The sequence below is a fragment of the Eschscholzia californica genome, unplaced genomic scaffold, assembly GCF_041429995.1.
Source record: "Eschscholzia californica isolate CP2 unplaced genomic scaffold, dmEscCali1.0.p SCAF_5, whole genome shotgun sequence".
Classification (NCBI taxonomy): Eukaryota; Viridiplantae; Streptophyta; class Magnoliopsida; order Ranunculales; family Papaveraceae; genus Eschscholzia; species Eschscholzia californica.
In genome coordinates this window covers 28,627,647-28,699,735 of record NW_028238472.1, presented here as the reverse complement: position 1 = coordinate 28,699,735, position 72,089 = coordinate 28,627,647, and the positions used below count along the sequence as shown (strand labels likewise).

At 35.6% G+C, this 72,089-nt stretch overlaps 3 protein-coding genes across 4 annotated transcripts; all 3 read left to right on the top strand.

Moving 5' to 3' along the window:
* Nucleotides 1–3,194: 3,194 nt before the first annotated feature.
* On the top strand, nt 3,195–6,228 carry LOC147538114 (small ribosomal subunit protein uS17). The gene is made up of 6 exons (XM_086640430.1): nt 3,195–3,325; nt 3,547–3,587; nt 3,708–3,808; nt 5,413–5,557; nt 5,650–5,739; nt 5,829–6,228. Exons 1-6 carry the CDS (start codon nt 3,314–3,316, stop codon nt 5,920–5,922), a joined length of 483 nt encoding a protein of 160 aa, XP_086496556.1. The 5' UTR covers nt 3,195–3,313; the 3' UTR covers nt 5,923–6,228.
* A 16,509-nt stretch (nt 6,229–22,737) lies between these two features.
* On the top strand, nt 22,738–32,209 carry LOC147538113 (uncharacterized). Of its 2 annotated transcripts, none has more exons than XR_015226367.1 (6): nt 22,738–22,853; nt 22,949–23,209; nt 24,329–24,410; nt 27,081–27,203; nt 27,340–27,426; nt 27,538–27,651. XR_015226367.1 is itself a non-coding variant. In XM_086644688.1 (6 exons), the coding sequence occupies exons 5-6, from the start codon at nt 27,848–27,850 to the stop codon at nt 32,140–32,142; spliced, it is 4,182 nt and encodes a 1,393-aa protein (XP_086500814.1). In that variant the 5' UTR covers nt 22,792–22,919; nt 24,255–24,410; nt 27,081–27,203; nt 27,340–27,426; nt 27,538–27,847; the 3' UTR covers nt 32,143–32,209. The 2 variants fall into 2 exon arrangements, 1 of the variants encoding a protein (XP_086500814.1); XM_086644688.1 differs by lacking the exon at nt 22,949–23,209 and adding an exon at nt 31,372–32,209 and having other exon boundaries at nt 22,792–22,919; nt 24,255–24,410; nt 27,538–31,258.
* Nucleotides 32,210–49,761: 17,552 nt separating this feature from the next.
* Nucleotides 49,762–51,952, top strand: LOC147538112 (uncharacterized). Its single transcript, XM_086642005.1, has 2 exons — nt 49,762–50,748; nt 51,005–51,952. Exons 1-2 carry the CDS (start codon nt 50,123–50,125, stop codon nt 51,705–51,707), a joined length of 1,329 nt encoding a protein of 442 aa, XP_086498131.1. The 5' UTR covers nt 49,762–50,122; the 3' UTR covers nt 51,708–51,952.
* Nucleotides 51,953–72,089: the final 20,137 nt, after the last annotated feature.

The window sequence follows — 72,089 nt, the reverse complement described above, 5'->3', positions numbered from 1 at the left end:
GTCAAAATTTATAGGTGCTACAGTAAACACAGGAAGGGCACGAAACAGTGAGGAAGGAGAAGCTTTAGCAATTCTAAATGGCATACTCTGGGCTAAAGAAAACGAATACAGGCAAATCATCATTGAAAGCGACAACATAAATTTAATTAAGCATTTGAATAATCCAAAACATCAGGTTCAATGGCAATCTCTAGCGTACATGAGACAAATCAAAAAAATAAAGAAGGAAATGCAGCAGGTCAAATTCCAGCACATCAAGAGGGAGTTAAATGCTCAAGCTGACAAACTGGCCAAGTGGGCGAGGCGGAAGAATAGAGTCAAAAAATGGAACTGTATTCCGTATTTTCTTACTAATATGTATTGTAATGGATCTCTGATTTAGTGTCCTAATATATTACCCTTTTAACAAAAAAAAAAAAAAAACTCTAATTAACCCCCACGTCACACATGCATGCACGGTGGAAGGAAATAGTGGGTTGGGTTCATTTTTGAGTCCTACATTTACAACACCACCTAAACAAGTCCCTCGATTTGGCCAGATTGCAAAATGACCCCTGAAATCAGAACAAGTTGCAAATTTAACCCCTCTTTTGACTTGACCCAATTGTCAAATAGTCTTTCAACTAACCTTGAAAACATGGGATGTTACAATTTCACCATTAAAAATAGTGTTCAAAGACAAAATAAGATGAAGCTGAGTGAATCTAACAAAAACATATACTTAGATTAATGTAATAAAACAACTAATACAACTAAGACATCTAAAGTGTTTCAAAGTAAAACATAAAAAAAGACTAAAAAGTGAAAGCATTCAAATTTTGTAAGAAAATTCAGACATAGAAGATTGAATCAAGTATTACTTGTGTTTGAGGAGGTTCTACCATCGGGTACCCTTAAACCAATTTGGTTAAGAATCATCCTTCTGAAGTTTGCGTTGTCATCCTCTATCTGTTTAAGTTTGTCTTTGTACACATTAATTTTTTCATTCTGAGTACGAATCTTTTCATCTTCAATCATAACCATAGTACGTTGGTAGTTTTATTTCTAACTATTTATGTGTTTTAGTCATACTAAATTGACCAAGTCTGAAAAGTGTGTCTACTTTTTTTTTTTTTTGGAAGATGACTACGATCTACGTCCATCGTGGTATTTGCCATTTGATACATTATAGTATTAGTGTGTCTACTTCACTTGGTCTGAAAGTGTGTATTTAGAACTTATTTGGGCCCCCTTTGATGACTGATAGAGAGAAGTACCTTGGTGCTCTTATTCTCAAGAAGGAAAACATGATTGATAGTTATAACTGGTTAGTTGATAAATTCCATCAATCACTTTCTAACTGGAAACAAAAATTCACAACACAGGCTGGTAAAACTATATTGATTAAATCCATTTTATCTTCTTTCTGCACTTACACTAGCAGTTTTCAGATCTTGCCTATGGGTACTATTAATATGCTAGAAAAAAATCGAAAGATGTTTTTGGTGGGGTCATCATATGGAGGATAAGAAACTCCACTTTATTAACTGGGACATTATCTGTGGCCCTAAACACAAAGGTGGTCTGGGCATAAGATCTATAAAAGAGATCAATATGTCTCTTATAGCAAAACTAGTGTGGAACTTTCTTACTAAACCAGATGACATGTGGGTTAGGTTATTGAAAGCAAAGTACCTCAGATCATCAAATTTTTGGAACCATAATCATACCACTGGTAATTCTCACATTTGGGTAGCTCTTAATAAAATTAAATCTAGCATGAAGAATAACATACTTTGGCAAATTAGTAATGGTTCCATGATTGATATTAGAACAGACCCATGGGTTCCAAATACCACTAATCACATACTTACTTATACTAACAATCTACCTGATCATTATGAGAAGGTATATGATTTAATTGTGCAGGAAACAGGACATTGGAATCATCAAATTATATCTACTTACTTTAATCAGGAAGATGCAAAAGCTATTATGAACATTCCTATTTATCATAACAGGCCTATGGATATACTCATATGGTGTCCATCAGTTAATGGTAAATTCTCAACCAAGTCATACTATAAGGAGATTAAAGAAATCCCAGTACTAACAGAACAAGCTTATGAGTTTCCATGGAAGTTATTTTGGAAGAAAACTCAAATGCTACCAAAAATTCAGACATTTATATGGAAGTTAGTCCATGAAGGATTATCTCTTCTTAAGAACATTGGTGATAGAGTCCCTTATATTGATCAAGAATGTCAGATCTGCCTCACAGAAGATTTGGAAACTACCAATCACCTCTTTGGAGAATGTCGATTATTTAAAGAGTTGATTCATATAGCTGAGTTAGATGATCTGCAGTTCATAAAAGAAGATCCTATTGAAACCCTAGCTGCTATACTTAAAAATAGAGAGGTAACAGAAGAGAAATGGTATCATGTTACTTATCTGTATTGGGAATGGTGGAAATCGAGAAACGAACTTCATTTCCAAAATCGGACTCCTAATCTCGCAAGATGTTGGTGGAGGACGAAAGATTCACTCAGGTACATTACTATTAACCCATCTCCCTTTTCTACTAACCAAAATTTACAGATGAACTGGAGTCCACCAGATGAAGGAGTAAACAAGATCAATTTCGATGGATCATTTAAGGAATCAGAGGCATCATGTGCTGCAATAGCACGCAACTCAAATGGAGAGACGGTCGGAATAAAAAAGAGGTTGATAGATCCGATCTCTCCGATCCATAGTGAAATCGCCGCTCTTCAGGATGCCCTAACCCTAGCAGATGAACTCGCATTCACCTCTTTTATACTCAAGGAAGACGCAAAGGTGTTGATAGAGCTGATCCAGGCCGTTGATCCTGATATATCGTGGAGATTAACGGTGTTAATAGACGGTCTTCGGGAGAGAGTTAATGGGAGACAACTGGTTCTTGCTTACTGTCCACGTATGCACAATAAGGACGCCCACGACCTGGCCATCTCTGTTTTACCCTCCCAAAATTGATGTTTTGTTATTTAGCCCACGGATGATAGATTAGGTTACTAGTTAGCCCCTTAGTTTGTTATTCTTTTTCTTTTGGTACTGACTATGTAACTTTTCGTTTATATTATGTGATTTGGGTTAAAAAAAAAAAGAACTTATTTGGGCTCACTTTCCTATTGGGCAAACCCAGGCTCAGGCCCAGGCCTAAGTTAGTCTAGCTGTGTACACAAAAATGAAGTCTTCTCTCGATATAAATATCTCATTTGGAATTAGGGTTTAAAGCGCAAAAACAGTCTATATTTCTTCTCTATCTCTTCGTCACCAATAATCATCCGCAATGGCTGAACAGGTTAGTATTCTTCACTAGCTCTCTCTCTCTCTACAAGCGAATCCCTAGTCTATTCGTTTTCCATCATACAACCGTATTGTACTAGGTTTAGGGTTTCTCCATTATCACAAATCTTATTGTTTTTCGTTATTTACATAAATTTTTCAATCCTTACTGTTTCGTAAGATCTCCTTATTTGATATCTCATACGCCGATTTAAAAATGGTTTCTGTTAAATACAGACGGAGAAGGCTTTTTTGAAGCAACCCAAGGTGTTTCTCTGGTAAGAAAAAGGTTTAATTTGTACTATTTTGTTTAGGGTTTTAGGTGATTTTGTAGATAAATCATCATTTAATTTACCATTGTTTATGTAATTATGTAATTATGGGTCGATTAATTGCAGCTCTAAGAAGAGTGGGAAGGGAAAGAGACCAGGAAAGGGAGGAAATCGTTTCTTCAAGAGTATCGGTTTGGGTTTTAAAACACCCAGAGAAGCTATTGAAGGTTTGTTTAGTGAAACTTTTGATGTTGGTTTCGTTATTTGTTGGGTAGTAACTAAATGTTGCTTAACACATGTCATCGATGCATGAAAGAACATTTATAGTACCATCGAATTAGATGATCTAGTTAATCACAAGCTAATTGGCTTGAATTGTTGATATCGCAACTGTGATCATCTCAATGAGATGGTATTTATTCATCTAATGTTATCTTGTTAAGAAATTTGTCTTTACATCGTAACTCTTGCATAATGTCTTTAAAATCCTTGGTTCTTAATGGTTTTGCTACTCCTCCCATGTTCCATCTTCTATATTCATACCTTGTTTTGTTTTTAAAAATATTTTCTGTTGTATTGATGTGAATTCAGCCTATTGTGAATTCAGCCCACATAGGTGCCTACTCATTTCCCAAAAAATTTGTATAAGAGGTAATTTAGTATGTGAAATCTGTAAACGCTGAAAGTGATGTGAGCAAAAGAGAATATTTAGGGAGCTCATTAGGCCTAAAGAATATTTGAAGTAATGAAAGAGTAATTGTTTGCTGAGAAATACTGCACCTGCAATGCAAATAATGTTTTCTTTGAGACTTTAGCCTTCTGGCTTACTCTCTGATTGCTTGTGTTATAGGACTTGTAAGAAACCCTTGAGACTGCATGTGCAAAGGTCTTTTTTGAATCTTAAGTTGAAGGTGTTTACAATTTTGCGCGGTCAATTCTTAGTGTTAGTATTTAAGATTTCAAGGCAATTAAATAAACCTCACAATTTGTAGGAGTAGTTTGAAGTTAGTCCCTGGGCTTTTAATATGAAGGTAGTCCCTGGCCTAAAGGTAGTCCCTGGGCTGCTTAGTTGTTGCATTGGCCAATAGATTAAGGCCATTACGCATGGCATTGGGCTGTAGTATTATGGTTGATTGGTAGTTACTTTTGGACACGAAAGCAGAGAAAGAAGTTTGTTGTATTATGGCCTGAAAGAGCATAACTAAGTCCAGTACCAAATTACTTGGATTGTCAATGCATTTGACTAAACGAAAGCAACTGATTAGCAACTCTGAATGTTGCTCTTAGCTGTTCGAGATGCTAGTTTGATTACTTCATACGGCAGCAAATTTACTCTGCATTGCTAGTCTTGAACATGAAATAGAAAGCTTAACTAACTCATTAACATTTTTTTGGGGTGAGAAGAGAAGAAAGGTGTGGGGGCTTTGTTGTAACATTGTAATTTCTTATCGTCTTAGTAGAGTAGAATCTGCAATACCCCTTATATACTAAAACGAATTGTTCAAAAAAAAAGAAGGAAGATTAAGTATTATGAAAATGAAAAAGAATACTTATATCAACTTCCTTAAATTACTTAGTTTCAGTTAGTGCATTCCCTAATGCTTTCATTCTGTTATGGTTATCTCTTTAGCTTTTAGCTGCATTTGTGCTATATTACATGTAAGATTTTTTTTCTCCTTAGAGCCATCATATATGAATTTAAAGTGGTGCTTGCTTGATGCAGATGAAGTAGTTCAGTAAAATAGATCTGTTTAATTTTGTTCTATTATATGATATTATGAAGATTTTGAGATATGGTCCATGTGGATGATGGGATTTTGTTGTTTTGCAGGAACATACATTGACAAAAAATGCCCATTCACTGGCAATGTTTCTATTAGGGGTCGTATCCTATCAGGCACTTGCCATAGCGCAAAGATGGTGAGAACCATCATTGTCAGGAGGAACTACCTTCACTATGTGAAGAAATATCAAAGGTTTTCTTGCTAAAATACATGCTTTGTATATCGTTTAACTTCTATTGCTTTTTCGAAGAGTTGATGTTAAATTAAATTACTTCTATTTTCAGGTACGAAAAGAGGCACTCTAATATACCCGCCCACATATCCCCATGTTTCAGAGTGAAGGAAGGCGACCATGTTACTGTTGGTCAATGCAGGCAAGTCTCACTCGAAGAACCTGAATCTTGGTTTATGATTAAACATGATTAATACTATTCATACTAATTAATACGATCTTCTCTTTTAGACCTTTGTCGAAGACAGTGAGATTCAACGTTTTGAAGGTCATTCCTGCTGGATCATCTGGTGGTGGTGGGAAGAAAGCTTTTGTTGCAATGTAAGACTATTTGCTCTTCATGGGGTGGATGCCGTGAGCTCGCGTCATTCATGTCTTTTCAGACGTAGATGAGTAGAGAAGAGTACTCTGGTTGTAGTATTCTTAATCTGTTCACTCAAATCTTACAAGGCTTCATCTCGGCAAGTGGATTTCTTTTGTTTACATAGTTTTGTTCAGGACCAGATTAGACTTGATAGTTTGATAGCTGTTTCAGTTGCTCTGGTCATTGAAGAGCTTGATTTAGTTTTAATGACTTGATTGCTCTGTTTCATTATATGCTCCTATTACAATATAACGTTCTTGTTGATTCTGTAGTGGCCCCACTCTTTGTTTTTGTGTGCCCTCCAACCAATTTAATTGGACCCACACGCTCTTCGGCCGGCCTTTTTCATAATGTCTAATTGGACAAATTGGTTACGGTTTAGGATTGTGTAACCTGAGACTTCTCAGACTATTTGGTAACTTTTCAGATATAGGGAACTCAATTGTTTCTTGCAAATTGTTCCGAAACCGTTCAAATATCAATCTTAAAATTAATTAAAATGCTTTAGGGAATAAAGACTTTGACCATTTTGGTCATTTAAAATGACTCTAAAAATCGAAGTTATTTGTTATTTTTTTTCGTTGAAAGTAACTTATTTGTTATTTATACCCTAATTTTTGCGTCACACTTGTGATCATCACCAACTCGATCAATGAGCCCCACCATTCTCTCACCTCTTGCTTTTTCTCTCTCTCTCTCTCTCTCTCATACTTCTTTCTCTCTTGCTGCTTTTGGGACGTGAGGAGTTATGGGTATCATTCATTGATAGCTCTATGTCAAAGGGGACTACACGGAGGGTTTGAGACCCTTGATCGTGGGGACATCCCTTGGTCGGGTTTCGTGGTCAATTCGACTACATAACATCTGTGAACAACTGATCACGGAGACGGAGTGATGGGTATACATCGAAACCTCTTTGTCTAAGACAAAGGGGACTATGAGGAGGGTTTGAGCCCCTTGACCGTGGGTGTTACATCCCTTTGTCGATGGTTTCGTGGTCAATTCAACCACATAACATTTCGTCAATGACTGACCACGACACCCTTTGTCGAAGGTCTCAAGTCTAAACCCTGGTTGAGCTTTTGTTGAAAACGCTTTCCGAGGTCCTCTTCGTCTCATATGATGGGAGTTCCTGCAAAAGGACGAATTCTCTTTGCTAGATCAATGAAAAGAAAAAAAAACAGGGAGAGAGAGAGAGAAAATAACAATAGACAAGGAAAGGAGAAAAGAGGATAGAGAGAGAGATTGAGGAAAAAAAGGTGGTGTACTGTGGTCGGAGGTGGGGGCGGGGGGGGGGGGGGGGGGGGGGTGATTATGAAGGGGTAACACGCTAACTAAAAAAAGTTAGGAGTACTTACAATTGATTTCTAATATGAAAACCTTTGTTTCTTTGTTTAAAGAACAAACTACATATGATTAGCCTTGCATATATAGAGGCCAAGCTTAGAGCTCGTCAAATGGTGTTTGTTTTCATCCCTATTCTGTTTATCGTTGACCAAACCCTAGGTTCAAACATCTTTTCCATCTTTATTGAACACAACTTAAACCTTGGATCTTCACCTACCAGACTTTTTTGATTATGAAGGGGTAAAACGCTAACTAAAAAAAGTTAGGAGTACTTTCAATTGATTTCTAATATGAAAACCTTTGTTTCTTTGTTTAAAGAACAAACTACATATGATTAGCCTTGCATATATAGAGGCCAAGCTTAGAGCTCGTCAAATGGTGTTTGTTTTCATCCCTATTCTGTTTATCGTTGACCAAACCCTAGGTTCAAACATCTTTTCCATCTTTATTGAACACAACTTAAACCTTGGATCTTCACCTACCATCTTTCATGTCTGCATCAAGAAAGCTTTTATGGGCAGGGTTCAAATTATGTTTATTTGGATACATAGATTAACCTTGTGGCTCATGAGTTCGTATCGATTGTCTTATAAAAGGTTTAATATTAGTATTAACTTACCTTTCGACCCAGGAAGGCACTATGATCCACATAGTTATGTCCATCTTCATAGCCCACCTTTTGTTTCTCATTTCTCAGTTCAATCTCTGTCGATTACTTTTGTGGTTGATTTACGAATAGATTTAACTTCTTATCCTAATTCCTTAACATGTTCAGTTCCACCTCTCTTCGCAATTCATTTGCGAACATTTTTCGGATTAGCATGGTATTTATACTCGGGCTATAACGGCGATCCCAATTTCCAGGTGTCTGACCAATTTCTACTTTGTGGAAATCGAACGGATATGGTCTCTGTAAATGGAGAATACTGGCGGGATTACTCGGAATCTTCATTTGCTTCCACCTTACAGACATCTTCGTTTCGTTCAGAAACTTTGGGTGTCTGTTTCACCATCTTAAATGTTACAGGAAGTTCGATACTAGTTTCATCTTTCAATCTACCGGAAGGACTCTCAAGAATACATTACATATCATCCTCTTGCAGAGTTGGCAGGATTATACGCTACAGAATGAAGGAAGCTCCATTAATCGAAGCGATATTATGCAATTCCTCAATTTCTGTAATGGTTGTTTTACTTTGTTTACGGTTATGTAAGTTTTTCTAATTTGGATCTTGTAATAGACTTTTAATTTTAATATATTCGCTTTCAACAAAAAAAAAAAAAAAAACTACATATGATATTTTTAAAATGAAGGAAGAAAACTAAGGGTCTTAATGAAGATTTTGGAAGAACATTTGAAATGAAAAACTAAAACAACAATGTTGGAAAAAAACAAAAGGGTAATTATGGCCAGCGCTTTGGGGAAGGCTAAATAGTTTCCGGGGTGTGAAATTTTAAAGGGAATATGTAGAATTTTAGAAATTTTCAGGGAAAATAAATTTTAAGGGGAAATAAAAAAAAACACTCCACCTCACCTCACTCTCTCTCCACCTCACCTCTTTGTCTTCTCCGATTAGGTCGCCGGCCGGAAAATTTCTGTAATTTTCCGGCCGGCGACCTAATCGGAGAAGATAATGAGGTGGAGTGAGGTGAGGTGGAGAGAGAGTGAGGTGAGGTGGAGAGAGAGAGAGAGCTGGGGTGGAGAAGTATTTTGCTTTTCCCTAAATAAAATTGTCAAACAAAATTGACTAATTTTTGACCAAGTCTTCACACCCCGGAAACTATTTAACTTTCTCCAAAGCGCTGACCGGTAATTATTTTCAAAACGCACCTAGAGAATGGGCCAGAGAGAAATGGTACCTATGATAGCACCGTAACATTCTCAAAGAAGAGTATAACAATTTGTAGTCAAATCACTCTTCTTGCTTGAAAATAGCAGGCAGGAATACGAAGATATCTGATGTTTTTTAGCTTTGATTTTTAACCTGCAAAAAATTTTGCAATTTTTATTGATCTTATCAAGTAAGATCGTAAATCTTTTTTGAGTATGTTGTCGTTTAGAAAATGAAAAGTGGGTCGGTAGACTTTTATTTGTATGTAATTTTTTACATATCAGATTTAATTTTAGAATCTAGAAATGGGCAGATTGTCCAAAAAAACAACTCCTTAATTAGAAATACATCCTTTACGGTGAAATAATAAGTTGCTGGTCTTCTTTTGTCTTATTTGGGCAAAAAGTTGTAGAAAGGATGACCCGTTTTGTTAAATCCCTAAATTTCATTTTTCTCTTTTATCTATCTTCTTTCTTTCTCTTTGAAGTATCGAGACCATTTTTTTCTCTGACTCACTTTCTCTCTTTCTCCTGTTTTTCTATCTCTATCTTTCTCTCTCATTGTTCCGGGGAAGGGAAGGATTCTTTTTCCGAATCCCCTCATTCTAAGTGAAGGGGACGTTGGGGAGGGTTTGAGACCCTTTGATCGAGGGTCTGCAACCCTAGAGGAGGGGTTCGCTAAGAACCCTTTTGGGTCCTCTTCGTCTCATATGAAGGGAGCTCCAGCGTAGGGATGCTCTTAGCCGGAACAATGAGATAGAGAATAAAACTAAGGGAGAGAGAGACGAGAGAAAAAAAAAGAGAAGGAATGAGAGCGAGAGAGAAGAGGGAGAGATAAAGAAAAAAAAAAGGAGAAGAAATCGCGGTGGTGGTCAAAGGTGGTGGTGGTGGTCGGAGTTGGTAGTGGTCGGAGACTCGGAGTTGGTGGTGATCAGAGGTGGTGAGTTGTGTTCGGAGGTATGAGATGAAGATTATGGGACAAAAACAAACACATCAATATTTGGACTCAAAATAAAGTTGTCATTAAGTTAAATCTATCTAACCAAGTCTTTATTCTGTAGAGAATAGCTTGGATGTCCCAAAGCCGTGGTCAATTAATGATAAATACTTTCCAAATATTTAACCACACGAAATCAACCCAAAAAAATTTGGAGCTTTTGGAACCAGTTTTTAATATGAAATGAAGGTCTTCCGAATCTTCGGCTTAAAAAAGAACAAAAAAATCTAAGGGTCTTGATGAAGATTGTAGAAGAAAATTTGAGTTGAAAAACTCGAAGTGAAATTAATGGAAGAAATCAAAGAGGTTCTTATTTTCAAAGCAGCCATCTACACGGATCTAACAACCACATTTTCGAGTCGAAAAATTGAACGAGTTAGTCTTTTCAAGATTTAGTTTCAAGTAACTATTTGGTTAATTCAGACAACTCATCGGGTAGATCTCGAGAAACTGTGAATTTTGACTCTGTCATATTTGAGATTTAGATAATTTGAACTTTGATAAACAGTTAATATATTTACTTTTGTCTATGAGTGTAGACGGTCAGATTTGGATTGGAGACGGTTTGAAGATAATGTTAATTAAATTATTATCTTATTTCTTTATAAAATAAATGTTTTATAATTAAAAAAATCGAAAAGAGTTTAAAAACAAATAATGGGTAACGAGTTTGAAGTGGATAATGAGTTTGAAATTGAGAATTGACTTATAACGTAATTTTAAAATAATATAGTTTATGTCTTTAATTATTTACATTCTTATGTTATTTAGACTAGATAACTAATTATCAAAGATAACACAAAAGTATTCAACATGTTTTAAATTATATTATATTAGCATAAGGGTTTAAAATATATTATATTAGCATAAGGATTACATTCTTTTTTAATTCACTAGACATAGCCAATCTCTTCAACCACTTCACTTGCTTTCGCTATTTGAAAAATTAAGTCCAGCCAATTTCATCTAAAGAGGAAGTGAGTTGAAATGGTTTTGATGGTTGGTTTTTTCCATTGATTTTTTTCGCGGTCCATGGTCTAAATTCAATGAAACTTCTTCTAGATAATTTTATTCGATATGATATATGATTCTGGCGCTTCAGATTCTTCTATTTCATCTAAATTTGGTGTTATATAATAGTTATACAGGAAGTTGTGTAGTTTGATCGTATTTGCATTTAGCTCGTAATTTAGATCTAATCTGATGGTTATTATTCAATTCTTCAAATGATTAATGTTCTTGAACATGTTTGGGTTGTGATGGACTATTTCCGGGTGTCTATATATGAATGAGGTGTTGCCGAATTATTTAATGCTTGATCTTGATATTTAAACTAGTTTTGGAATAAATTGAAATAAAAAGGGTTATCCGAAATTTTTCATATTTCACATGAATGAACACATTGAGTTCTACATTCATATTATTGGATTCAGTACATGATTTGAGAAAGGTAGGAGACTCTGAAATGTAATCTAGAGTCCATGGTTAGTCGTTTGGTTCGTGTGCATATCAGGTGGTCAGTGAAATATCTCAGTGAACTTTCATTGTGCCGATAGGACATCATTAGTCTAGTTTCATGCGTTCTTGATTTGCAAGAAAACTCATTACAGTTATGTAACTGTTAATGTACCGTTTCGCCTTTTTATATTTCAGTCAGACTACTGTATTGCAGTACGGAGTTCGAAGAAGGTAGAGCTAGCTTAGTCAGGAGAAACCCCTGGAGGCGCCCTAAGAGGTAGGATCCTATGAATTTTACTTGAGCAAGGGTATTCCCCGTTTCACCAATATATATACACATACTTTATTACATTATTTACTATTTATTTATTGCCTAAATTACATGGGATAAATCTTGATGGCAAATTGCTTCCACCGAGACTCGATCCCACGCCCTGATGGACTTAAGAGGAGGTGTTAGGACCACTGCACCAAACGGTGGTGGACAGAAAGTAATCTCTAAACCTCACATTCGAACGAGATTTTCTACAATAACAAATTTGTGTTATCGTGTGAAATACATTCCGATTATACAATTTCTATTTTCTTAAAGAAAATTGAGATTTAATTCCGATCAACCATTGAGCCTTTGGCCCATTCCACGTATACAATATTTAATTTTCACATGGGATGCTAATTTAGTGTGACCCTTGCAGCACCAAACACATTTCCAATAATGAAATCCTACCGAAAAATGTGTATCCCTGAAGAAATGACCCTTCGAAATTTTGGGACAAATCCCTAAATGAAATATACGGAATCGTTCATATTAATGTAGTTCAACAAATCCTTTTCTGTTTTTTGTTTTCTAGGATTCTTTTCTGAACTGATCAGAAACGTGAAACCTGACCGTGGGTTCCTAAATTTGTTTCCATGAATGAAACCAAGCTTACACATCTTGCAGTAAACCAGGAAATCAGTTGCTTAAAACATCTTGCAGTAAACCAGGAAATCAGTAAAACCATTATTAAGTTAATTGATATCAGACTCACTAATCAATCTTTTAAGTAGTAATTTTTTTCTCAATTGAAAAGAACAAGTTGGGTACTTGAGTTGGCTGTAATTAATCTCGATCTTAATTTAGTGATGTACAAAAACTATAAACAGATCGGTATAGCTTAGGATAGTTGTGATTTCAGTGCAACTTGGATCTGAAATAAAATAGCATAGAGGAAACTGTGACAACCTTTGTTGAAGAATTCTTTCACAAACGTTGATGTGCAAGAGGTTTGAATAAGTCCCAATAGTGCATTGGGAATGCAAGTCAATCACTCTCTAATCTAATTAAAATTATTTAATTTTGCCTGGGAGACATTCTTAGCTAGATGAACTTTTTTTTTTTGAAATGAACCTCTTCAAATGATGGTTCTAATTAGTTGCCAATGAGACCACAATTTACCTATCAATTTTTTCAATGCCATCCAATGGTGGTTGATGATATTACAATCTATCTATATATCTATACCCTCTTGGCTTACGTCATCGTAGTAGATCATATTTAGTTGTGATATGAGAAAATAAAACGCAAAGACAAAGTGAAAAAAATTATAATTTGAAGATGAAGATAAAGAGAGAGGTAAAAATATAAATTACAACACAAAAGTATTCAACATGTTTAAAAATATATTATATTAGCATAAGGGTTTAAAATATATTATATTAGCATAAGGATTACATTCTTTTTTAATTCACTAGACATAGCCAATCTCATCAACCACTCCACTTGCTTTCGCTATTTGAAAAATTAAGTCCAGCCAATTTCATCTAAAGAGGAAGTGAGTTGAAATGGTTTTGATGGTTGGTTTTTTCCATTGATTTTTTTCGCGGTCCATGGTCTAAATTCAATGAAACTTCTTCCAGATAATTTTATTCGATATGGTATATGATTCTGGTGCTCCAGATTCTTCTATTTCATCTAAATTTGGTGTTATATAATAGTTATACAGGAAGTTGTATAGTTTGATCGTATTTGCATTTAGCTCGTAATTTAGATCTAATCGGATGGTTATTATTCAATTCTTCAAATGATTAATGTTCTTGAACATGTTTGGGTTGTGATGGACTATTTCGGGGTGTCTATATATGAATGAGGTGTTGCCGAATTGTTTAATGCTTGATCTTGATATTTAAACTAGTTTTGGAATAAATTGAAATAAAAAGGATTATCCGAAATTTTTCTTATTTCACATGAATGAACAGTTTGAGTTCTAGATTCATATTATTGGATTCACTATATGATTTGAGAAAGGTAGGAGACTTTGAAATGTAAACTAGAGTCCATGGTTAGTCGTTTGGTTCGTGTGCATATCAGGTGGTCAGTGAAATATCTCAGTGAACTTTCATTGTGCCGATAGGACATCATTAGTCTAGTTTCATGCGTTCTTGATTTGCAAGAAAACTCATTACAGTTATGTAACTATTAATGTACCGTTTCGCCTTTTTATATTTCAGTCAGACTACTGTATTGCAGTACGGAGTTCGAAAAAGGTAGAGCTTAGTCAGGAAAAACCCCTGGAGGCGCCCTAAGAGGTAGGATCCTATGAATTTTACTTGAGCAAGGGTATTCCCCGTTTCACCAATATATACACACATTATTATCATTTAATTATCTTCCTTTTATTGTTCTCTAATTCAAGGTATAATACGATAGGAGTATATGTGGTGTGTTCCGTGTTGTGGATGTTCACTTTTGCAAGACAAACTGGTTTTAAAAAAATAATCAAGTAGTGGTGGAATTTCTTGAGTTACGTGATCATTTTGTGTGAACCGCGAACACGTCGTGGCGAAATCGCTTGACCTGCTTGGTAATATGGTGATGCAATCGCTTAAACTGTGTTACCTGTAATGATTGTTTGACCCGCATATTGGTTGGTCTCCTTGTTTATTTTCCCAGTATTGACTTAGTAGTCATGAATTCGTGTTAAGGGTTACACTTTGGCGCGTGGCAATCCGAGGTGTAGCAACCAATCTAGTTTATCCAAAATGGGATATAAGTGAGACGAGAGTTGGGGGTATTTCGACCCATGGAGAGAATTGGGGACTGATCAGTTGTCATGTTTGTTTATTTATTCGGCTAAGCCACTAAGGATTGTGGTTTGACTTCTTTTATATGTGTTGTTGAAACTTACAATGTTTTCACCGAATTGAATCAGGGTGTCTACCCTAGTTTTCTTAAAGACAAAATACTTAATGCTTGAAAGTTGAAACTCGTAAAAGTTTGGCTTTAAATAGGATTTACCCTCCCTTGTGACACAAGAGTGTTCTTCTACTTTGGTGGATGTTATCTGTTAGGAGGACTCTGCTCTTATAGCTCTAGGAGCCATCCAGATCATTTAATATTATTATGTAAATGCATATGTTTAGATAGGACGTTCCTGAAGACAAGATAGTTGTATTGTCGTGAGTATATGGTTCTGCTATACGATGAGGCTCTTATAATTGTCAGGGTAACACACATTCTAAGCGTATTGCTATTTGGCTGGGATTGATCATTCGATGCGTATTGAGATCACAAGTTAGTTCGATGGGCGATGATGATGGAGGGAGAGCTATAAAAGCTCTTACCTGGGTGGACGAGGATCCATTTGTGCACCACAATAGTCAACTGATTCTGTAAGGCACTACCTACCTACACACTAACAAAGGCCTAGCAGTTCTTTCTAGCCGAATAGTAGATGACCCGGACTTAGGACGTATTTAGTCATGATCTCGGTAAGTTAGAAGAACTATCTCGCTCAATGGCTTTGCTTGGTGTGTTGAATGATATCTCTGTATTAATATATCGTCTATAACTATTTATATACCAAACTGTTGTGTCGATGGTGCTCATGGTAGGATTTCTAGGAATTCTATTGTACGGACTTTTCAAGTTATCTCACTCCTTTATTTGCTTTTGTTCAGTTACTGGTGACACAGTGTGACATAGTTTACTTCGTTGACTCACATTATGTAAGCTCAATATAGTTTCCTACTACTTTGACTTATGTGTGTCTCACAATATCAATGTTACATATGTATAATCTAGAATAGTTTATTATCGTTCCCTGACTTGTTTGTGATTGTATAGATGAAAATAGTATGTTCCTTGTCACTTTGACTTAAATGATATATATATATATATATGCGTGTGTGTTTTAGGTCGTGTTTCTCCTTATAAAAAGTACTTTTGAGATACACATTTTTAGAGCATGTCTAATAACGATATAGTTTGAAAAGGTTTGAACTATATTGGTTTTCTGTTGTGTTTGTTCTTGATTTGTGATCTACGGTGAGAGTTTCGCTGGTTTGGGTTTATATTTGCGACTTTACTGAGTGAGATTTAGATAGAGTTTATTTTATAAACTGTTTTAGCAAAACGTGATTCGGAACGCGGGCCATCACAATGGAGGTCTTAAAGAGAAATGGCACCAATAATAGCACCATAACTTTTTCAAAGTGTAAGAGTATCGCAATTTGTAGTGAAATTACTCTTCTTGCTTGAGAAAAGGAGGGAAGGATAATGAGATATCTTATGTTTTTTAGCTTTAGTTTGTTAACTTGAAAAAATTTCAAACGTCTAGAGGACCTCTGTCCCGGGAGAACAGGAAACCACTAAACGTCCCATCGGGGCGACCAAGTGATAAAAGTCAAGCACATGTTCGCTCAAAAATTCTAGAACACTAAAGAAAGCGGTGCTGAAAAACTTGGGCCCACTTGGGAAGGCCCACATCAGATAAGCAAAGTGGTAGGACAGGGCGCGTACAAAATGCAAGCACAAGATGGACGCGACATACACAACAGATGGAATGATGTGCATCTCAAACTGTATCATTTCTCTATTTCATCAACTATACGAGTCTTGGATGTGTCATTCAAATTGTATCTTGGGTGTGCTCACTTGTTTTACATGTACTTAGCAACCCGATTGCCGACTTGTTTTTACATGTACTCGGCAACCCGATTGCCCACATGCTTTTACATGTACTCGACAACCCGATTGCCAACTTATTTTTACATGTACTCGGCAACCTAACTGCCTACTTGTTTTTACATGTACTCGGTAACCCGATTGCCTCTCTTCTTATACAAGGTTTACATGTGACAACCTGATTGTCTTGTACTCGTACTGGTACACGATAAATTTCGCTTGTTTCAATAAAAGATTTTTTAAGGTGCTAACCCACTTATGTGTGCATGTTTATATCTACAAAACGCGAGTCGAAACGACTTGCAAAAAGCAACTCGATTGCTCATACCAAAAAGCAACTCGATTGCTCATACCAAAAAGCAACTCGATTGCTCACACCAAAAAGCATATACATAACTTGTATATGCAACACTCGTATGGTGCGTTTGATAAATTTTGTTTTTCGGCTTTCCACTTTATTCCCCTAAAATTTTTCTTGTTAACCCGAAACACGGACACCTTTTTTGATCCACTGTTTGAATCTACATTTGTCTAATTTTCTTTTACTCTGCTTCTTTTAGTTTTTGTCTAATTTTGTTTTGAAGTACTACTTTTTTTTTTAGGTTGAGCAATCGGGTATGTGATCCTACCATTATTTGTGATGGGTGGAATGTAGTAACATGTATATGCATGGAATGGTTTAGCCATGTATATATGCATTGAATGGTTTTTCTGAATCATCATCATTGTCTTTTGCTTCAATTTCTGAAACATCATCATTGTCTTTTGCTGCCACAACCGCCCCTATTGTCTTGCTGCTATAGTCCCCTGTCGTCCGTCCTTCATGAGTTGTGATTTACTTTATATATATATATATATATATATATATATAGTAACTCCATCATCAAACACACTACTCCATCATCAAAGCACAACTCCATCATCCAAACCATGAAAAACTCTAGTAACTTGTCTTCCACTGAGATCGAGGGTGCGAAACCACTACCCCCTGAAGTGATAGAAAGCATATTGTGCCGGCATCCGGCTAGAAAGGTTCTAGAGTTCAAAATTCTCGGTAAAGCATGGGGTCGAGCAATCGATGGGTCAAAGTGGGAAGATTTTGTTAAGAAACATATCAAGAATCAGGAAATGGGAGGTTTTAACGTTGGGGGATTTTATTTTGAAGTGGAAGATGATAAGATGAAAAATTTCATCAACTATAAGAGTCTTGGGTGTGCCATTCAAATTGTATCTTGGGTGTGCTCACTTGTTTTACATGTACTTAGCAACCCGATTGTCGACTTGTTTTTACATGTAATCGGCAACCCGATTGCCCACTTGCTTTTACATGTACCAGACAACCCGATTGCCAACTTGTTTTTACATGTACTCGGCAACCTAACTGCCTACTTGTTTTTACATGTACTCGGTAGCCCGATTGCCTCTCTTCTTATACAAGGTTTACATATAACAACCTGACTGTCTTGTACTCGTACTGGTACACGTAAAGTTTCGCTTGTCTCAATAAAAGATTTTTTAAGATGCTAACCCACTTATGTAGGCATGTTTATATCTACAAAACGCGAGTCGAAACGACTTGCAAAAGGCAACTCGATTGCTCATACCAAAAAGCATATACATAACTTGTATATACAACACTCGTATGGTGCGTTTGATGAATTTTGTTTTTCGGCTTTCCACTTTATTCCCCCAAATTTTTTCTTGTTAACCCGAAACACGGACACCTTTTTTGATCCACTGTTTGAATCTACATTTGTCTAATTTTCTTTTACTCTGCTTCTTTTAGTTTTTGTCTAATTTTGTTTTGAAGTACTACTTTTTTTTTTAGGTTGGGCAATCGGGTATGTGATCCTACCATTATTTGTGATGGGTGGAATGTAGTAACATGTATATGCATGGAATGGTTTAGCCATGTATATATGCATGGAATGGTTTTTTCTAGATCATCATCATTGTCTTTTGCTGCAATTTCTGAAACATCATCAATGTCTTTTGCTGCCACAGTCGCCCCTATTGTCTTGCTTCTATAGTCCCCTGTCGTCCGTCCTTCATGAGTTGTGATTTACTATATATATATATATATATATATATATATATATATATATATATATATATATAGTAATTCCATCATCAAACACACTAGTCCATCATCAAAGCACAACTCCATCATCCAAACCATGAAAAACTCTAGTAACTTGTCTTCCTCTGAGATCGAGGGTGCGAGACCACTACCCCCTGAAGTGATAGAAAACATATTGTGTCGGTGTCCGGCTAGAAAGGTTCTAGAGTTCAAAATTATCGGTAAAGCATGGGGTCGAGCAATCGATGGGTCAAAGTGGGAAGATTTTGTTAAGAAACATATCAAGAATCAGGAAATGGGAGGTTTTAACGTTGGGGGATTTTATTTTGAAGTGGAAGATGATAAGATGAAAAATTTCATCAACTATAAGAGTCTTGGGTGTGCCATTCAAATTGTATCTTGGGTGTGCTCACTTGTTTTACATGTACTTAGCAACCCGATTGCCGACTTGTTTTTACATGTAATCGGCAACCCGATTGCCCACTTGCTTTTACATGTACTCGACAACCCGATTGCCAACTTGTTTTTACATGTACTCGGCAACCTAGCTGCCTACTTGTTTTTACATGTACTCGGTAATCCGATTGCCTCTCTTCTTATACAAGGTTTACATGTGACAACCTGATTGTCTTGTACTCGTACTGGTACACGATAAATTTCGCTTGTCTCAATAAAAGATTTTTTAAGGTGCTAACCCACTTATGTGTGCATGTTTATATCTACAAAACTCGAGTCGAAACGACTTGCAAAAAGCAACTCGATTGCTCATACCAAAAAGCATATACATAACTTGTATATGCAACACTCGTATGGTGCGTGTGATTAATTTTGTTTTTCGGCTTTCCACTTTATTCCCCAAAAATTTTTCTTGTTAACCCGAAACACGGACACCTTTTTTGATCCACTGTTTGAATCTACATTTGTCTAATTTTCTTTTACTCTGCTTCTTTTAGTTTTTGTCTAATTTTGTTTTGAAGTACTACTTTTTTTTTTAGGTTGGGCAATCGGGTATGTGATCCTACCATTATTTGTGATGGGTGGAATGTAGTAACATGTATATGCATGGAATGGTTTAGCCATGTATATATGCATGGAATGATTTTTTCTGAATCATCATCATTGTCTTTTGCTGCAATTTCTGAAACATCATCATTGTCTTTTGCTGCCACAGTCGCCCTAATTGTCTTGCTGCTATAGTCCCCTGTCGTCCGTCCTTCATGAGTTGTGATTTACTATATATGTATATATATATATATATATATATAGTAACTCCATCATCAAACACACTACTCCATCATCAAAGCACAACTCTATCATCCAAACCATGAAAAACTCTAGTAACTTGTCTTCCACTGAGATCGAGGGTGCGAGACCACTACCCCTTGAAGTGATAGAAAACATATGGTGCCGGTGTCCGGCTAGAAAGGTTCTAGAGTTCAAAATTCTCGGTAAAGCATGCGGTCGAGCAATCGATGGGTCAAAGTGGCAAGATTTCGTTAAGAAACATATCAAGAATCAGGAAATGGGAGGTTTTAACGTTGGGGGATTTTATTTTGAAGTGGAAGATGATAAGATGAAAAATTTCATCAACTATACGAGTCTTGGATGTACCATTCAAATTGTATCTTGGGTGTGCTCACTTGTTTTACATGTACTTAGCAACCCGATTGCCGACTTGTTTTTACATGTACTCGGCAACCCGATTGCCCACTTGCTTTTATATGTACTCGACAACCCGATTGCCAACTTATTTTTACATGTACTCGGCAACCTAACTGCCTACTTGTTTTTACATGTACTCGGTAACCCGATTGCCTCTCTTCTTATACACGGTTTACATGTGACAACCTGATTGTCTTGTACTCGTGCTGGTACACGATAAATTTCGCTTGTCTCAATAAAAGATTTTTTAAGGTGCTAACCCACTTATGTGTGAATGTTAAATCTACAAAACGCGAGTCGAAACGACTTGCAAAAAGCAACTCGATTGCTCATACCAAAAAGCAACTCGATTGCTCATACCAAAAAGCATATACATAACTTGTATATGCAACACTGGTATGGTGCGTTTGATAAATTTTGTTTTTCGGCTTTCCACTTTATTCCCCCAAAATTTTTCATGTTAACCCGAAACACGGACACCTTTTTTGATCCACTGTTTGAATCTACATTTGTCTAATTTTCTTTTACTCTGCTTCTTTTAGTTTTTGTCTAATTTTGTTTTGAAGTACTACTTTTTTGTTTTAGGTTGGGCAATCGGGTATGTGATCCTACCATTATTTGTGATGGGTGGAATGTAGTAACATGTATATGCATGGAATGGTTTAGCCATGTTTATATGCATTGAATGGTTTTTTCTGAATCATCATCATTGTCTTTTGCTGCAATTTCTGAAACATCATCATTGTCTTTTGCTGCCACAGCCGCCCCTATTGTCTTGCTGCTATAGTCCCCTGTCGTCCGTCCTTCATGAGTTGTGATTTACTTTATATATATATATATATATAGTAACTCCATCATCAGTAACTCCATCATCAAACACACTATTCCATCATCAAAGCACAACTCCATCATCCAAACCATGAAAAACTCTAGTAACTTGTCTTCCACTGAGATCGAGGGTGCGAGACCACTACCCCCTGAAGTGATAGAAAACATATTGTGCCGGCGTCCGGCTAGAAAGGTTCTAGAGTTCAAAATTCTCGGTAAAACATGGGGTCGAGCAATCGATGGGTCAAAGTGGGAAGATTTTGTTAAGAAACATATCAAGAATCAGGAAATGGGAGGTTTTAACGTTGGGGGATTTTATATATATATATATATATATATATCTACAAAATCTTCCCACTACTCCATATATATATATATATATATATATATATATATATATATATATATATATATAGTAACTCCATCATCAAACACACTACTCCATCATCAAAGCACAACTCCATCATCCAAACCATGAAAAACTCTAGTAACTTGTCTTCCACTGAGATCGAGGGTGCGAGACCACTACCCCCTGAAGTGATAGAAAACATATTGTGCCGGCGTCCGGCTAGAAAGGTTTTAGAGTTCAAAATTCTCGGTAAAACATGGGGTCGAGCAATCGATGGGTCAAAGTGGGAAGATTTTGTTAAGAAACATATCAAGAATCAGGAAATGGGAGGTTTTAACGTTGGGGGATTTTATATATATATATATATATATATATATATATATCTACAAAATCTTCCCACTACTCCATATATATATATATTATATATATATATATATATATATATATAGTAACTCCATCATCAAACACACTACTCCATCATCAAAGCACAACTCCATCATCCAAACCATGAAAAACTCTAGTAACTTGTCTTCCACTGAGATCGAGGGTGCGAGACCACTACCCCCTGAAGTGATAGAAAACATATTGTGCCGGCGTCCGGCTAGAAAGGTTCTAGAGTTCAAAATTCTCGGTAAAGCATGGGGTCGAGCAATCGATGGGTCAAAGTGGGATGATTTTGTTAAGAAACATATCAAGAATTAGGAAATGGGAGGTTTTAACGTTGGGGGATTTTATATATATATATATATATATATCTACAAAATCTTCCCACTACTCCATGAGTTGTGATTTACTATATATATATATATATATATATATATATATATATATATATATAGTAACTCCATCATCAAACACACTACTCCATCATCAAAGCACAACTCCATCATCCAAACCATGAAAAACTCTAGTAACTCTATATATATATATATATATATATATATATATATTATATAAAACAGAAGGGAAAACGATGACTGGGACAAACATCCTTATTTAATTATGTATATTGTCTAGAAGCCCTTCTTTTAATTTCTAAAATAGTCCTTAAAATAAAATACATAATTTATTTAACTTTAACTTATTTAATAAAAGGAAGGAAAGAAAAAGAATCGTATATAGAAAAAAAAAAAAAGAAAAAAAAATAGAGAAAAAGAATCGTATAATTTATTTAACTTTAACTTATTTAATTATATATAACTCATTTAAGAAAAAGGAAAGAATCAAAAATTTCATAAAAAATTTCATATTTGTAGTACATAGAAACTTCTATTATAAAGAAAGAAAAAAACATTATATAGAAAAAAAAGAAAAAAGAAAAGAAGAAGAAATAGACAGAGGGCTTCTCTTCCATCTCAATCTATTCCTCTAGGTTCAGAAAGAAAGAAGTTTAGGGTAAGCATGAAAAATCTCTTTTAACCTGTTTCTCGATTCATCATTCATGAAAAATTATTGTTTGAGGTAAGTTTCTAAATTCTATCTCTATCTAGATTGTGTAGGGCAAGAAAAAGGAAATTTTCTAATGGTGTTTTAGGGATGATAATATACAGAAATTTTCTAATGGTGTTTTGAAATCTATTGAGGTAATTTCTAAATTACATGTTTCTTGATTTGAATTGAGAGCAAGGGTTTAATTTGGGGAAAATTACTCGCAAGGGTTTAGTTTGGGGAAAATTTCAAGTATTTATAGTGAAAATAAGAGATGTTCTTCACTTTCTCTTCATTGAACTTCAATTCGACTCAATTCTCTGGTGAGTACTCAACACTGTCTTCAATTTATTCTTCTTCTTCATTGTTCGTCTTGAATAAAATTATTCATGTAGTATTGTGTTCATAGTATTACTTTGTTCATAAATTTGTTTACACTTTAATCTGAGGATCAGAGTTGTTTATGTAGTTTTGTCCACTGTTAAGTATTTGATTGAGTGGACAAACTTGCCTGGCTCAATATCATAACAAATAATTTTCCTGTTACTTTGAACAAATTATACAATGTATTGTATTACTTTATAGATCATGGAGAAATAATTTTCCTATTACTATTAAATTATTCATCGACCGAATTTAATCTACTCATACCGTTATGTAAGACCTCTCTCCTTCCCAGTTCTATGTTTTTGCAGTTTTGCATATACTGACTACACTGGGTTCCTTCCTATATATAGAGAGTGTGTACCACTTACAAGTCATGAACTTTTCAAATCTGCATTAAGTATAGGAAAGAATGTATTCTTTCTATTGTAGGAGGTGGGCATTCATGGGTACAGAGTACTAAGTGATAAACTGATAGACTTCATTATGAATGTTTAGATTGCGAATCAAAATTGTCAATGCGTATATACTATATAGCATATAGATTTCTCAAGAACAAGCCAAGAGTTATATTGGATTCTAACCAGGCAACAATTAGTTAATATTCTTTAACATGTATAAGTCGATCCAGAGATTAATAGAAGAATATTAATGCATCAAGTGTGTGTGTGATATATTGGTTCATGTTGTTTGGTTACTCCTTTCATGCCACTTATGCCCTGATTAAGTATTATACAATATGGATTGGAGAGTGTTGACCTTATTGCTCTATAACATGCTCACCATGTATGTCCAATTAACTCAAAAAAGTGGTTTGGTTCATAATTAATTAGTTTTTTAGTGCTATGCTTATAAGACATTTATCCTTAACCCTTGCATTTGTTTTCCAGGGCTAAGCCCTTACTGTTTTAAGTTGAGATTACTGCAAGGTGTAAGGCCTTAACGTTTATAAACATGGAATAGCTCTTACATCAACAAAAGTAGAAATATGTCTAGAGATTTTATCTAATAAAACAAATAAAGTTGCTTAAATACTGATAGTTATTTTACATAAGCAGAAAGCTGCTCCGAGAGAAGCTTATAGTTCTTGCCTCTTGCTCATTGACTCGGGCTATCAGGACAAACCTTACCAAACATCAGGTGATTGTCTAATCTTTCTGTTCTTAATGTTTGGTTTTTCTAATAAGTTGGTTTTGTGTTACTTCTTTGAGTATAAGTCTAACTCTAACATGAGATTCACTTTGGATGCTTTGTTGGCCTTGAATAGTTGATCTTGTAATTGTCTAATCTTTCTTTTCTTAATGTTTGGTTTTTCTAATAAGTTGGTTTTGTGTTACTTCTTTGAGTATAAGTCTAACTCTAACATGAGATTCACTTTGGATGCTTTGTTGACCTTGAATAGTTGATCTTGTAATTCACCATGAGTGGTTACTTAGTTGATTGCTTGCATGACTTTTGCTTGAAAATTAGGTAGACCATCAATTGAAATTGGTCGAAGACTCTAGGGGCAAATCTTAAATCCACGAGCTTAGTCACTTGACTGAGTTGTTTACTAATTCCTATACACAACACATTATACTTATAGATGGGTCACGATCTATACTCTAATAATTCAAATTAAACGACAATGGTTTAAGTTTTCATAAATAACAAATTACTCGAAGATTGAACACAAGATCAGCTCGGGATTATAGAAAAATTCTTTACACTTATAACTGAAAAGAAAATTCTTTTAACAAGTATTATAGAAAATTTGAATTAGTAATTTGTTATTTATGAAAATTCTTTTAACAAGTATTATAAAAAATTCTACTAACAAGTATTATAGAAAACTCTTCTAACAAGTATTATAGAATTAGAAGATCAAGAATTTTGGGAATCAAGGAACTTCAAAACTAACATAAACTTATGTGTTTGTTCTTAACAAATGCAGTGTATAACTAACTAATTAGACATTTAACTTTTATAGCTAGAAAATAGCTATAATTCCTTTCTACATTTGGATTAGTTTTCTATAATACGTGTCAAAATCATAATTTGTCCAAATCAGGAAATGAATTTATCATCACCAACAACTCCCACAAAGGAACTACCTATTCAAGCTCTGACTCCGTACTTGGGGAGGTGGACAATTAGGGCAAGGGTAACGAGCAAGAGTCCTCTCCGATCATACACAAATGCAAGGGGCCCTGGAAAAGTATTTTCGTTTGATGTCCTTGATTCTGAAGGCGGCGAAATACATATTACTGGTTTCAACCCTCAAGCTGATAAATTCTACAATGACATTCTGACTGGAAAGTTATATGTTATTTCTAATGGTGTTTTGAAACCAGCATCCACGAGCTTCAATCATCTGAAAACAGAATATGAGATTTTTCTAGATAGGACTTCTAAAATTCAGTTGTCTAGGGATGATGATAATTCAATCCCAATGCAATTATTCCATTTTCTTCCTATTAGTGATATTGAAAGAATGCAAGCCAACTCTTTCGTGGATATTAGCGGTGTTGTTTCATCGAAAAATCCTGTTGTGCCAATCACAAAAAAAGACGGAACTACAACACATAAAAGGACTCTACAGCTGAAAGACAAGTCTGAACGAAGTGTGGAATTGACCTTATGGGGAAGCTTCTGCAATATTGAGGGACAGAAGCTCCATGATATTATTGAATCAGGCGTTTTTCCGATTATTTCATTAAAAGCTGGCAGAATTAGTGATTTTAATGGGAAGTCAGTTGGCACATTACCCTCAAGTCAGTTGGTTGTAGAGCCAGACCTTCCTGAGGCCTGCGAATTAAGGGACTGGTTTAAATCCGCATTACAAGAAACAACTGCGATCTCAATTTCAACTACATCTCGAATAGGGGACAAACGACGTATCCTTATATCCCTGATTAAATCGAATTGTCTTGGAACTTCTAATGCTACTGATTGGATCACTGTTAATGCTAGAATTATATCCGTAAAAAAAGATACCTTTGCATACCCTGCTTGCCCTCTTATGGTCGGAGAACGACAGTGCAACAAAAAAATGAGCATTAATGTAGAAGGATAATGGCATTGCTCCAAATGCGATCGTTCTGCTCCACATTGCGAGTTTAGATACATATTGCAGTTAAAACTACAAGACTTTACAGGTAGTACATACGTAACAGCATTTCAGGAGTGCGGCGAGGAAATCATGGGAATTTCAGCAAAGGAGTTGTATTTATTGAACGAAAAAGATGAAGACAAATTCATAGACACTATAAAAAGTGTTGAATTTACTCATTATATTTTCACCCTAAAAGTAAAAGAAGAAACGTACAATGATGAACGTCGAGTTAAGTCAACGGTTGTGATGGCAAAGAAGGTGAACTACTCAATTGAAACCAACCTTCTATTGGACTCAATGAGTAAAATCCATGAAGATTTAACGCCTTCCGAATGACAAACACCTTTATTATTCTTTAACCGTCTTCAATGATTATAATGGTTTTTACTGTTTTAGCACAAGTTTTTCCGTTTTTTCCTTTGTTAGTTTTTGAAGTTGTGACTAAGTGGAATCTATTGTCCAATGTAGTAAACTCAATTCATCTTTTTTTCATAATAATAATAATAATTGTTTACATGTTTGTTTGTCCATTCTCATTGTTATAATCATCATACTTGCTTGAAATTTGTACATGTTTTTTCTTTTAGATTTATTTGAATTACTTGAGTTTAAATCAAATGAATCTCAAATGTTATTGAATGAATTACACATTGTGTGTTTTCCTTTCCTGATTAATTACATAAAAACCTATTAAAATATTTATATTTCTTTTTCAGGTTTGTTGTTTTTCCGCAACTGAACATCTTCTCAATTTTCCTTCAATGAACACCCTCCCACCTAGCCAACCAACCCACCATGAGCATGATGCTCCAGACGACAATGAGGCAACCAAAATTGATGTATAAATACTTCTTAATTTATTTTCGTCTGTTACATATTTTTTACCCACTTAATATGTTTAAAACACATAGTTTATGTTACCAAGGATAAACACCGAAGTTTCCTTAACTTGATATATTTTTCCTACCCAATTAGCACCGGAGTTTGTCACAACGCAAGCGGCGAGCGAACGAACGATTGATCTGTCAATCGAAAGGAAAATCCGTTGCCACTGAGAATTCGGTATGTAATGGAAAACCTCTAAAAGTATAGTATTGTATTCACAAAAAGAAAGTTATTTTTTTGAATATATGTTTTGGATTGTATTTAAGTCTTTTTAAATACATAATGCAGGTATATTTCTCCTTAGAAGGTGACAATTCACTCAACACACCGCAATCAAGTCCTTCTACAGGTGCATCTACCTTACCTTTCCAAACTCCATCAAGCTGCTATTTTGTGGGCGAGGTTATTTACGAAAACTTATTACCTTATCCTAATATTACTACTCTAATTACTACAACAATACGTATTTACTCTTAAATTTTCTCACCAATAATATTTTATTTATTAGGGATCAAATACAGCTAAGCGTCCTAGATGTCTTTTTAACTCTCCACAACAACAAGAACTATTAAACAACTGTCATATCGATCATGATCATATGGTTGACGAACCGGGATATACTTTTCCATCTCCCATAGAAATAATCACATCTATACCCGATGGTCGTCATTCACTAGGATTGATGGAGATTGTTTGTCCCAACTGTAAAGCACTACATTGGAGTGACGAAAAATTACAGGCTTCTACTTCAAGAAATCAATTATTTGGAACATGTTGTTTCCAAGGGAAAATCTGTCTACCCTTACTGCTTGAACCGCCTTTGTCATTGAAAAATTTGTATGATGGTGATAACGTGCAGTCAAAATCTTTCCGTCTTAATATTCGCCGTTACAATGCATCGAATGCTTTTACAAGTCTAGGGTGTACTTTAGAACAAAGAGTTTTTGATGGTCAAGGGCCTATCTCATTTACTATACATGGAGAATTGCGTCACAGGACTGGCTCACTAATACCATCTGATGAAACAGAGCCTTCCTATGCGCAACTTTACATTTACGACCCTTACACTTCATTAAATATTCGTAGGCGTCGTAATATGGACTTAGATTTAACAGTTCTTCAAGTTATTCAGACCACATTACTTGAACATAATGCGTTCTTTCTGAAGTATAAACAGGCTCACACCATTCTCTCGCAGTCGAATTCACCCAACCAAGATTTACATGTTCATTTACACTATGATGCATCAACTGATAAACGACGTTATAATCTCCCTACAACAGATGAAATTGCCATTATAATGCCCGGAAATGGTACTGAAAAATCTTCACCTAGAGATATTGTCTTACATTTGAAAGGGTCGGGTGAATTAATGCGTATATCCGAATGTCATCCAGCATATTTACCTTTACATTATGTATTATTGTTTCCGTATGGAGAGTTGGGCTGGCATCCCGACCTAAAGCAATGGGATACAGATAAAAATCGAATAAGTAAAAGAAGACTTACTCAGATGCAATACTACAGTTATCGGTTATTTCAACGACCAAATGAGTATTCTACAATATTAAGAGCCTGTGGTTTATTTCAAGAGTATCTGGTAGATGCATGGGCCTCAACAGAGCAGAATCGTTTAATGTTTATTAGACTTCATCAGAAAGAATTGCGGTCAGAACTTTATAGTGGTCTGGCAGATATTTCAGATGATGGGTTGCGCCCTGATCAAGTTGGTCGTAGGTTTATCTTACCATCCTCCTTTACAGGTAGTAGCAGACATTTGTTTGAAATATATCAAGATTCTATGGCAATTACACGTTTTCATCATCATCCAGATATTTTTCTTACTATGACTGCGAACCCCAAGTGGCCTGAGATAACATCTGCTCTTTTACCGAATCGAACCTCAATTGATCGCCCAGATTTGGTTGCAAGGGTTTTTGAATTGAAACGTAGAAAGTTAATGCAAATAATTAACAAAGATGGCCTTTTCGGTAAAGCTGTAGCCCATGTTTACACAATAGAGTTTCAAAAACGTGGTTTACCTCATATGCACGCCCTTATATTTCTTCAGCAGTCTGACAAGATTCACACAGCTGCTCAGGTAGATAAATATATTTGTGCAGAATTTCCCTCAGAAAATGGGGATTCATTACTATTTGAGACTATTAAGAATTGTATGATTCACGGCCCGTGTGGCGATCGCCGACGTACCTCACCATGTATGATTAATGGGAAATGCTCGAAAGGTTATCCACGTAAATTTGTCGATGAAACAACTTTAGGTGAAGATGGATACCCTATATATCGTCGACGCAATGATGGTCGTGTGTTCACAGTCAGAGGTCACGAAGTTGATAATAGGGATGTTGTTCCTTATAACCCATACCTTTCTAGATTATTCGATTGTCATATTAATGTGGAAGTTTGTGCAAGCGTACGTTGTGTTAAATATATCAACAAATACATCTATAAGGGTGATGATCGTACAACATTAGTTATAGGAACGACAGATGAGATCCAACAATACCTCGACTCACGTTATATTGCACCCCCTGAGGCTGCCTGGAGAATATTTGGATTCTTACTCCATGAAGAATATCCAAATGTGGTGAGGTTGGCGGTACATCTACCAGGTATGCATAATGTCGTTTTTAATTCCGATGACACTACTGATTCCATACAGTTTAAAGCTGCACATGAAATATCTACCTTAATGGCATTTTTTATGCGTTGTCATACGGATGAAGCTGCAAGAAACTATACCTATCAAGAATTCCCGCAACACTATGTATGGGACAAAACATGTAAAATATGGTCAAAACGGAAGAGAGGGTTTGCCATAGGAAGAATGTATTTCGTCAGTCCTAATGCGGGAGAAAGATTTTATCTACGTTTACTTTTAACAGTGGTAAAAGGTCCAGTGTCATTTGAATCATTGCGAACTGTAAATGGCAAAACCTATGACACTTTCAAGTCATCTTGTGTTGCACTTGGACTTTTAGAAGATGATAACGAATGGATCCAATGTTTGGTAGAAGCTGCAGATATGAATACAGGTTACCAATTAAGAAGACTTTTTTGTATCATTTTAGTTGAGTGCAATCCATTAAATCCGCAATTATTATGGGATAGATTCGCTAAAAATATTTGTGATGATCTTGCCCATCAACTTCAAACTACACGCGGTATTGAAAATCCAACACAGTATCAGATATTTGATTACGGATTACACCTCCTCAATGAACTCCTTTTAGAGTTTGGTAAAAACCTTCAAGACGATTTTACATCAATGCCTCATTCACGTGAAAACTGGAATCAAATATCTGGAAATAGGCTTATCTGGGAGCATACACAACTCCAAACAAATATTGATATTGTCTCTTTAGCTTCCAATATTGACCGCCTAAATGTCGAACAACGTGAAGCATATGATGTCATTCTTAATTCAGTTAATCTCAATGAAGGCCTCCTATTTTTTCTCAACGGCGGGGCTGGAACAGGAAAAACTTATTTATACAACACTCTTGCTTCAACCTGTCGGAATAATGGTCATATAGTTATCACTGTTGCATCATCTGGCATTGCTTCATTATTGTTATCCGGCGGGAGAACTGCTCATTCCACGTTTCGTATTCCTCTTGATGTACATGAGGATTCTTTTTGTAACATCAAAAAACAATCACCACTTGCTGAATTATTTCGAGCTGCAAAGTTGATTATATGGGATGAGGTTCCAATGCAACACCGATACTGTGTCGAGGCTGTAGATCGTACACTTAAAGATATCTGTGATAACACAAGACCTTTTGGTGGTTTAACAGTGGTTCTAGGTGGTGATTTTCGGCAGATCTTACCCGTTATACCAAAGGGGCTACGAGAACAGATTGTTGGAGCATCATTAAGGCGATCATTTTTGTGGTCACAAATTAACGTCCTAACTCTATCGCAAAACATGCGATTGCAGTCAGATGACTTTCGTAATCGTCAATTTCGTATTTTTCTGAATGAGGTACAACCTTTCCCTCAATATATTTCTTCTTTTGCGATTGATAATAAACAAACATATTTAACTATAAATCAATCTTAGTTTCTAATAAATATAAAATATCTTATTCTTTGTAGGTTGGTACAAAACAATCAGAAAATATTGCGTTGCCTTCTTCGATTAACAGATGTGATACTTTGTTACAACTCGTAAATGCTATTTATCCACATCTTGAACGACCTGACTTTGTGAGCCCAGAATATCTCACACAAAGAACCATCTTATCTGCACGTAATGACGACGTGTTTGCCATCAACAACTATGCTTTAAACCTCTGTCCAGGTGAAACAATTACATATCTAGCGGCAGACAAGATGGCTGACGTTGAACATAATGACTACTCCTTAAATGCTCGATACCCTAATGAGTTTCTCAACTCCCTTAATCCATCGGGATTACCACCATTCAAGTTAGACTTAAAGGTCGGTTCTCCAATTATGTTGCTTAGAAACCTTTCCCCCAAAGATGGACTTTGTAATGGTACTAGATTGATGGTCGTCAGATGTGCCGCCCGAGTTATCGAAGCTAAAATCTTAACAGGAGATAAAACTGGCAATTTGGTATTTATTCCCAGAATCTCTTTGACACCAAGCTCTTCTGATTTGAACATTCAGTTCACTAGGCGTCAGTTTCCTATTCGATTAGCATATGCAATGACAATAAATAAGTCTCAAGGCCAGTCAGTTACACATGTAGGAGTTGATTTACGTTTTCCAGTTTTTAGCCACGGCCAGTTATATGTGGCTCTTTCTAGGTGCAGTGATAGTAGTAGAATTTATGTATTGCTGCCTGAGCAAACAAGTTCTTTTTCTACTAATAATGTTGTTTATAGTGAAGTTTTATTGTAATTGTTTGGTTTATTGCCTCCCTGGAATATTTTACTTGGCAAAATTTTAAACTTTTCATTTTTTTTTACTTTGTTATTCCATGACATTTTACATTCAGTTATTTTAATTATAATTAAACATTTATTTTCAGTTATGCATATTGTCCAAGTTCTTCTTGTATTATACCGTTGTTGATCTTCAAAATCCACTAGCTAAAATTGATAAGAAGGCTTTTGTGGTTGTTGGTCGAATAAGACTAATGGCTCTTTATGATATTTGTTTTAGTTAGCTCAAAACGTTACTTTTGAGATAAAAGATGATCAGGTTATGAAAATTTCTCTTCAGTTACAATTTCATAATGATTTTAAACAAGAGATAAAGAGAGAAGATGATTAGATTGTTCGTCAATTTCGCTTAATTTACAAGTTATATACTTTCAGAGTATGAGTACAACCATGATTTAATAGTTTATCTCTTCAAATTTGATATGGGATATGCCACTTTAGGGCAATTGTTAAGCTTTAGAAGAAGGGGAAGTGAGATTGAAAGTACTCGATGAGAGGATTATGGTGTGGAATCTAAATGCTGAGAGGAAGAACAATAGATATCCTCCTTGTAAATATTTGAGTAGGTTTTCTTCATAATCCAAGTACTTATTGACAGAATTCTTGGAGAAAGAAGGTTCTTTTTGTGTTCACAGTGACCAATGTAAAAATGTTGTAGTAAGTTGATTTATTAATTTTACTGTACAATTCGTTTCCTTTAATTTGTTTTTTCTTTTCATGTATCAAAAAAGCAGTTGGTTATGGTAGAAAATATATGGTCGAGGTGTAAGTTAGTTGTGGGTTGCAAAAGCAAGTAATCGAAACGTTCTGTAGTAAATTTTTATTTGGAAAACAACAACTTTCTTTTATGTATTTTGTATTGAATATGCCTATACTAACCATTACTTAAATTTACAGGGTTCAAAGGCCAGAACCTCTTGATGAGTTTCGAGTCATAGCTAGACATGCCAGTCTGTTACTGCTACAGCTTTGGCAGAGGATGATTCAACTAGCTTTTCAGTGTCAAAAGATGGAATCATTGTTCAGCGGGGCGTAGAAAGCGGGAAAATGGAAAATTCGTATGGCCCTCTAAGAAGTAATGGCAAAGAATCACAAAAATCCAACCAAACAGCCAAGTAAACATGTTCTATCAATGGTTGTAAGCTCTGACAGTCGGTATTTGCTACAGGAGGATTTGACCGTCATATTCATTTATGGGATATACATACACGACAACATATTAGGGTAAATGATGTTTACTTATATTACAGAAAATTATGTCAATCATTGTGTAGGCAACACATGAGTTATTGCCTTTTTCAAGTTCAAAGTAAATAGAGTCATTAGGTAGACGGTGAAATGACTAGGATTTCCATGAAAGTACTGATAATTTGACCAATGGTTCTTTAATCAGCATTACATGTGGTGTATCCGTGCATAATTAGGCAGAGGGAAGTTAAACATTTACTCTGACAACATGTTTCTATACTTCTGTGGCAGATTAAGAGGAGCCAACATAACCTAAGAATTCTGCTATTATTGTTCTTCGCGCGGGCGCTGGTGAACATGGTGTATTGCCGCTAGGAACTCCAGAGTTGTGTTAATAAATTATCCAATTAAGGTCTTGACTTCCACGAGAAATACAAGTGGGTTTTTTAGGATATCATGTATAAAAGTGTTACAAAAATAAAACAACCATCAGTTCTTGGATATTAAAAAGTTATGCAAGAGAAATGAAATTGTATTTATTTCTTAATTTTCTTAATTAACCTACACTTTGCACCATGTTTGATGTACTACATTTTTTAACTAAATTTCAACTTACAAGCTCTTTTTTGATGTTCAAAAAATTTGTTTATATGATTTGATGTTAAATTTGATTTCACAAAACAATTCCGTTAAATGTGATTAATAGAATTGTCCGTGCCCTAGGGCACGGGCTATACCCTAGTATATATATATATAGTAACTCCATCATCAAACACACTACTCCATCATCAAAGCACAACTCCATCATCCAAACCATGAAAAACTCTAGTAACTTGTCTTCCACTGAGATCGAGGGTGCGAGACCACTACCCCCTGAAGTGATAGAAAACATATTGTGCCGGCGTCCGGCTAGAAAGGTTCTAGAGTTCAAAATTCTCGGTAAAGCATGGGGTCGAGCAATCGATGGGTCAAAGTGGGAAGATTTTGTTAAGAAACATATCAAGAATCAGGAAATGGGAGGTTTTAACGTTGGGGGATTTTATTTTGAAGTGGAAGATGATAAGATGAAAAATTTCATCAACTATAAGAGTCTTGGGTGTGCCATTCAAATTGTATCTTGGGTGTGCTCACTTGTTTTACATGTACTTAGCAACCCGATTGCCGACTTGTTTTTACATGTAATCGGCAACCCGATTGCCCACTTGCTTTTACATGTACTCGACAACCCGATTGCCAACTTGTTTTTACATGTACTCGGCAACCTAACTGCCTACTTGTTTTTACATGTACTCGGTAACCCGATTGCCTCTCTTCTTATACAAGGTTTACATGTAACAACCTGATTGTCTTGTACTCGTACTGGTACACGAAAAATTTCGCTTGTCTCAATAAAAGATTTTTTAAGGTGCTAACCCACTTATGTGGCCATGTTTATATCTACAAAACGCGAGTCGAAACGACTTGCCAAAAGCAACTCGATTGCTCATACCAAAAAGCATATACATAACTTGTATATGCAACACTCGTATGGTGCGTTTGATGAATTTTGTTTTTCGGCTTTCCACTTTATTCCCCCAAAATTTTTCTTGTTAACCCGAAACACGGACACCTTTTTTGATCCACTGTTTGAATCTACATTTGTCTAATTTTCTTTTACTCAGCTTCTTTTAGTTTTTGTCTAATTTTGTTTTGAAGTACTACTTTTTTTTTTAGGTTGGGCAATCGGGTATGTGATCCTACCATTATTTGTGATAGGTGGAATGTAGTAACATGGATATGCATGGAATGGTTTAGCCATGTATATATGCATGGAATTGTTTTTTCTGAATCATCATCATTGTCTTTTGCTGCAATTTCTGAAACATCATCATTGTCTTTTGCTGCCACAGCCGCCCCTATTGTCTTGCTGCTATAGTCCCCTGTCGTCTGTCCTTCATGAGTTGTGATTTACTATATATATAGTAACTCCATCATCAAACACACTACTCCATCATCAAAGCACAACTCCATCATCCAAACCATGAAAAACTCTAGTAACTTGTCTTCCTCTGTGATCGAGGGTGCGAGACCACTACCCCCTCAAGTGATAGAAAACATATTGTGCCGGTGTCCGGCTAGAAAGGTTCTAGAGTTCAAAATTCTCGGTATAGCATGGAGTCGAGCAATCGATGGGTCAAAGTGGGAAGATTTTGTTAAGAAACATATCAAGAATCAGGAAATGGGAGGTTTTAACGTTGGGGGATTTTATTTTGAAGTGGAAGATGATAAGATGAAAAATTTCATCAACTATAAGAGTCTTGGGTGTGCCATTCAAATTGTATCTTGGGTGTGCTCACTTGTTTTACATGTACTTAGCAACCCGATTGCCGACTTGTTTTTACAAGTACTCGGCAACCCGATTGCCCACTTGCTTTTACATGTACTCGACAACCCGATTGCCAACTTGTTTTTACATGTCCTCGACAACCTAACTGCCTACTTGTTTTTACATGTACTCGGTAACCCGATTGCCTCTCTTCTTATACAAGGTTTACATGTGACAACCTGATTGTCTTGTACTCGTACTGGTACACGAAAAATTTCGCTTGTCTCAATAAAAGATTTTTTGAGGTGCTAACCCACTTATGTGTGCATGTTTATATCTACAAAACGCGAGTCGAAATGACTTGCAAAAAGCAACTCGATTGCTCATACCAAAAAACATATACATAACTTGTATATGCAACATAAGCATAAATGAAGTACTTCATTCAAAGTTTACGCACGCGTACTACATGTTTAAACCTTTTTTTTTTTAAATAGTGGATTCAAATTTCTTTATATACCCATGACAGAAGAAGTGGAAAACCAGAGTTAGATCAACTTCTTTCTTAGCACAATTTCTCCCTTCGTTGTTAGAAAGAAAATCGAATTAGAAGAAAAGAAATAGAAAATATGAGCTAGGCCTTCAGAAAATCTTAGTCAAATTCGTTTTTTTTTTAGAAAATGAGAGAGAGAGAGAGAGAATTTCGACGAGAAAGCAATGAGGTCGTTGAAAACCCCACGAGAGAGATAGAGTTATATGGATTAGTCAAACTCTATTTATTTATTTTTTGAGAAAATGGGAGAGAAAGAGGAATTAAGCGAGAAAGCAGTGAGGTCGTTGAAAACCCCACGAAAGAGATAGAGTTATATGGATCAATAAAAGAAAGAATATAAAGATCCAAGAATATTGTAACTGTAGAAAAGAAACCAGTTACTGTAATGAGATTGAAGAGAATGAAAAATTTGGAAGAATTTGATTCAGTTTACCTTGATTAAGATAACCATGGAAAACTGAATTCACGCATCCTCTAGAGAGCAAGAAAAAAAAGTAAAAAGTGAGAGATTTCAGAAAAGAAGATTAAGGTAGTTAGGAGTAATCAAGGTTTTGATGTTCATAAATCTCGATGAACTTAGTTGACAGATGAGACTCAAATTGTTGACACTTACAAGGAAGGAGTAACTTTTTAATGTAAGACATCCGAAACTCGTTCTCTCTTTATCTCCTTTAGATCTTAAACATTCTTCTACTATGGAAAAGTAGGAGCAATTCAAAATCAAGAAGTTTATTATTATTTATTTATTTTTAAACTAAATGATTGAAAAAGAAAACACAAATTTAGAAATCAGTAAAAAAAAAAATTAATAGACAGTACTCCGGCGAACAGTAGTCATTGATATTGGCTACCGCCGCCGATTTTGCGGAAACTCCCTAGGATCTAATTCAATACTCGTTAGAGTTTTTAGGCTCTAGATACCATGATATAATTAGAGAGAATAGATCATTCTTATTCCATTATAATTGTTGATTACAACCGAAATATATATAGAGTCTCACAGTCACTCTATTAGGTAAGAAGACTAATTAAGATATCCTCTCAATATTACTATATATCTTTTATAAATACAATAGAGAACAATATATTTGAAAGATATATAAATAATATCATGCTAAGTCTTCATCATCTAACAGTAGATGTGGTTGATGTCTTCAAGATCCAATGGTATATGTTAATCTTATTTACAAAAGGTTCTGAAGTGTCCTCCTGCTCCAAAGAAACGAAAAAGTTCTTCTCTCTAGGTTAAAACTCTTCTCTTCGATTGAAAGAATACTTCATTCTTCCTCCCAATTTCGAATCGATTTTTGTGATTGATGAAATTTCTACTGTCACGTAACAGTTCATCTTAATCATCATCCTTTTCTTCTCTCCTCTCTCACCTTTGTGGTAATCACCAATAATATATAACATCATTTCTACTACAAATGACACAATAACTATTCTTTCATCTACCCAACTAATCACAAATTCTCAAACCCTAATTTCTTTAGGAGTAATTTTCAAACTAGGGTTCTTGAGTCCTGAAATTCTAGCAACAAATAATCTTGTTTTGACCCCCAATTTGTGACCAATTGGTCGTTTTGGCTCTCAATTGTGTCCGACAGATAGTTTTGAAGGATATAATGCCTAAAGTCTGAAGGAATGGTATCCTTCCGAAGGAGTGTCCTTCGACCAAGGATGCAATGCGTGCAATTTGGCTAATAGGATCTTAATGACCTTACTCGGAAGATCATTAGTCCGGTCCAATTAGGGGTCGTAATGCTTAGCTAGAAGCCAACTACAATCGTCGAATCAAGAGTTGATTCCCGGCTAACATAGACCGGATCCTACAAGGGTTACACAACAGAGTAGTGATTTGAACGGAGAGAATTGACTAGATGGATAATGGCAAATAAGTGGATTGGATCCATTATTGGTAAGTCCTGAAAGATTCGGAGAAGTCCGAAGAGATAAACATGTCCGGGCCCAAAAGGGAGGCCCGGAATGGCTTTAGGGAGGCCGGCCATGTGATGGCCGGCCCAGGCAATAGGGCCGGCCATGTGATGGCCGGCTAGGCCCTAAGTGGGCCGGCCAAGGAAGCCCATAAAGGGCTATGTTGGCCGGCCAACTTAAGTGACCCAATGGAGGGTATTATGGGTGTTGCCTAATAATTAGGTTTATGGAATCCTATTCTGAGTCTAATACCTCTTCTAATGATTTCTATATATACCTAATTATACAACCTAAAGAAGAGAGAAAAAGAAAACTGAGAGGCAATTCAGAGACAGAATTGTGAGTGTCTGAAAGAGTTTCAGAATATACATCTCAGAGAGAGAGAGAAAAGGAGTTTTCTCAAGTATCTAGTCAAGAAGAAGGAGTTCTTCATCTCAACCTTCAAGAAGGTCCTAGCTGACTGAAAGGAGGGAGTTCAAATCATTACTCGGTGTCTCAAGTAGAGGAGCTACACTTGGAGCTCTTATCTTCCGAATACTGGTCGGAATTTAGTTCGTGGGAAAGCGATTAAGAGGTAATCATCTTTCCATTCTAGTTCATTGGTATGTTCATGTATAGATCCTGGAAATTAGTGTTAAACATATGATGTTTGAGATTCCGCTACCAACACTAGACAATTAGGTGTATGAGATACACTAGGTTATTCCCCTACAAGTTTTGGCCCCCAATTTTTGTCAAACCTACCCGTTTTGCCCTTAGGAAATTTCAGTAATTTTTCTTCTTATTTTTTGTGATTTTGTTTTCTGTTTTTCTCTCACCCTTCTTTTCGTCTCTCTGTCTCTCTCTCTCTCCACCACCACAACCTTCATCATCATCCACAACCACCATCTCATCTTCATCCGTTATCTCATCTTCTTTATAAAGATTTCAATATTTATTAAACTACAAAACAAAATCCCAAAATAAAAAAATCAACTTTTATCTTAGAAAAAACTCAGATCCATCTTTTGAAGGTTTTTCTTTTGATTTAAACCCTAAAGAGTTCAAAATTTATGCACTAATAAAGCCCTAACAAGAACCATCTTCATCATAATACCCTAATTAATTGACATAACTGGAAATCTAAGTTGCATCAATAAACAAGAAAGATGAAATTTACCAAACCTAGATGAATCTCCACTAGGAAATTACCAAACATCAACAACAATTAGATGCATTCCATTGTAGTAAATGGATCTAGGTCGCTTGATTAAGAACTTAATTAGACCAACGAGAATAAGATTGATTAAAAATCCAGTTAATAGACGATGAGGATCCAATGAAGACTGTTGGATTTTATATGAAATATCTGAGAAGAAAAAAGCCATTGTGACAGGAATAGGAAACGAACATGTCAAAAATTGATAAATCGGTTTAGGAAAGTGAAATGTGGTTTGTTAGAGTGGGTTTCTGTGGAGGTGGTAATGGTAGTGGTTTGTTTTTCTACAAAGACAGATTTAAGGAGGAATTTCTCACTTAAATCAAAAGTGTGGAAAGTGGTTGATGGTTAGTGACCATGTTTTACAAAAAAATAAAATGGAATCTCACTTTAAACCCATTATTTTGGAAGAATTTTGGTGGTGGTGGTGGCTTCACCCTACTTCAGTTCAGAGTTAGAAATTGAGAGAAGTGGTGGTGGTAATGGTGATTGTTGATGAAGAGGGGTTGTGCTGGAGTGAAGAGAGAGAAACAAAGTAAAGAGAATGAAACAAACAAAAGTGAGAGAAAGAAAAATAAAAGAGATTCTCACAAAAATAAAATAAGAAAAGGAAAAGAAATTACAAAATGCCACAAGGACAAAATGGGTAAGTTTAACAAAAATTGGGGGCCAAAACGAACTGTCGGACACAATTGAGGACCAAAACTGCTAGTTAGTCACAAATTGGGGGTCAAAACGGAATTAACTCATAAAAATAACCCCATTAAAGAGTTCATCGTCGTCAGGCACTCTAAGAATTAGAAATGATGGAAATCTTCAAATTTTTTTAAGAATGAAAAAGCCCTGTAAAACCGATTGATTTGAAATCAATTTGAAACAATACCGAGAGAGAAATAACGGGGTTAGAGAGAATAAGGATTTGGACAGAGTAGGGATTAGAGAGATTAAAATGAAAAAGAATTACTTTTAGAAGAAGGGTATTAAAGGAAAGAAAACAATCCGATGTTAAATTTAACTGGGGGTTAAAGGAGATCATTTTGAATTTATGGAAAATAGGTGGTCAAAAAAGAAGCTGGTCACAAACTAGGGGCCAAAAGAAAATAACACTTATTATTACTATTATTACTATCTCAATGGGCAATTGGCATTTAGTATTTTAATATCAACATTATTGTCTAATTATATGAAATAATATATTTTTACTAATAATTCAAAAAAAAAAATTGAATTTTGTAGACATTCATGGGTATTCATTGTTTTAATATTATTATTGTTTAATCATGTGAAATAGTACATCGGAACTAATATTTCAAAAATATATTTTTCGACATAGACATCTATGGATATTTGTGGACATTGACAAACATTTAGTGAATAATAATTACTATAATATTATTATTATTTTTATTTTAATATATTTAGTGGACATATGAAATAACATATAAAAAAACATTTAGTGGAGTATAAGAATATATTTGTTGACTTTTGTAGACATCTATTACATAAAACACAATGTTTTGTGCTGACTGAGACAAAACGAAAGACAAATACAGCCGTTAATTCCAAATTCTCATCAATCTTACCCTTTGGATCCATTACCTACCTAAGAAACTGAAATTTATTTACTCACTCACCAAATCTATTATACAAACTCATGATAAATTTTGACCGTCCAAGTCTCCATCGTTAAATCTCAACCATTCAAATTTATCCTTAAGTCATAACCTATATCATAAAATCAATGATAATTTAATTTTTATCATCTATATAACCTTTGACAATCTATTATCTCCATTAACTTTTTAAACATTAATTGTTTTTAAGTTATGAAAGTGTAACCCTTAGATCTTAGCCCCTAGAATCTCCTTAAATCATAATCCTTGATCGTTGTCTCGTAACCTCTCTATCTCCATAACTTCTCAAAAGTAAATACTTTTTCAGTTAGAAAAGAAGAAGATTAATGGATTTTATCCATCCTCCTGTCTATATATACTTTCCTCCTACAATTTTTCTTTCTTACACTTCTTTCTTACTATATTTCTCATTTATTTTTGTTGAAAGACATTTCTCAATTGTTAATAGAAGAAATTTAAGTCGACAACAGAATTTTATCCTTAAGTCATAATCTCCATCATAAAATCAATGATAATTTAATTTTTATCATCTGTAGAACCGTTCACAATCTATTATCTCCATTAACCTTTTAAACATTAATTATTTTTAAGTTATGAAAGTGTAACCCTTAGATCTTAGCCCCTAGAATCTCCTTAAATCATAACCCTTGATTGTTGTCTCGTAACCTCTCTATTTCCATGACTTCTCAAAAATAAATACTTTTTCAGTTATAAAAGAAGAAGATTAATGGATTTTATCCATTCTCCTCTCTATATATACTTTCCTCCTACAATCTTTCTTTCTTACACCTCTTTCTTACTATATTTCTCATTTGTTTTTGTTGAAAGACATTTCTCAATTGTTAATAGAAGAAATTTAAGTCGACAACAGAATTGTTCAATATTATTATTTTTTAACTATGACTTGTTTTTAATTTTTTTTCTAATTTCTTTTTATTTATTATTGTTTGTAAATGTGATGTAGTTCTTACTCATATTTAGCGACCAAAACCATTAACCTTTTCTAGTTTTCCAAACACGTCCGTGACTTGGGGGCCTCGTTTGTTACAACGCTTTCTAAAAACCAAAACGGTTTCAATTGGAGTAGGAACGGGAAGAAGGGTTATAACTAGTATAGTAATATAGTCAGTGGCGAGGCCAGAAAATTTTATGAGTGGGGGCACTTTTTTGTTATAATTAGTGAAAGAATTCTATAGTATACGATCAGGCTAGAATCAAAAAACAAATTTTCAACAAAATTTTATTTATAGTTTAGATATTCCATGGTAATTTTGACGTACAACAAGTAATCTCTAATTTTCTCATCAATATGGTTTGGAGATCTTTCCCCCAACTGCATTCCCAAAAAATATTAAAATAAAAAACAAAATAAGGGATGAAGAGATAGTGGTGAAGATTAAGAAAACGATGGTGGAGATGATGAAGAGCAAGTGATCGTAATGGGAAAAAAAAGATAAACTTTCTTTCTAATAACATGTCTACTATAACAAACGTGTAAAAAAACAATCTTGAAATCTAAAATACAAGTCACTGAAAAATCAGACAGAATCAAAATTAAGGGAGTTATTTAGAAAATTCATCATTTCTACGAAGTCGTTTTATTAAGTTGGTCACTTTGAGGAGGCTAAAAGTGAATTAGTTCAACTAATAAGAACCAATTTTAGACCAAACATGCACTTTATAAAGTATTTTCAATAAGCAGTCATCTTAAACCAAACAATATTTTCAACTAACGTAAATCGTAGACATTCTACGAAAAAAGTGTAAGTACTGAAAATTCAAGAAAAGAAAGTGTTGTGTGTGGGTCAATCCCAAGACCTCCCCAATGTAATCCAAACATTTCACCACTTGAGCTAGAGAAGCATTATCTTTAAAAAGTGCAACTATATATATATATATAATATAATGACAAGTGCAATTTAACACATACAAGTCACATTAGGGTCATGGGGGCACGCGCCCCCACGGACCCCTATGTGGGCTATAATATCGTAAAACAATAATATAATGATAATAATTTTTGCCAACATCCCTTGGTTGGATGGTAAGAGGTTTAGTCCTCTACTCTAGAGGTCAATGGTTCGAGGCACGCTGACAATTCAAAAAAGAATAATAATAATAATAATTATTATTATTATTATTATTATTATTATTATTATTATTATTATTATTATTATTATTATTATTATTATTATTCCTTTAGTTATCTTCCTTACCGTATTGTCCCTAATGTCTTACATATTTCTAAAGACATCCTCTCTCTAAAAACTCTACAAATTTATACTAAAACGTCTTCAAATGTCCGTAAATTGAATTTGTCTTGAAATGTTTGTAATTTCGTGTGTTAAACCAATAACAAAGACAGTAAGAGACATTTGAAATGTCTTTAGAACGAATAGTAGTGACACTCAAAGATATTTGAAATGTATCAAAAAAATAACACGAACCTTTCATGACATTTCGAGGCGTTTGGAATGTCTCAAACAAATAATGTAGACTTTTCGGGCTTGTTTAAATGTTTGAAACGAATAACATAGACATTTAGAAACATTTCAACCGTCTCTAACTAATAACACAGACATTATTGATGGACATGAAACCAATACCACCCCTAAATCTTTTTGGATTATTTCCCAAATGGCCCCCAATTTTGTGACCAGCTTCCTGCCTAGCCCCCTACTTTAGCAAATATTCCCATATGACCCTCTTTTTCCGTTATCTTTAACTGTCCGTTACTCTCACTCCTCCGCCTCATTTCTTCTCTCTGCCAAGTCACTCAAAATGCCACATCATCGTCTTCTCCGGCAGGGGTCGCCGGCCGGCCAAATTTTCGGCCGGCGACCTTCAAACATAAAAAAAAAAAAACAAATTCCCCCTTTCTCTCTCTAGATCTGGTTCACCATGAACCAGATCTAGGTCTGATTCGAACAGACCTTCATTGAAGGTGGAGGAGTGAGAGTAACGGACAGTTACTTGGCAGAGAGAGCTTTTTATGTTTGAAGGTCGCCGGCCGGAAATTTGGCCGGTCGGCGACCCCTGCCGGAGAAGACGATGATGTGACATTTTGAGTGACTTGGCAGAGAGAGGAAATGAGGTGGAGGAGTGAGAGTAGCGGACAGTTAAAGATAACGAAAAAAGGGGTCATATGAGAATATTTGCTAAAGTAGAGGGCTAAGCAGGAAGCTGGTCACAAAATTGGGGGTTATTTAAGAAATAACCGAATCTTTTTTGAGGATAATAATTTGATTCCACAAAGAGATCTTTCTACATAATGCTTTTATTAGAAGAATCACTTTTATGGGTCCCCCCGATCCAACTCATTTCCCAGTCACCCTTATCCTTCTCCAGAATACGAACGTTATACAACGAACAATTGCTTTGCAGCTGACCTGCTGGACCAGTCTGGACCTCTTCTGTCTCTTGATTTAGATACCCACCAGGATCCGCCTGTAGTTTGGCATCAATGATAATGGGTCTGGATCAGATCAGGATCATCACTTTATGGGCCTTGATTCTGGGCCTACTTCGTTTAAAGCACATGCCCGTACAAGCTTTTAATCTGAACCGTAATTTTGAACAAAGTAATCCAGATCGAACGATCCAGCCGAACTGATTCACAAATTCACTCTACTCCGGTCTCCACTTTTGGGTTTTGTCTCAATTGAAGAATTCGAAAAGTAACTCCGGGAATTGGTCCTAGTAAAAGTCAAGAAGTCCAACTTTATAAGTTCTTTTGCGACAGAAAATTAGATGTCGTATCTGTTATGAGATAAGTAACATCATCCGTTGGATTCGTGACTATGTGAAGAATCTAAAGGGTAGGATTGATTCAAGGTCCTTTCATTTTCCATGGTCGGAGGATGTGAGAATTGCGCAAAACGACAGATTAGTTTACTAGCTGTATGCCACCATATGAACAATTAATAACTGTTTGTATTCTGTACGGTTTCCAGCTAGAGAAAAAATAGACCGACTCTTTCTTTGATGAGAGAGAATCTAAGGGGGGTAGTGGAGCAAGACTTTCGCGGACTAGAGTCCGCGAAAGGCTGAGGCATTCAAATCCAGACATTTGAGAGTCCACGAAAGTCTGAGGCATTCAAATCCAGACATTTGAGAGTCCACGAAAGTCTGAGGCATTCAAATCCAGACATTTGAGAGTCTATGAAAGTCCGAGGCATTCGATTGTAGACAAAATATGTCCCAGACTTTGGTGGACTTCATAGTTTGATGAATTTGTGAAGGATTTGGGACAAATTTGGAAGCCAAAATGTCTTTCAAAAAACAAGAGACATTTGAAGTCCATCATGTGATCAAAAAACAATAATAATATTAAAATAATAAATGTCTACCAAATGTCCATCAATGTCCACAAATATTCACAGATGTTTACGAAAGTCGAAAAATATATTTTTGAAATGTTAGTATAAATATATTATTTCATGTGATTAAACAATAATAATAATATTAAAATAATAAATGTCTACCAAATGTCCATCAATGTCCACAAATATTCACAGATGTCTACGAAAGTCGAAAAATATATTTTTGAAATGTTAGTATAAACATATTATTTCATGTGATTAAACAATAATAATAATATTAAAATAGTAAATGTCTACCAAATGTGCATCAATGTCCACAATATTTACAGATGTCTACGAAAGTCGAAAAATATATTTTTGAAATGTTAGTATAAATATATTATTTCATGTAATTAAAAAATAATAATAATATTAAAATAATAAATATCTACCAAAAGTCCATCAATGTCCACAAATATTCACAGATGTTTACGAAAGTCGAAAAATATATTTTTGAAATGTTAGTATTAATATATTATTTCATGTGATTAAATAATAATAATAATATTAAAATAATAAATGTCTACCAAATGTCCATCAATGTCCACAAATATTCACAGATGTCTACAAAAGTCGAAAAATATATTTTTGATTAGCACAAATATAATATGCATTACACATTTTGTAAATGGACTCAAGATCTTAAAATGTCCCCAGGACATTTTGTCTATGGATCAAATGTCTTGAAATGTCTATAAAGACATTTTGTCTACAAACTCTCAATGTCTTGAAAATGTCTATGAACACATGTTGTCTATAATAACTCATCCGAAATGTCTTGAAATGTCTACGGGACATTTTGTCTATGAAAGTCTGTGAAAGTCCGGCTCCACTACCCCCCCTAATACTAACAAGAAAACATTTTCAAATCAAGCCAAAAGAAAGAACATTTTAAACCCTCAATTTAATGGTGATATATGGATTACACTCTCACACTTTTGAAACAACTGGGATAGCCCCTTACTTTGGATGGAACAGTCAAAATCTAGTTAAAATAGCTTGTGTGCCGATCGAACATATGATCCGTCCCTCGCGGTGGGAGCACAGGTCATCCGCCAGCACTCGCTCCCACCACAAATAGCCTATTTTTATTTTTAAGAAGTTTATTTGCTTTTAGTTTTGGTCCAATGGAGGAACTAATAATAAACTAGTGATATATAGACAACAAAAATGTGATAGCTCACTTTTTCTTGTTGAAGTGAGGTGGCTCACTTGGTATGCTGGATTAACTCAACACATACGATATTGGGTTCGAATCTCATTAGTAGTGATTCGTGTTAGGACAAGATGTTCAATTTCTATTTCACTTAATGTTATTGGTTTAGAAGTTTAACTATAATTTTGACGGTCAAATAGTTTAGTATATAGTACATAATACGCTAATGCCTCCCAAGATCGGATCTCTTCAAGCAAATGTCCATCTCTGCAATATTCTTTCTCGTTTTCTTTGCAATACACTTCTCCCCCTCTTTTTAATATCTCCTTCCTCGCAAGCTCTTCTCTCCTCCTCTCTTTTGTCAATTTTTATCTAATATTTTTCTCTCTCTATCAAATCTATCTCTCTGGACTCTAAATTTGAATTGTGCAAGATGGTAAAGTCGGGGTCTTAATTTCAACTAAAAGCCTACACAAATCAAGAAAATACTTACTAGGAAAATCTTAGACAAATTATAGTGACCCGTCATTCATTGAGTTTGGATTCATCAATGATTTTACATAATTTTTTACAAATAATATTTTTTTTTACTTTGTGTTCATTACTTCGCATTTTGATATTTTTTTACCTCACATATATACAAAAGTTGCACCAGACCTGTAAATTGTTAGGCACGATGTGATTAATAAGGACAAAATCCTAATATATGGATACAGAGTTTCGTTTTTTATGCAGGTAAAAAGTTGCGCACAAGTAAGCAATAAAATTTAAAGGTCTAACAATAATTTTCGAATTTTCATTTTTTTTCTTTTTCATCGCCATCTTCACCGACGACCACCCACCTTCACCAACGACACCACTGATAGTCAAGTTCTTCTTCTTAACATGTGACGTGAGTCGTGTTTCCTATATGTTTCGGGACTATAAGGCACCAAAAAGAAGCAAACCCAAGTAAGCAGACGAGTTGAAAAAAAAATAAAGGACCAAGAGATTATTTTCACCTTGACGTGACACTAAAGCCTATAACTAGAAGAAAACACCAATTCCCTTTTAACCCATGGTTAGGTCCAGAGTGGTAGATTGAATCCTATCCACTAGATCACAAGGAAAGAGCTCGAAAAAGACAACTATAAGAGTAAAAGAATGATAATGCTTCTTTCGTCTTGGGTCCTTGAAATCCACATTTAAAATCTTACAACTACAAAATTTTGTATTTCATCTACACAATTCAGCAAGCAACCCACTCTGATTTAAAGGACATCGATTTTTTATCAGAATTGGTGTGAGAAGAAAGCGATCTCAATAAGTGCATGAAACTAGTAACGGATTCCCATCTTGACTAGAATAAGAACCTATAGGCAAATCCTCCAAATTAGAGGCTCAATTAATTATACTTCCCTATGAGAATAGTCCCACACGGGATAAGGGGTAACTAGCAACCAATTATATAATGTATAGGTCATGTCCACTCATTGCCAATTGATTTTGAGTTGGATGACCACAAACTTAACATGGTATCAGAGCTAGACCCACAGTGATAGGTTTAAAAGTCTCACGTGCTCCACGTCGCCCGAAATAAAAAAAACATGTGTTAAGCTAACCACGCTCATGTGAGGAGGTATGTGAGAATAGTCCTGTATGAGAGAAGGGGTAACTAGCAACCAAGAATATAATGTATAGGTTCCACTCCACTCATTGCCAATTAATTTTAAGTTGGATGACCACAAACTTAACATTCCCGAATCACCACAAAAACTCCATATTATAGGTTGATGCTCTTTAATAAATCTTGACCACGTGCAATTGGAATGAATTTCAAGAAAGAACTTGAGTTTGCCTACCTATTATCTTAGCATCAAAGTCGAGAACATCACAATAAACCTTAGACCGACAAGCAAAGAACGAAAAGCAATAGCTCGTACCACTTCAACACATAGAGCTTGAAGTAGTGCACTATCGTTAAATTTGGAATTCCAAAACGTTTGACACTTGAGATACCCAAATTTTTAGAGTTTTTATAGAAACAATTTGTCATAATAGTAGAAGTTTGTCTGAATGACCGTAGGGCTTCTTTATTGATCGAGATGGAAGGAAAGTGGTGCTTTTATAGAGGAAGAAGAAGAAGACATTTAGCATTCAGTCTTCGTCAAGAGATCACATATTTACGAAACAAAATGTCAATTAAATGATGTTTTACTTCAAATCTTCAATCCTATAAGTACAGTTATGTTGCGAATAACATTCAAGACAAATGAGATTAACATCAATTGATAAAAACAAAACAACCAACTAATTAAGCAACGATAATGACGAGATCTACAATAAAAAAACCTAATTTAATACTCCAATTTACGAAGGTGTCCACAAACTCTTTGCATGTATTACTCGTTTTCCAACAAAAAAATTAACTTGAATAGTTGAGTAGTTAAAATAAGTATTTAATTTGAAAAGAGAAACCGATGAAGTAAAATGAAACGAATAATATAATCACATAAAAAGTCCTTATCTTGCTGCAAATCCCTTTAATCCTTCTTATCCACATTACATAAAACTAAAATTTATGTACCAATGATATTTTTCAGTGTGCCAGACAATTTCTTCTCCGAAAACTTCGACCATATAACCTACATTGAGCTGAGATGTTGTTGTTATGCGTAATAGTCTTTTGTTTATTCGCATTTTTGCACTTAATTTGATAGTAGTAATGATAAAAGCAGCTGCGTAAGGCACTACCACGATTTTTCCATGTGTGTGTGTTTGAACGGTAAGTTTTTTTTTTTTTTTTTTTATAAAATGAAGGACTTTCCAGTATTGTGCTATCTTCATCTTCTTTGATGTTCTTCGGTGAAAGATCAAGACGACTGATCTTTGGAGCAAACTTGTGACTCTAAGTTCACCGCCACCTACAGTGATCGACAACCTGACCTTGTCAACTTCAATTGAAGTGTAATGGGCGTTGATACAAAAATGACCCCAAATCTTTATGTCAATGACAATGAGAACCCAACTAACCCTTAGACAAAAATTACCCCCAAATCCTTGTGTTAATGACAATGAGAACTGAGGGAAAATTTCGAAATGATCTAACCATTAGGGCATTAATAAAAAAAGAGTATAATAAAAAAAAAACTTTTGATATGTGCTTGTAAATACGAAGAAAGAATAATCAAATATGGAGCATACTTTGGTCGTGTTTCTCATGGTCTCATGTATTATTGGCATACACACCACCTGACCCCGGTTTTGAGTATTCTTGTTTAAACAAGGGTTAGTCTGTCATTCTAGAAAGTGGGTGTAAATCACAATTGGGGATAATCCAGGGTGCATGTCAAAATGGTAGTAAAATATTATCAATTGGTGCCAACTCCCAATGGACAGATAACAGAAAATTTAGAGAGAAGAGGTGTAATAAGCGCATTGCGCACCAGCTCAATTCTCTCTTGGCGCTCGCTTTCTTGTGAATTATTATTTCCAGCCTGGCTAACGTTTATCTATTCATCTCTCTCTATATTTATCTCTTTCCCTTTAATTTTCTCTCTCTAGTCTTCTTAAAACCCTGATTCAACTAGAAAGATTCTTCCGGCGAGGTGAAACGAAGGACTAGTAATGGATCCTTGTCCTTTCGTACGAATCCTCATCGGAAACCTAGCTGTTAAAATACCAGTAGCATCAAAACCTGCTCGTTCCGGTGTTCATCCTTCAAGTTCCCCATGTTTTTGCAAGATTAAACTTAAATACTTTCCTCTACAAACAGCTATTGTTCCATTGATTACGGCGGATTCTCAGTTTCCTGATGGTCAAGTTCAAACCCTAGCTGCTAGCTTCCACTTGAGTAAAGCAGATCTAAATAAACTTGCAGCAAAATCTATCTTTACTGGAAAACCTTGTCTTAAAATTTCGATTTACACTGGAAGAAGAGGAACTACTTGTGGTATTAACTCAGGAAGACTCTTAGGTAAGGTTTCGTTGCCGTTGGATCTTAACGGATCAGAAACTAGGGCTTGTGTTTTTCAGAATGGTTGGATTTCAGTTGGAAAGGATAAAACAGGTTCAAAGTCCACACAGATGCACTTGAATGTTAGGGCTGAACCTGATCCAAGATTTGTTTTTCAGTTTGATGGAGAACCTGAATGTAGTCCTCAAGTTTTCCAGATTCAGGGAAACATTCGTCAACCTGTTTTCACTTGCAAGTTCAGTTTTAGAAGCTCCGGTGACCGGAATCATATGTCAAGGTCAGTCTCTGTTCTTCTAATTCATTTCTTTCAGTTCATTAATTGTTTAGGGTTCTTGAATTTTTTTTATGAACAACCTCACAAAACCAAGAATATCAAAACAATATTCACAAAAATCATGGTTAGATTGAGCTGAACCGTGAACTTGGGGCTTTTTGATATAGTAAAGACATAGTTTTAGGGTTTTCAATCTTTTCTTGTTACCATATTTAGTTAAAGAAACTGAATTTTTGTTTGGTGATTATTCATGAAACAGATTATCACAACTAGAACCAACGAATTCAAGAAGCTGGTTAAGTTCATTAGGAAGTGATAGAGAAAGATCAGGAAAGGAAAGAAAAGGATGGTCAATAACAATACATGATTTATCCGGTTCACCAGTTGCAGCAGCATCAATGGTGACTCCGTTTGTTGCTTCACCTGGTACAGACCGAGTCAGCCGGTCTAACCCAGGAGCTTGGCTCATTCTTAGACCAGGAGATAATACCTGGAAACCATGGGGTCGGCTCGAAGCTTGGAGAGAACGAGGAAGTACCGATGGATTAGGTTACCGATTCGAACATCTTTTAGATACTACTAATGGTGGAATGGGTACAACTGGTATTGTACTATCTGAATCGACAATGGGTAGTAAAAAAGGAGGGAAATTTGTGATCGACATTTCTGATAACGGTAGATCCAATTCAAATTCACTGGCTTGTTCTCCGGGAAGCAGTGGCGATTATGGTTATGGGTTATGGCCATACTGTTTATACAGAGGGTTTGTGATGTCTTCGACAGTTGAAGGTGAAGGAAAATGCAGTAAACCTGCAGTGGAAATTAGTGTACAACATGTGAGTTGCACAGAAGATGCAGCGGCGTTTGTGGCATTAGCGGCTGCCATGGATTTGAGTATGGATGCGTGCAAGCTTTTCTCTCAGAAGCTTAGAAAGGAATTATGCCAAGAAACGCTAGGATGATGAGGGTTTTTGTTTTCATTCTAAAGGCTTCTTAGACTTCTTAGTCTTTTTAGTGAGTTTTTGACGATTAGTTTTAGTTTTCGTCACCTCAGTTTTTTACTAACAACAGATTATTAGATTGTTGTTTTTTTGTATATGTAGTGAGGAAAGGGAGAGAGAGTGTGTGAGGGGTTGTTTGAGATTTTTCATTTTATTGTGGTTTTTTGAGTTCAGACAGAATTGAATGATCATCTTAGGTTGTGTTAGTTGTTTTATGAGGAGTGGCTTGTTTGGTGATCACATTAGGGCAACTCCAATGTGGTTGGGCTGGGCTCCCAAATTTGAATCTGGGAGTCCCACAAAGGCACTTGGAGCTCCAACCCGGCTCCCAACCCCAAACGAACTAGAAAAGACAGTATTGGGTGGATCCTGGTGTAGACGCAGCGAAAATTAAAAAGAAAAATAAAACTTGATTATAGAACTAATAAAGTAAAGGGAACATACGATAACTTGATTAATAATTCTTTGAAAAGGTGAATAACAATGATATACTTGACTTCCTTTTATAAGAACTTAGACTTTGTTAGATAGACTCAAACAAGGACTGCTAAATACAGAAACCTCTCAAACGTAGAAACTCCTAAACCTAGACCTAATAGGAAACACTCAAACATAGAAACTCTAAAATCCTAAACCTAATAGACTCGTCTGTGACGCCCACTATCTGGACCGATTGACACGGTACAATCTGCATTGTTAGAAGTGACTCGAATATGGATTGGTATTGAATCCGGTTTACGACCCACCAACTCGTTTAATTTTGAACCCGTTAGTGGAGCTGATTACTGAGACAGAGCTGGTATGCGAAGCAGGGCTGTGAGGCAGAGCTGGACTCCGAGACAGAGCTGGAATGCGGAAGCTAGGCTTATGTCGGTGATTAATGTTATCCGTGTATAATGTCGGTTGTAGAGAGTCGGTGAGGCGGTGGGATTAGGGTTTAGTGGCTATATAAACTAAACCCTAAAGAGATATCAGTAGCACAATCTCACGAATCTCTTGTGTAAACTTGTTTGCTTATCATAGTGGAAATCATCGCGCCGTTGTCGCCGTGGAGTAGGTCTCACCAAGCGAACCACGTAAATCTTTGTGTTCTGTTCTTGATTGTTCTTTACTATTCCTATTGCTTGTCTTGGATTACTCGTATTGTTCACATTAATCCCGATTGGCATAACATGCATCAACTCCCCCTGCTCTCAAGAGGTTCGCCCCGAACCTTTCTGAAGGGAGTTCAGTTCTTCAAAGCCTTCTTCAAGGGGCAACAACGTAACAAGTTTCTTATTCAAATGAAATTCATAAGTATTAGCACACCCACGGTAAGTGGCATCCACATCTAATTGCCAAGGGCGACTTAAGATAAGGTGACACATATCCATGCACGTGACGTTGCAGGTGATTTCATCCAAGTATTCAGACCCAATAGAAAGAGAGATATTACACATCCGGTCGACACGTGTAGCGATTCCTGACTGTATCCACGCGGTTTTGTAAGGGTGTGGTTTAGGTGTTGTTTAAATGCCCAAGTAATCGACAAGTTTTGCAGAAATTAAATTTTCTACGCATCCATTGTCAATAACAATAGTACACCCCTTTTGCACCAGAGTCCCTCTTATAAGTACAAATTCTTCAGCTGAGAGAGTTCCTTTAGGTAAGGATTGAATAAAATCTTCTGTGTAACCAGCATAACACGATCACCATATCAGGATCGGTGACCACTTACTCAACATTATCGTCATCTGAATCGTTGTCCGTTTATTTTTCAACAAGATTGGCTTTCCCTCTAAATGAACAAGCATTAGAATAGTGCCTTGTTTCATAGCAACGATAACATTTAACCGGGGGAGGTTTCTTGTAAGGATTATCAACCGCCGATTTAGAGGTTTCTTCCAACGGTTTAGGGGTGTCAGATTCCTCCTGTGTTGTTTGAATAGCCTGACTCCGTGTAGAAGGTCCTCCGAAATAATTCTGGAATTAGATTCAAAGGACCTAGTCACACTAATGCATTCAAACACGAGGAGTCAAAACGTAGATTGACGGGATCTTTAATATCATTGCGAAGACCGTCTTTGAATTTTTTGACTTTTATAGCCTCCGTGTCGGGTAAGTTGAGGCGGGTACTGAGGCAGTGAAATTTAGAAGCATATTCCTCCGCAGAGCGTCTACCTTGTTGACATCTAAGATACTCTGCAGAAAGTTGATTTTCATAATCAGGTTGGAGGAAACGGGCTAACATGAGAGGGTTGAGTTCAAACCAAGAAGAATTAGGAGTGAACCCATGAAGTCAACGTCGTTCAGACTCTTGCTTCCACCAAGTAAGAGCCGTTTTAGTCAAATAACCGGTTGCACATCTGACCTGTTCCTGACCGTGTACTTGCATGACATCAAAAAATATTTCATTCCGAGAAACATAAGCCAAGAATTCTTCAACATTGATTGAACCATCATAAGTAGGCACTTCGGTGCGAGTACGATACGTAGAAGAGGAAGAAGAAGACCCGCTATGACAAGTGGCACCATCATGATGTAGAGGGGTTGAAGGGTACATTGGATATCTTTGATGGGGTTGACAATTTGGGGAGATCTTGTTGAAGTTGGTGTTTTTGTGAGCAGAAATTTATAGGTGTGGTTTGGGGCATTAGGTGGGTTCTAGTTAGGTTGCGATGAGCAGTTGGTGTGGGTTTATTTCATGTAGACTGTATCAGGATATGGGTTGTATCCTGTTTGTAATGGTGTATTGATGGTAGGGTTAGTTGTGGAGTGTATGTATGCTGTGGTAAGGGTTAGGTAGGGTGAAGATTGGTGATTGTCTATGTTATGGTTTATGGGGTAGTCGGTTGAAATGTCGTGGGGTAATGTTGAGTGGTGGATGGTGCTAAGGTTGTCGAATAGGTAGGTGGTAGGGTTTTCACTTAGTGTGTGTGGTGTATTTTCAGTGAAGCTCAGTTGGTTCAAAAAATTTCCTTGGTTTTCTAAGAAACTAGCAGTGTTTAGTGTGGTGGTGGTGGTAAAATGCAGTAAAAAAGATGGTGTATAACTAGTAGGTGGTTGTTGTTTAAAAGAGGGAAAGTTAGAAGAGAGGATAAATCTAAGGCCCAAAAAAGGAGCCCAAATAGGAAATCCAACCCAATAGGGAATTATATTTCAAAAAAAACCCAAAATGTTAGATTACCTTCCTATCCCCCCAAAAGAAATAGTTCCCTCTCATGTCCCTCACTCATTTCCCGCCCAAAAAATGCCAATCAGCCTCTCTCCTTTCCCTCCCTGACTTGATAAGACATAACCCATGCCAACCTTTCTCTTTCTCTCTCGGTCTCCGCGCTCTCTCTCCTCATTCAAACCCTCTCTTGATTAGACACAAAACCTCTCCATCTCTCTCTCTTCATTCAAACGATTCCTCTCTATCTCTCCTCTCTATCTCGATCAAACTCTATCTCTCTTCATTCATTCAAACGCTGCCTCTCCGTCTCTCTCTCTATCTCTTTTTCAAGCGAAACGATTTCGGCCATTAACCCCTAGAATCGAAACGTTACCGGCGATTTTCTCTCTCTATCAAAGCTATTTAAGCAACTTGATCTACTCATTTCTCTCTCTATTTCGCTCTCTTTCAACGAATCTTGTGCTTCTCTCTCTATTTCGCTCTCTTTCAAACACAGGTACGTCTCTGTTCTTCCTCTAACTCTTGATCCTCTCTCTGTTGTTGGTAAATTATTTGGATTGTTAGAACATTTTTTGGGTTTCTTGTTTCAGATCTTTGTTTGTTGGTAATATTTTAGGGTTGTTGGTACAGTTTTAGGGGTGTTTGAAAATTTGGGGGTGTTTTCAAACAATTAGGGTTTATTATTTCAAGTTCAGTACTCTGATCTTGAGTTTGTGATAAAACATTTTGGTTGTTGTTTTTTGATTTCGGAAGCATTTGGGTGTTTATGGTTCTTCATCAAGCTTCTAGGTTAGGTTTGTTTTAACATTTAGGGTTGTGATCCGAAAGTTAGGTTTCTGTGGAGACATTTAGTACTTTGTCTTCGATTTTTGGGGGTCTGTCTTTGTTGATGAAGTGAATGATTTGTTTTATCATTCTGGGTTGTGTTAAAGAAATGTAGGATTATGTTTAGACATTTTGATAGTTGTTTGTGATTTCGGAAGCATGCATCTTCACAGAAAGGTCATTTGGGTGTTTATGAATCTTCATCAAGTTTCTAGGTTAGGTTTGTTTTAACATTTAGGGGTGTGATACGAAAGTTAGGTTTCTGTGGAGGAATTTAGTCATTTGTTTTGGATTTATGGGTGTTTGTCTTTGTTGATGAAATGAATGGTTTGTTTTAACATTCATGGTTGTGTAAAAGAAATTAGTATATGTTTAGACATTTTGGTTGTGTATGATACGAAAGTTAGGTTTCTGTGGAGGAATTTAGTCATTTGTTTTGGATTTATGGGTGTTTGTCTTTGTTGATGAAATGAATGGTTTGTTTTAACATTCATGGTTGTGTAAAAGAAATTAGTATATGTTTAGACATTTTGGTTGTGTACATACATTTTGTGTTTGTTTGAAACATGTGGGTGTCTAATACAAAACATAACAAATTTTGCAGATTACAAAGATGGTTAAAGCTGCAACAAAGAAAGGAGATGGTCCTGAAAAAAGACAACAGACTCCAGTGAGGGCTAGCCCTAGAAAGAGGGCTAGTGAAGAGCCATCATCTGCTGGGCCTAGCAAAAAAGGCAAGAAAGTTGCTAGTCCTAAACAGGCTAAGGTATGTTATTGTATACACATCTTTGACAATGTCCTGTAATTAATGTTTGTGCTCTCAATTAGTGAACTGTCATTATTGTGTAGACCATTGGCCTAGGCTTATTGTGTAGACACATTCCAAAATGATTTGCCATTACTTATAGTGATGTAGTATTCAGTGTAGTGTTGAACATTTTGTTGAATGCCCTGACATATCTGTTACTGTTTGTGTAAAACATCGATCGTATACATCGAAAACGAGAGAGCCAATGGTGGAGGCTCAACCAACAGAGGCTCAACCAACAGAGGCTGATGCCCAAAATGTCCTCTGTGGTGTTTTTTTCTTGGTTAATATGACTCAGTTCCACGGTAAGACAGTAAATTCAACATAATTATATATTTATCCATCAATCCATGAGTTGAATTTACTAATTAACTAATGCGGCCTTAACTAAATAGAATTAAGAGTCATACTAATGTAACACGTCTCAAAAACAATCACATTATCCACATGGTATATGCACGTCACAAATTTGTCTGGATTACCACTTGTTTCTCCACTTAACACGACACCCACGCCAAGTTACCAAATATCTTAGCAATATATAGTATAAGAAGTATGTAAAAATAAAAACATTCCGAAAATTCAATCCCTACCTTCAAAATAAAATGATGCAATCTTAAAATTGTACATTTTTTAATAAGTTGATAAGAACATTTCTTGTATTGGTACGATGGAAAGCTGATTTAAGCACGTGAGCAAGGATAGGAGAATGTAAGCAAAGTACAAATAAGATAGTTTTATCAATGTAACATGATGTACAAAGAGAGGATAAATCTAAGGCCCAAAAAAGGAGCCCAAATAGGAAATCCAACCCAATAGGGAATTATATCTCAAAAAAAACCCAAAATGTTAGTTTACCTTCCTATCCCCCCAAAAGAAATAGTTCCCTCTCATGTCCCTCACTCATTTCCTGCCCAAAAAATGCCAATCAGCCTCTCTCCTTTCCCTCCCTGACTTGATAAGACATAACCCATGCCAGCCTTTCTCTTTCTCTCTCGGTCTCCGCGCTCTCTCTCCTCATTCAAACCCTCTCTTGATTAGACACAAACCCTCTCCATCTCTCTCTCTTCATTCAGACGATTCCTCTCTATCTCTCCTCTCTATCTCGATCAAGCTCTATCTCTCTTCATTCATTCAAACGCTGCCTCTCCGTCTCTCTCTCTATCTCTTTTTCAAGCGAAACGATTTCGGCCATTAACCCCTAGAATCGAAACGTTACCGGCGATTCTCTCTCTCTATCAAAGCTATTTAAGCAACTTGATCTACTCATTTCTCTCTCTATTTCGCTCTCTTTCAACGAATCTTGTGCTTCTCTCTCTATTTCGCTCACTTTCAAACACAGGTACGTCTCTGTTCTTCCTCTAACTCTTGATCCTCTCTCTGTTGTTGGTAAATTATTTGGATTGTTAGAACATTTTTGGGGTTTCTTGTTTCAGATCTTTGTTTGTTGGTAATATTTTAGGGTTGTTGGTACAGTTTTAGGGGTGTTCGAAAATTTGGGGGTGTTTTCAAACAATTAGGGTTTATTATTTCAAGTTCAGTACTCTGATCTTGAGTTTGTGATAAAACATTTTGGTTGTTGTTTTGTGATTTCGGAAGCATTTGGGTGTTTATGGTTCTTCATCAAGCTTCTAGGTTAGGTTTGTTTTAACATTTAGGGTTGTGATCCGAAAGTTAGGTTTCTGTGGAGACATTTAGTACTTTGTCTTCGATTTTTGGGGGTCTGTCTTTGTTGATGAAGTGAATGATTTGTATTATCATTCTGGGTTGTGTTAAAGAAATGTAGGATTATGTTTAGACATTTTTGATAGTTGTTTGTGATTTCGGAAGCATGCATCTTCACAGAAAGGTCATTTGGGTGTTTATGAATCTTCATCAAGTTTCTAGGTTAGGTTTGTTTTAACATTTAGGGGTGTGATACGAAAGTTAGGTTTCTGTGGAGGAATTTAGTCATTTGTTTTGGATTTATGGGTGTTTGTCTTTGTTGATGAAATGAATGGTTTGTTTTAACATTCATGGTTGTGTAAAAGAAATTAGTATATGTTTAGACATTTTGGTTGTGTATGATACGAAAGTTAGGTTTCTGTGGAGGAATTTAGTCATTTGTTTTGGATTTATGGGTGTTTGTCTTTGTTGATGAAATGAATGGTTTGTTTTAACATTCATGGTTGTGTAAAAGAAATTAGTATATGTTTAGACATTTTGGTTGTGTACATACATTTTGTGTTTGTTTGAAACATGTGGGTGTCTAATACAAAACATAACAAATTTTGCAGATTACAAAGATGGTTAAAGCTGCAACAAAGAAAGGAGATGGTCCTGAAAAAAGACAACAGACTCCAGTGAGGGCTAGCCCTAGAAAGAGGGCTAGTGAAGAGCCATCATCTGCTGGGCCTAGCAAAAAAGGCAAGAAAGTTGCTAGTCCTAAACAGGCTAAGGTATGTTATTGTATACACATCTTTGACAATGTCCTGTAATTAATGTTTGTGCTCTAACATTTCTTATAATGGTTTGGCATATTTGTTCGTGTGTTGTCATTCTGTAAAATGTTGCTTCAATTAGTGAACTGTCATTATTGTGTAGACCATTGGCCTAGGCTTATTGTGTAGACACATTCCAAAATGATTTGCCATTACTTATAGTGATGTAGTATTCAGTGTAGTGTTGAACATTTTGTTGAATGCCCCGACATATCTGTTACTGTTTGTGTGAAGCATCGATCGTATACATCGAAAACGAGAGAGCCAATGGTGGAGGCTCAACCAACAGAGGCTAGGGAGCAGAAGAAGAAAACTATTGTTGCCCCAAATTCTTCTTTTTTTTAAGAAGAAAACTACTTTAAATATTCTATAAATATTTCAAACCATTTTTAAGCATTTTACATAATTTCGAGACATTTTGGAGTTTGTCCTCTCAGTATTGTTTGTGGTCTCGCATTTCGTATACTGTTTTGGCATAATTGCTTGTGTGTTGTCATTCTGTAAAATGTTGCTTCACTTATTCCTACTCTTATTCCTAGGGTTTTGTGAAAAGTTCTGAAAACCATTGGCATCAGCGTACAATGTTGTAGCATTTATAGTTGTGTTGGAACATTTTGCTGAATGATCTAACATATCTATTACTGTGTGTTTGAAGCATCGATCTGCGACATCCAAATCGAAAGAGCAGATGGTGGAGGCTCAACGTATAGAGTCAATGGAGCAAAAGAAGAAAAATTGCAGTTCACAAGGGGCAATTTGGAAGCATTTGTAGTCCAGTTTTTGTTCTCTAGAATGTTGATGAAATGAATGGGTTGTTTTAACAATTTGGGTTGTGTTCAAGAAATTGGGGTTATGTTGAGACATTTAGTACTTTGTTTATGATTTTTGGGAATTTTACTTTATTATTACAGTGATGTTATTGGTCAATGTGGCAGACAATTTGGTTTATGTTTTAACATTTGGTGGGGTGTTGATGGATTTTGTGGTTATTAATGAGTAAAAATTGATATGTTTTTGACATTTTGGGTTGTGTAGAAACATTTTGTGCAAAACATTTAAAAAAGAGAAGCAGCGGCAGCAAGACAATAGGTTGTACAAAGAGCTAGCTCTAGAAAGAGGGCTAGTGAAGAGACAACAACTGCAGGGCCTGGTAAAAAAAGGCAAAAAAATATTAAAGGTGACTGAATCACAGACCAAGGCAAGATGTATTCCTAAACATTTTGCATAATGTTTAAGAATGCATACGAAATGACATAAGGTTCTGTGAAAAAAGATAAAATTTGGGGAAAACAGTGGCATCAGATTTTTGAAATGTACTCTCATTATTGATTGTGGTCTAGCATTAAGTATAATGTTTTCGCATTATTGGTAGTGTCCCGATAATTTGTAAAATGATCTCGCATTGTTGACAGTGTTCTAGCATTGTAAATAATGTGAAAACAATGATCTCGATAATTGCAGAAATTGTTCCTCGAGCATTATGTATAATGTAGCATGCAAGTTACCTAATCTTCATCCATTTCAGAATATATTCGGAAATGTTACACAATGACGGAGTATGTCCGTTTCAAAATCAAAAGTTCTCTTATCAGCGAAGAAGTGTAGGTATTTTAAATTGAATTCTGCTTTGCAATTTAACAAATGTTTGGACACTGCTTAAAATGCTTAGAAAACGTTAGACTGATCTGAACATCTTTAATACAAAATTGTGGTGAACATTTTTCAAAATGTTCACACATCCTTTAAAATGTTAATACAAATTGTAAAGTGTTTTTAATAAAACGAGAACCAGTTGCTACTGTTAACATAACTGTACGGAATAGTATTAACACATCCCGTAAAATGTTTAGACAAACTGTAAAGTGTTGCTTACAAAACGAGAAGTGGTTGCTAATATTAACAAATCTGTACGGAACAACAATGAAAACACCATGAAAATACCCTAAAACCAAGAACAACCTCACCAATGGAGCTTCAAATAAGTAGATCTACAAATCTATATATTTAACTCTCCACAAAACTATGAAAACACCATGAAAACATCTCTCTAAAACCAGATTTGAAGTTTTTTTTAACCTCCATTAAAGAAGATGATGATTGAAGATAAAAGATGATGAAGGTTGCTCAAACGAAGAAGATGATGAAGGTCGCTCAAACGAAAAAGATGATGATTGAAGATGATTGAAAATAAAGGAAGATAATGAATGTTCTTGAAGAGGGTTTAGGTTATTGTAGAGAGAGAAATCTGGAAAAAAAATTTAGAGAGAGAAAGAGGTAATGAAGAGGGTTTATGATAACTGTAGAGAGATGAAGATGATGATTGAAGAAGATGATGACTGTAGAGAGATGAAGATGATGATTGAAGAAGATGATGGTCGGTGAGGTTCGGTTTTAATATGGTAGAGAGAGAAAGTGAAAACAGATTATGGAGAGAGAAAGATATTTGATTTCTGGAAGAGAGATATTTTGGAGAGAGAAAGATATGATTTCTTAAAAAGGGGGAGAGTTGTTGGATATATATAGGAGGGCAAAAGAGGGATTAGAAGAAAATATTAGGTCTTAGAGATACGAGTTGGGTCTGGATTGAGCATAGGGATGTGTATTTGGGTTTGATTTGAGATATTAGTTGATTTTTGGGTTTTGAGTGGGTTAATAATCCCTATTGGGTTTTTTTGTATTTGGGCCCAAAATTTGGGCCTTTCATCAAAAAATTCAAGTTAGAATGGGTACCTTCAAGTTTAATGTTTATTCCATCACGAAGTTCATGTAGTTGGAGCATGATGCTATCAAAATTTTCCTTCTCTTTTTTGTAATCGTCAAAAACTTTTCAAACTTAGAAACTGATGATAATCCTTGACTAATGTTTTCCCATTCAAAAGTGAAGGTTGGAGGCTTCTCTTTTGCGGGAGTATTGATAGCAGTCGGGTGCACCATCGCTTTCAAGAACTGAGGCTCTAGCTTGATGTAGACGCAGCTGAAATTGAAAAAAAATAATAAAACTTGATTAAAGAACTAATAAAGTAAAGGGGAAAACGCTGTTTTTTTCCTGTTTTTTTTTGAAAAAAAAGTATTGAAAAAGAATCTTGTTAGAAAGCTAACGAAAATTCATTTCTAAATATATAATTTTTTATAGAAATTCGACATCTCAAACAAAAGTTATATAGATTTAAAGTTTAAAGAAAAATAAAAGAATTTAGTTACACAAAATTACAAAATATGATATTTTATACTTTGTATAATTTTTTACCTGAATGATAATTTTGAAATGTTTTGTGTTTTTCTTACTTGTTTTCTATATTAGTTTTTATCTATATAGTTAAAACCTCTTCTGATAATGTTAGTGCAACTTGCATGGCTCACAATCCCATACTTCACCCACGAATCAAACATATGGATCTTGATTATCATTTTGTTCATGAGAGGGTTACAAGAGGTGTTTTACATGTTAAATACAAGATTGTAGTCAGTGAGTTTAATTAGAAGGACTCAGACGCTCATGGCTATAATAGATTAGACTCAGTACGTATAATCAATGATAAATTCATGAAAAATTCATGAAAAATTCAAAAGTTTATGATGATTAAAAAGAAGAGCATATCCTTTCCAGACTCAAAGACATTCAACAACTACCCGTAATAAAACTGTCATTTTATTTTACGATTCTAGAATATGCCCAAAAATTGAACTAATTTAAACAAAAAGTTAAGATGATAATCTTCCCATCAAGAGCGTTGAAACGATAAATTGAATGTTTTTGTTGTGATGAAGACTGAAGCAAAAAAAAAAAACAATAATTCTTGCCCTTCAAAACTGTGTTGCAACCTATATCCTAATGGTCTTGGCATCTCCACATCTAATGATGCATAATGAACAAATGTTTGAGCATAGGGATACTCCATGCCCAAGTTACCCGATTTTAATCGATTGAGTGAATGAGAGATATATACACAGAAAGTGAATTGACAGCTATAAGAGAAAAAGATACATAAAGAAGAAATTTTTTTTCACTAATGTATACAATGAATTTACAAACAAAAACTAGAGTAGATATAAACAAGATAGTAACAAAGGTTGATCCTAATTAATAACTAACCTATGCTAATCCTATATTAGCAACCGAGTGGGGTGTGGCCTCTGAACCCCGTGATCCGTGTGGGTTGCGTAGCTGGCTCATGTATCCGTAATACTTTTACTTTTCGGAAAAGTGTAATAGCAACACTTTACAAGATTTTAGTTTTCTAATTTCTACTTCAAACTCGGTTGTTTCAGACAGATCATCGTCTACCATTATCAATTCAATCTATAGAAGGTGGAGACCACTTTTTCAGACAAGTGTTCAATAATTGATGCACAATTAACATAACTATGTCATACGTATATCTTAGTTTCTAGGGGTCTGTCTATAGTTGGGCATACTTGACAAAGCTTGTTTAGATTACAAATATTTTAATTTGATCTTACAATGTTTTTTTATTTCCTACTTTGAAGATGCTTCTCTTATAAAAATTAGAAATGTAAATCTTGTTTGTCTAATTTGTTTTAGGTTTACATGTATATGACATAGTTAGGTCAATCCTAAGAGGAATTTTGTTCTATGCAAATTTTCAAAGTTGTTAGTTGTGGGAATTGACATGAATTAGATAAGTTTATTCAAACAACAAAGAGCTTTGAATTGCTGTTGAATAATTAATCAAAGTCATAATCTTGAAAAAGTTTAGTTAAGTGAAGTTTGGTAAGATTAGTATTGTATTAATGCAAGCACGTCTGCACTTGGTTCATTTATATATTATAAAAATAATTAAAGGATGAATGGTTTATAGCTGGAAAGTTATTTATTTACTTTTATATAATGGTCGAAATTGTGGCTCAAATTTTCATGTTTAGCAGTGGATTATATTATTGAGAAAAAACTGGTGAGAAGTCGAGAAACAAGGCCCTATTAGTATAATAATCCACTCATCTCCTAAAATGAATCAAAAGCCCAAAAACAAATGATAAACACACATCTAGTTCAAAAACGAATCTCAATGCACTAAATCCCATATCTAAGGAAAAAAAAATTGTTTCTTCCAACTTTACTCCCTCTCTATATATATAATTCTACATACATTTTTCAGAATTATGGTACATTATTCAGATAGTTTGTACATTTTTTAGAATGTATGTTCTAATTGTCTAATAATTTACAATATCTACATTTTTCAGAATGTCTTAAAGAATGATAATACAATGTATTTTCTTCAAGCTTCTTTTATATTTTAACCATAATTGTCGCTTTGTATTAGTTGTACCATATATTACATACAATGTATAATTCATTTGTATTTTACAATTTAACCATTACTGTAACATTGCATAACTTGTACCTTATATGGCTCATCATGTTTTTCAAGCATTACTTATGATCCTCCATGCATTTTTCAGAATTATTGTACATTATTCATATAGTTTGTACAATATACTAGATAAAATTACACACTTAAAAATGCATTGCACAAACTACCAGACACAATATACCAAAATTGAATTATAAATGCATTACATTTAAGACTCATACAAAATCAAGTTTGTAATCTAATTTTTCAGATGCTAAGAACCTAAAACAATAGACTAAAATGGATTACACATTTAAAAATGCATTGTACAAACTGTCAGATACAATACACAAACTACCAGATGCATTATACAAACTACCAGATGCATCACACAAACTACCAGATGTATCAAATCAGTTGACTGAGGGTGTTTTGATCATTTTAGGCAAATGACTAAAAACCTATAGATCTTCAAGGGTGGATCTTGGACCGAATTTTTCATAACTTTTGGACTTCCAACCCACGACCCCTCGATCTCTTTTTTAACTCTAAAACTAAAATTGATGGAATGTTCTTTTTTTGATGTATATTAATGTTTTGTCTCCTCTGGAAAATCACCAACTAAAGAAGAGCTCCACCATACTTATTGACTAACCACAAGATACTAACTAGCACACAAACAAAAAAAAAAACAAACTCAAAGGTAATTTTAAAAAGGCCCCCAAAATTGTTATTATTGGCGTCTCCCTCACACGCACACTTTTAACCCCAGTCAATGTGATATGAGTCGTATGATCACCATGGTAATAGATGCCTCCGGGTCACACTCATATAAAACTTCTTTTGTAGGTGTTATTCACTCACATTACACTCTTTCTTCCTACCAAATAAAAAATCCTACAAAATCGAAAGAATTAAGATCGCAAGAACCTCCAACATCCTCCCAGCCTCACTTGTCCCTAGAGCTGGGAATCGGGACAAGCGGGTCGGGCGCGGACAATACAAGTGTCGGGTCGGACGGGCACGGGCAACATAATGCAATGACTGGCAAGTTATTCGGGCGGGTTAGGCAGGCAAGACACTCCTTTTGGGCGTGCCTTTACCCGCCCGTGCCCGCTTAAAGTACCGGGCTCATGAAGTAATAGGCGGGTAATGGTCGGGCAAATCTGAAAGCGCCCCTAAACACTTCAGCCAATATCCCATTTTTCACTTCATATTAGAAGCCCAAAAAGCATGAGTAAATGCCATGAAATTTTAGTTGCATGTAGGATGTACATGGAAGCTTATATAGAAGTTCAAGCTTCTTTTGCTCATTAACAATTTTCAATGTGGGACTTTACTTGTCTTGTGAGTTTGTTATGTTTTTTCTTAGTCAAACACGGAAGGAGGATAGAAACGAGAGGAGATTTGAATATTATAATAGCTTCCAAAATTGTAAATATGAGTCTAATTAATTAGTCCCACACGGAAAGAGGAAAGAAATGAGAGGATTTATGTGCATTATAAAACCTCCCACTTGAAGCTATCCAAGTATACGAAGTAGCCAATTTCTTGCTTCATATAGGATACATGAAGTCCCAATGACATGGAAAATGTCATGCAATCTTAGTTTGTGCAAAGGTTGTATGTGGAAGCTTAAATATGCTCAAACTTATTTTGTTCATGATCAATTTCTTATATTATAAGACTTGTCTTGTAAATATGAGTTTGTTATGTTTTTCCTTAGTCGCACACTTAGATTTCTTGAACATTATAAATAAATGAGTTTTTAACATTATAAATTAGTACCTAATGAAAACTACCTAATAAATTAGTTCGTAATGGAGAGATGAAAGAAATGAAAGGAATTACGTGCATTATAATATCTCCTACTTGAAGTTAATCATGCATACGAAGTAGCCAATTTCTTGCTTCACATAGGAAGCCCAAATAACATGGGAAATGCCATGAAATTTGATATTGTGGAATGGTTGTATGTGGAAGCTTATATATAAGCTCAAGCTTCTTTTGTCTAATAACAATTTTTTATGTGGGACTTATCTTGTAAATATGAGTTTTTTTTATCTTTTTTCTGTAGTCCCACACGGAAGAATGATAGTAAGGAGAGGAGTTTTGAGCATTATAATAGCTTCAAAGATGGGAATTGAGTTCTAATAAATCAATCCCACACGGAAAGATGATAGAAATGAGAGGGTTTTTGTGCATTATAATACCTCCCACTTGATGCTAAGCATGCATACATAGAAGGTCCCGTAATCGGGCTTTGTTGGGCCACAAAACGGTCCGGGCTCGGGCGGACTGTCGATTTTGTTATACAACCGTGATGCTATGCCCAGCGCCAGTCCCAGCCGAGTCCCGACGGGCTGACGTGGAGGGCCAGGATCTAAAGAGATAAATTTTTTTCGCTTTTTCTCTCTAGATCATGGCCCAACACGTCAGTCGGCCGGGATTCAGCCGGGACTGGTGGCAGGCATAACGTCATTTTTCTTTGTTTTAAAACTTGAGCCCGCCTATTTTTTGATTTCGGAGGGGTCGGGTATTGCCCGGATCGGTCAACGGGCCCAGTTTTGCATGACAGGTCACGGGTACCCGCGGGCGGGTTCGGGTCTGCGGACTTTATTCCTACCCTACTTGTCGCTGACGACTCTTCATTAATCTTACAGAATCTCCACTGTTTTGCTATCTCCAACTATAAGTACAAGAGGTGTCCTTTTTCGTGTCAAACCACTATGTTTGAAGGAAGCTCCGAGAAAATGGGGGAAATATCTATGGGCACTTTGAAAACATTTTTGGGACATGATTTAATCTCCAAAGAAGAATATAACCATTATCTAACCCAATATTTCGTGTGTGAATGAACTATTAATGGTTTCTTTTTCTAAATGACGAATCACGATCTGGTTCAACCGTTACTTGAGAATTAAAGCGGTTCCACCCTACTTCTTTCTACTTGACATGAACAGTATATCCAGAATGTTCTGGGTGTCACTGCACTTCACTTTTATATCTCAAACTGGATCGTTCTTCATTGACTCTTGTATATCTTCAATAAGAAGCGCCCCTTCTTGCACCCCATAGTCGTGTTTTATCAAAGTTTCAACATATAAATATCAAACATACCTAACTCGCTTTTCCTCATCTTATAGGAAATGTGTTTTTCGAAGTCAAGTAGAAGGGACCAGTCAATTGGACTTAGGGGGAAAAGGGCAATATACTTCGTGGCACCTCTTTAGATATATATGTCCACCTCATAAAATTTATTCGTCATCTGATTGCACTTCATTTTATATCTTGCCGCGTTATCTCACCCCCTGTCGAAGGCCAAATCAGTCATTACTGAGATAGATACAATTAATAAAATCAAATGAGAAAAGAACTCTAAGTTGAAAAAAGTTCAGAACGAAAAATAGTGTGGATGAACCGTGTGTCAGAACATAATAACTGTCCGACCATACTGTTCTCAGCTCAAATGGCATGGTCGGACCAGTTGTGGTGGTTAGAAAATGGTTTGACCACACTGCTTTTATCTCCAATAAGTTAAAGAAGCTTTTGAAAACGGGGTGGTTGAACATTTGGTAGAAACCAACAAACAGTTCAACCACACCGTTTTTACTGATGTAGATAGATAAAAGAAAGTCTTAACTAGTCTGGTAGAACTGTCTGAAATCCCTGCAAACGGTTCGTGGCCACCGCCTCATGAACCATAAATCAGTCTGGTCCGACTGATAATAGTTTGAACCACTTAAAACACTAGAAATCTTGATCTATCGCAATCAGAACCTATTATAACAATATAAGCGATTCAAGTTGAAATTGACATCAACAAGATAGGTTTCAAGGTTATTTTAAAATGGTTCCAAGACACTTAGATATCATTAAATCTAGTTATTTTAGTAGTTTCTTTTTTTTTTAGTGGAGAATTATTAGGTTTAGCAGTTTTATATTTTTAGGAAACTTTCTAAGTTTTAGATTCTAGTATTTTATTTATTCAGAAGTTGTTAATTAGAGTTTGATTAGGGTTAGAAAACAAGTATTTTATTTTTTAGAACTTGTTAATTAGAGTTTAGTTAGGTTTAGGAAACCCCATAAAAAGGTTTAGCTAGATTGATTATTTTGTAAATTAGAGTTTGGTTAGGTTCGGTTTAGAAAACCCAAAAGGAAATTTACAAAATAACATAAAAATGAAATTACAGAACCCAAAAAATAAATACTTTTGCCTCTATCACAAGAAATTTACAAAATAACATAAAAAGGAAAATTTACAAAAACAACATCACCAAATACAACTTAAAAACATAAAACAAAAATTAACAAAACTGTAATTGCATTTTCCAAATCTTCAAATCACAACTTTCATCTGCGAAAAAAGAAATGGTGTAAGGAAAAAAACTTAATAACAATATATAAGTCATATAGTTTATATCATCACCATTCACTACCATGAAAAAAAATTATATATCACATCTGAATATAGATCTGATAAGTTTACATCATCACCATGAACTAAACTACATATTCACATCAGATATATTTCAGAATATACATTATAACAAAAAAACAGATCCGATTCATCAGGATTCAGAAGTAATAGTTGAAACATAATCGTTCATAAAAATACATCAAAAGATGTTTCTTAAAATTCAGAAGATTTCTTTGCAATTAACACAGTTCTGATTCATTAGAAAAAAAAGATTTTTATTTATAAATATAGATCTGGTTCATTAATGATGTTCATTTAGATCTAGAGAAAGCAAAGGGTAATCTCCATACCGTTTTCTCCGTTCCTTCAGAACTTCTCTTGATCTTCATCTAGACATTGAACTATTGAAAGCAAAGATTCTTCAGAAAGCAAAAGTCGCGATTCTAAAGTATGAAAACTCTATGAAACCCTAGAAAGTAAGGATCTCAGCGCTACAAGTAAGGATTTTCCATACCGTTTTATGTATTTCTCTCTCTCGTTCTCTCTCTGTGCAACAATCTCTATCTCTTACTCTCTCTCAAACTAAGAAGCCCTAGAAAGTACAGAAGTTTATTAAGAGATGGTTTATATAGGCAAACCCTAAGTGCAGGTTTAGATAAAGATCTCAACCGTTGGATCATTGAATCCTACGGACCTTATATCGGGTGGGCTTCTGGGAAGTTCTCAGTCGGGTACAACGGGTCGGGACTCAGTAGAAGGCTCTACCCGAGTCCCACCCACTTTAACCCGAGTTTTCGGGCCGGGTAAGCCCGAGACGGGTTTCTATCGGGTGACGGGTCTTCACGGACAGGGCGCGTAGGGTTGGGATTCAGGTTTCCGGACCGTTTTCCTAGCCCTAGTTATGCTGTCTCCTAGTGTTCTAAGAGGAATCTGAGACATCTTATGTCTAAAACTAGTATCCCCCGGATCTCATGCATAAGCTAAAGATGACACTAAGTAGTTTAGAGATTACCTTAATCGCTATTTCCTACGGACTTAAACGGTGGAATATAAGAAGACCAAGAGCTCCAATTGTAGCTCCTCTACTTGAGACACCCGAGTAATCAACTTGATCTCCCACCTTCAAGTTTACTAGAATCTTATGGTGAAGAACACCTTTCTTCCTTAGACTAAATAGATAGTTGAGAAATATTCTCTCTTTCTTTCTCTACTTGATGTTGTAGACTCAGAAATCTCCTTCAGAATTTTCACACTTAATTCTTTTCTAATGCGAGCCTTATATAGAATCGCCAAGCTAGAGTCTAACCCTAATTAGATTTTCTATAAGCCAAAATAGAAGCAAAATAAGGATTTCGCCAAAATATAAACTAGTTTTTATTTTTCTTCCTTTACTCTGGCCCACCACCCTATGCCCTAATGGGCTAGGTCTGGCCGCTCTTAATGGGCTTTAAGTGCGCGACCCAAAATCCTTTTGTTCCGACCCATTTATTATCTTTGCCTTAGCCTTTCCTTCGGCCTTTTGGACATATTTAAGGATCTAATCCGCACTTTTATGTCTTATCCCTCTAGTCATATCTTCCGATGAATTGACACTCTTTGGTGTAACTCGATGTAGGATCCGGACGAAGTTAGCCGCGAATTACCCCGTGATTCGACGATCGTAGTTGGTTTCTAGCTAAACATTACGATCCCTAAATCGTCCGGACTTGATGATCTTCTTCATCAATTGTCCTATCTGACAAATTTCTCGCATTGCACCTTTGGTCGAGGACATATCCTTCATACACCAGTTTCAGGGGGTAATAGGTTATCAAGACTTGATAGAGAGATTTTGCCTAATCCCACTCTTTATAGGGGGCTGGTTTGAGGTCTTTAATACCTCACAATGACTCGACTAGATTTGTCATTTGTTGTCAACTTGGCTCAATTCATGCAAAGTCACAGGACATCTCACTTTCAGTTGGTAAAGAAGATCCTTAGATATGTCAAAGATACTATAGACTTTGGTATATCCATAACAAAAGGAGACATCTCAAAATTAGTGTGATATTCTGATTCTGCTTGTAGAAGATGCCTACATACTAGAAGATCTACTTTTAGTTACTACCTGGTTTTGGGTTGTTCTCTTGTTTTTTGGTGCTCAAAGAAATAACCAACTGTAACAAAGTCATCAACTGAGACAGAGTATAAGGCCTTATCTGTCGTAGCTGCAGATATGCTTCGAATTTCGTATGTTTTATAGGAATTGCCTAGTGTGGGTACTTTTCTTTGACCCTAACTCTAAATGTACCTAGAAGAAATGCTCCTTGTAACCTCAATCCCCATGAAGAAGTGTAGAAACTGCAATATTCTAGCTTCAGAGAATAGATAAGAGAATTCATCTCTATTGAGCTATTTTAAGTGAAAATACTATCATCCACATGGAGAAGTAAGATCAACAAAGTGGATGAAGCCCAAAGTGAGATGAAATGAATCAAATCCGTTGAACCATGCTATAGGAGCTTGTTTCAAACCATATAAGCTCTTATGAAGTTTGTGTACATAAGAAGGATAATCTTTGTCAATGAAACCAGGAGGTTGCATCATAAAAAACTTGTTCTTTTAAAATGCCATGGAAAAAGGCATTTGACACATCACATTGTTGAATATCCTAGCCATTAGAGACTGCTAGATTGAGTAAAATTCAAATTGTGGGTGATTTGACAACTGAACTGAAAGTTTCAGATTAGTCCAAACCATCTTTTTGATCAAAACATTTTCCAACAAGCCTAGCTTTGTATCTCTCGACAGTTCTATGAGCTTTATATTTGACTCTAGACACCCACTTGCATCCTAGAAGGTTCATGAAGGATTATTTGAAAGTGCAATAAAGTGAGAGAAGCACTAAACAAAGGATGAAAATGCTATAGTGAGCGAGCAATGTGATGAGGTAAGTGTTTAGGTTTCAAAATACCATTTCCAAGCGTTGTCCTCATAAGATCAATTGTCCTAGGAGGAATGTTACCAGAAGAAGGAGCAGATATCTCTGAGATTCATGGATTTGCAAGTGGTAAAATTTTAGTTATAGATGGTGGAGCCGTGGAGGGTTTGATTCAGAGGAATGAGTGCCAAAAACAATATTATGTGACAAAGGCAGACTCTAAATGTTATGTGCTGAAGAACTAATACTAGTAACTGTTGTAGAAGCAAGAGAGAAAGAAAAGACATGCTCATAAAAACCACACATGCCTACAAAATGTAGACATCAGTACATTTATATCCTTTATGATTCAAGTTATATCCCGAAAAGACACGCTTAGATGACTTTGGGCTGAGTTTATGCTATAAACGCTACCTGAAAA

Coding starts and splice junctions, on each gene's coding strand:
- LOC147538114 (XM_086640430.1), top strand. Junction 3,588..3,707: donor CAACCCAAGGTGTTTCTCTG/GTAAGAAAAAGG, acceptor GATTAATTGCAG/CTCTAAGAAGAGTGGGAAGG. Junction 3,809..5,412: donor ACCCAGAGAAGCTATTGAAG/GTTTGTTTAGTG, acceptor GTTGTTTTGCAG/GAACATACATTGACAAAAAA.
- LOC147538113 (XM_086644688.1), top strand. CDS start 27,848: ATGGTTGACGAACCGGGATATACTTTTCCATCTCCCATAGAAATAATC. Junction 31,259..31,371: donor TTCGTATTTTTCTGAATGAG/GTACAACCTTTC, acceptor TATTCTTTGTAG/GTTGGTACAAAACAATCAGA.
- LOC147538112 (XM_086642005.1), top strand. CDS start 50,123: ATGGATCCTTGTCCTTTCGTACGAATCCTCATCGGAAACCTAGCTGTT. Junction 50,749..51,004: donor GACCGGAATCATATGTCAAG/GTCAGTCTCTGT, acceptor TTCATGAAACAG/ATTATCACAACTAGAACCAA.